The 72089-nt window shown below is 44.0% G+C and overlaps 1 protein-coding gene and 1 pseudogene across 2 annotated transcripts; both read left to right on the top strand.

Moving 5' to 3' along the window:
• Positions 1-15407: 15407 nt before the first annotated feature.
• LOC147459427 (cytochrome C oxidase assembly factor) lies at positions 15408-65727 on the top strand. 2 transcript variants are annotated; one of them, XM_086509828.1, is made up of 3 exons: positions 15408-15641; positions 31637-31741; positions 33425-33508. In XM_086509828.1, exons 1-3 carry the CDS (start codon positions 15573-15575, stop codon positions 33506-33508), a joined length of 258 nt encoding a protein of 85 aa, XP_086365954.1. In that variant the 5' UTR covers positions 15408-15572. The 2 variants fall into 2 exon arrangements, with proteins under 2 accessions (XP_086365954.1, XP_086365956.1); XM_086509830.1 differs by lacking the exon at positions 33425-33508 and adding an exon at positions 65106-65727 and having other exon boundaries at positions 15435-15641.
• LOC147459428 (uncharacterized) lies at positions 40758-42016 on the top strand (annotated as a pseudogene).
• Positions 65728-72089: the final 6362 nt, after the last annotated feature.

Below are 72089 nucleotides of genomic sequence, written 5' to 3'. Positions count from 1 at the left end.
CTATGAGTTGAAATGTTGATCTGTTGGGCTTCATTGTTGTGCAAGCTCGAGGACGTCGATGGGACGTGTGGACATACGTCGGCTGTGTAGCTCTAGGCTCTCACCCGCTTCTCTCTCTTTAAGCTTATAGAGATTTACCGTAGGTAAAAGTATTTAAAATGGCATGTGTTTCTGTATTAGGCCTTTTCTAATTATTTGTGGGCTAAAATATTTGCAGCTTTGTTTGGTTATCTATGTCACCATCTCATTGTGAGTTCTTCAACTAGCACATGCTTCAATTACCATGGTTGATATGTACAGATTAGCAAGGTTTGCTTAATTAAATGTGTGTTGTCTGGTTGTCTTCTCGATCTATGGTGGTGCAAGGAGTATGAGAGTGATTGTTCTTTTTTTCCTGCTCGAGGATCTGGCTATAGTGTGCTTGTTATTCCCTCTCTAGATATCTCATAAACCATCTCCCTCTTGCGCAACTTCTCAAGGTTTCTCTAATGTTCCGTAAGTAGGAGGCTATTGTGGTATACTTTTCTATATTGCATGGAAATTAGTGAGGTTTGATAATAGGAGTAATGGTCATGTAGCGTGGAAAATTTCTTTGATTAAGATTTCATTTTCTAGCAGACCTCTAAAGAAAGAGAGAGACAAGGGGAGGACAGAGCTTGAGAGATTTTCCTTGGTTTTCATTTTGTGTTATTTGAATAGTCTCACACATTGTCAAGGCTTCTCATCAAAATTCAGCTTTTATTTATTCTTCTCATCAAGATTCACCTTTTTCTCACATGTGTAACTAAGTTTGTGTGACCTTTTTGTACAACTTGGAATTGAGGAGCCTACCATGTACCATTATAGATATCCTCTCTGAAGGTTTAGTTAACAATCAAAAAAGATTTGATATAGTAGCTTAGCTTTGAGACCTTTCTAAAATTGAGAGGAGGGAGGATGGCGGTCTATATAAGTCTCTATATAAGTGTTTTTGCTTGTGCGATACGTAGTTCAAGAGTGTCCTTCTCCCTTATTCATCCCAAGCTTCCTATGAATGTGTCAAGTATTAGTTGTATGAGCCTATTTATCCTTTGGCTAAAGAGTGTCCTTTTCGCTTGGCTTCTTTTGAATGTATCAAGTATTTCTTATTTATTATTCTCTCTTAACATGGCTACCTCTGCCTCCTCACCAAATCTACTCAATGAACATGATGATGACAATGATTGCAACAAAGAACCTATGTGCGATGAATCTAATGATGTCCGCTTGATGGAGTATTGACGATGGTAATACCATAGCTTGATAGTTTATAGAATATGTTGAGTGTGTGCTTAGCAATAATTCCATTTTGTTTTCTATTCCTTAGAATTGAACAAAATAGTGCATTGCGACACAGCTACGTCATTCTTGGAATTGGACAGTGGTCTCATTTCAAATTACATGTCTCCTCTCCATGCAAGAGGCGCTTTGAGCCTACCCAGGCTTGATGTTTCTTCTGCTCTTGGCATTGGACCCAAATCTCTCAAATGTGTGGCCCAAAGTAGTACAGCTGCACGTACGCTCTTCAAAACATACGACGAATAAAAAAAACTAAGTAAGGTTTGCTACTTAGGAGTTTTGCTTTTGTTGTGGAAGCTAAACCTTGTCTGGAGGATCCATCGACTGTAGTTATAAAAAACGTGAGTGCAAAAGAGGTTATCAAAGTGCGTGAGCCTACGATAGTATTATTGTTGAGTTTCATCATGAGACAATATGGGACTTACAAACAAATCCCAAAGGTTGCTAAGTATATGCGCCACCTTAAGGTAGATCTAGTTGATGCACTCAACATTGATACCATCACTTGTGCTATTAGTGACCAATTTATTGACAAGATTAGTATAGGAGACTTGTGCACATTGAGAATGTTACTGTGAGAAATAAGTCTAAGTTAGATGGTTACACATCTCCTTATATACTATTTTTTAATGCTTCCATGGTTGTAGAGAAGACAAAGATTTTTGAAATTAAGCTTAGTTTCTACCTAGAGAATAAAGTGGCGTTAGTTTTTGAATGCGACACGGTCCCTACACGCACAAGGTACTCGTATGCACTTTGGAAATGTAGCTTTTGTAGTTGTGCAAGGGCATGTTAGCATGTTGCAAATAGACCTTCAGCTGAGGATCTTGCCATTGTAAGCCTACCTTATCTTTAACCTCCCATAGATTTGTGGTTTTCTAATATTTTTCCTTTATTATCATTGTATCTTAGCTTTGCAAAGATGATTACTACACTATCTTGCATACTCTTGAGACCGATATGCATGCTATGTTTGCTGCGTGCAACATAGGATCTTTCGCAGGTCGAAGCAATACACTCTTGATCTTGGATATTACTATACTAGCACGGTGAGTAGTCCTCGTCTCAAGCAACGTTTGGAGGAAGCATATAAGGCCCACATTCCGGATGTTGGTCACAATCAAGAAGTAAGTACTGCTCTGAATTTCCCTGTTTTATCATAATAGCTCAAGAAAGCTCTACCTTGTCAAGTCTCAAAAGCAACAACAATTGTTTTGGTGCCCAAGCTTGAAGGAAAGACTTTTACCGAAAAGGCTTCCCCAATTGATGTTTCCCTGGTGGGTGACGTAGTTGACAAAGTGTTGCATCTTGACAAAAAAATTGTTGATGTATTTGCTTCTGATGTGTTGGATGCACGTGAGATGCTAGCCTCACTTGTTCGCACTGGTCAATTCACTATCAACAAGTTAGGTCTTGTCATGTCTTTTGTAGAAGGAACAAAGTAGCACTCCTCCTCTACAAAATTCAAGCTCCATCACCTCCACACAAAAAGGCCTTTTTTATATTACATTAGTTGTTTTCTTTCATCCATTGCTCATCTTCTAAATTTCCATCACCATCATACTCTCTCTCTCTCTCCCCCACGTGTTTTGTTTTTCCCTCTCCCTCCTTCCCTATAGAAAAAACAAAAATTATATGTACATGGGTTCCTCAAGCAACCAAGATGCATCTTTTGAATCACTCATTCAAAATGATATTGATATTTATTTTCTAGCCAATCACCCATACAATAATGACATTTTCCTTGTGTTCAATACAATAATGAAGTCACGCTCATCATTGCAAAAAATAAAGAGCATCATAGATGTAGTGAGGACATTGTTGGAGCGAACAACAATGTTGACACCTTTTTTGGCATGTTCTATTTCCAACAATTTCCAACAACAAACGTGATTCCTTCATTTTGATCCAAACAATGAATAGCTATACATCATCTATTGGTATTACGATTGATATTATCCATGTATTCTCTGTTAGATTCAATATTGTATGCAAGGTTCATATTCATAATGTGCCAATAACTTCACCCAAAAGGACAATATTCAATGGTGGGGCCAATTCAATGACATTGCAAGGGGCATAGATCAACACTTGGGAGATCTAGAACCAATGAAATGCATAAGAACTATGTATGCACTTCCTACAGACATAAAAGGAAAGACCGTGGTGCCTTTCTCACTCAATTGGATTTCATAGGATTTAACCCCCCCTTGGATGCAATGGTCAAGTTAAATCATATAGAAAGTTACCTTGTTAGTATCAGGCTACCTTTTGCCAAAATTAGGGAGCTTACATACGATGGCCAATTTGGATTATGAGGCAGCATTGTTGACGTTTTGGCGAGCTTGGGAAAAACACAACATATACTGCCAAGGATCATCCATGATGAAGCCTCAGTACAAGTGGGTATTAATCACAGTCTCCAGTACAACCATTGCTACCTTTCGGAGTTGTTTGCTCATTTCTTACAATGAAAGACACTAGTCAACTATTGTAAACATCTTTATATAAAAGCAAAAAAGTTACTCTAATAAAGAGTGGCTGAGTCATTTTCATAGTCTGTAGTACCCTCTACCTAATGATTTCATCGAGGACAATCAACCGCCAGAAGAAGATGATCTAGCCACAGATGTCTTGTTGTATGGAATGGAGTGATCATAGGAAGCAGTAGATCATGGCAACAAAGTTTTCCTCATAGCTCCTTGTGAGGGAAATAGTCCTTTGAGTATTTTTGAAGATGAATATTGTGAAGAGCCTAGTTTTCCTACTATTTTCTTCAGTGAGGTTTGTAAATACCACACACTTACTAAGCATAGGTATCAACATGTGGCTTAATAAGAACTTATGCATAGTGATAGAAGATTTCTCCTAAATATAGAGAATCTTTTCTTCAAAACAATGAAGGTGATGACTAAAAAAATCCTAGGGTCCATTTGGATCCGTATGAGCAAATGCAAACTGAATCACAATAAAACTTTGGTTGCACAAGTTGTTGGAGATACTAGCATTGAGAGATCTTATCTTCTCAGCTTGGATCGTGACTTTGAGGCATTGCAAACATCCCCTAACCATAAAGGGAAACTTTTAAAAAAAAGCCTTCACTATAATTAGACAACTTGGCCCCCCAACATTTTTCGTTTCATTTTCTATGTCTGAGAAACATTAGAAACCTTTCATTGTAGGACTTGCTAAGATCAACCCAATTGTGCCTACAGGTTCGCAAATAGAAGCATCATATATACAAGAGTTGGTCTAAGGTGACCTTGTAACACCAACCTGCTTTTACCTAAACTGTTTTAATGGAATGAAGAATTTACTAGCCAAGGATACAACTATATTAGGAAAACTCAAAGATTACTTTTTTGTAACCGAGATCCAAAGTCAAGGTAGCCAACATGATCATGGGCTACTATGGATAGAAAATGCTTCTATTCACGGAAAAGATCCCAATGAAGGTATTGTGTGTTTCATTGATAAGTACATAACGACTGATTCCACACTTCTTTCTATAGATGTGCAAGAAATTCAGACACACAAACATCGGAAGGCTTGCTTCAAAAGACGTAAAGGATGTCGGTTTGAATTTCCTCGCTACCCAATTCCTTTAACTATGATTTTGGAGCCTTGTCACTTTCAACAAATCAACATCCAATACAATAAAAAGAAACACAAACAAATTAAAGATAACTTGTTGCTACTAGATTATAAAGAGATTATTACATTCGAACATCGGCTTTTGTCTATGGACCTTCACTTTGGAGAGTACATCAAAGCTATAGCATCCACAATCTCATGTCCCACACTTCTATTGAAAAGAAATATCAAAGATATTTACACAAATAATTTTAATCCAACCATTTCAAAGCTTTGAGATGCAAACTTGGATATACAATACATTTTAAATGCACATAGAGTAGCTACCTATTGGAGATAATTATTATAGGGAGCAATGTCTTCTATTTCTACTATCAATAAATATTGAAGATCAACATCTAACAAATGGACTCGCATTGAAAGATGTATACAATCAAAATAAACCTATCATTAATGAAAATGATTCTAAATACAACAAGGACACAACACTACAAGACACCTTTAAGGACAACTCATCAGGCATAAGTTCGACTTCAACATCTGCAACACTATGTAATAGTTGCTCTCATATTCATTTTGACATATTTGCAACTTAATGGCTAGAATGTCTAATATTTGATGAAAAAAGTGTATATTTCCCACAGAACCAATCACACATTTTCATAACTGGAGGAGCAGGAATAGTTTAGTCTTTCATCCTTCTTTTGATTGTCCAAGGGCTACGATGTTTCAATAACCATATATCACATTCTAGCCCAACAACAACAAAAGCTTTGCTAATGGCATACATGGTAAAAGATGTTTTCAACATCGGCGGAACCACTATCCATTTGGCCCTCCACCTACCGCTAATCACATCATTTAGCACTTTGCTCTCACCTGAGAAGCTAATTGTAGCACGTTTGCTTTATCGAGACCTCCAATTGGTCATTTTTTATGAAGTCTTCTTGATTGGAAGCAATGTCTTCACTATGGCAGACTCTCATCTATGCGCAATAAAAAATAGGTATGACCAACCAAGTTTGGTTGTGTTAATGTCATCATATGTGGTGATCTTTGCCAAGCTAGATCAGTAGGTGATTCTTCAATCTTTTCTAGAAAATCTCAATTGCTTGAAGCTATCTCACTCTCTTTCTGGCATGACCACATAAGGTGTTATGAGTTAACAATCACCATAAGGAAAAATAATAAGACATTCATCGACATACTCAACAAGATACGCACTTCAAAACACACCCATGATGACATTTTATTTCTCAATACAAATTACATGCGTGCAGTTTCTCATCCAACCATGATATTCCACCTTTATTATGCAAACAAAGATAAAGGTCTGCACAACAGACATATGTTCAACATTATTGTAGGGAGACCAATATATGCACAAGACACAAGGGCCAAAATTTGCAACAAAACTGTTCAAATACCAATAGATCCAAAGTTGACAACAGGTCTTCACAAAAACCTTCACTAAAAGCCAAAACTAATTGTGAAAATTTGTGCTAGAAATATTGACATTCTAGATGGCCTAATTAATGGGGCCAATGGTATATTCAAAGTATTGATGGGTAGCTCCACAAAACAGACCATTTTGGTTCACTTTCAAACTACTAAAGTAGGCCAAAAAGCTAGATATGAAAACCAACAACTATAAAATACATCAATACATAAGCAACAGACACCAATCCAAAAAATAACATGTGAATTTCAATTAGGGAAGAACTTCTTGAGCACTGTTACTAGAAAACAATTCCCAATTTAGCCTGTAGAGCTGCTAGGACCATACACCATGTGCAAGGCTTGACACTAAACACCTTGGCTTTTGATTCATCCAAAATTTGAACACATGGTCTGGTGTACATTTCCCTCTCTCGCATAAGGGATCCCAGTCATCTTTACCTCCTTATAGAATTAACTTTTGCCCATATTAAAGTAGACCAATCAATTTTACATGAGCTGATCCACCTAAAAACATAGGACATTGGCAACCTTTGCAACTTAGCCTCCACTTTCTACCCGACGACTTGATAATACAATCTCTTAACATTGTATCTCTTAAGAAACACTACAACATAACTTAATGGCTTCACACATTCTTTGTCTCCAAGAAACAAAACTACAACATGCCGATACCATAGTGCTACATGGTTATAATCACATTTGAACATCCGGCCCCATAGGAGCGTCCCTCTTCATGCCAAAAGAAAACATACATATGCAACACCACATCATCATTTCCACAAACGAGATAGAAAGCATTACATCACTCTTCAATACAACACATGGTTCACCGATCACTCTAATAATGTTGTATTGTAGACCCTCCAATTTGTTTTCTTGCTCGTGCAAACATTGAGCATGTTACTCACACCTCACCACCAACACACTCCTATCATTATCCTAAGTGATTTCAACATTGATGCTAGCCCCCAAAACCATGAATACATTGCTATTTTTAAGTTGATCTCCACATGCAACATGTAGCAGATAACTCATAGCACCACAATCTACCATTCCACTTTGGACCACATTAGGACTACAAATTCCTTGCCTAACATTGCAACAGGGACTAACTTCATATTTTGGTTGGACCATTCCACTATTTACTTACTGCTTCCACTACCCTAAACCTGCATGCAACGGCTTCCACTCATTGCGTTTCTCAGCCGCATACAATTCCCACCACCTTCCCATACGCTCTACCGGATTACCTTCATTAGAAGGACCTCATGATCTCTCACGTTGTTTTTCATTAAACTTTCACGCCATTTGCATCTTAAAATGTGATAGATATGAAAGCAAATTAAAGTCGCTCAATTGTTTATTTTTGCAGGAGTTTGCCCATTATAATAAAAGTGAAGGACATGGTGCAAAATTGAAGCTATGACCTGAAATCATGTATGTCATTGATCTCTCTCTTTGTCTCTCCCCAAATTAAGAAATCATGTTCCTCTTTGAAATAGCACACCAATATATAATCATTTACATGCTTGAGCCTATTACCTTATGCACAATTTTATACCATACCACAATCTAAGAGAGCATGTTCCTCTTTGAAATATCACACTATATTTAATCATTTACATGCTTGAACCTATTCCCTTATGCACAATCTATACCATATCACTTTGAGGTTATTGTGATTGTTTCTACAATACTAAAAATCCCACCCCTTCTCCCTCCTTGAGAAAGTTGTAAGCATGTAAGCACTTGTACGTGTTCAAGAATCCAAACTCATCGACTACATTTTTTAGGTCGCATGTGTATTTATTCTTCTTCCTCCTCCTCCTCCTCCTCCTCCTCCTCCTCCTCTCTCTCTCTCTCTCTCTCTCTCTCTCTCTCTCTCTTTTTCCTCTCTCCCCTTCTCAAAACTCATTCGATAGTATTTGTCACTCAATTATTTATTTTTGTGACATTAAATGTTGGAATTGATGATTCTATGGATGCAAGGAGATGGAGTGGTTTCTATGCCTAAGATGCCAGTTAGAGAAGCTCTAGCTATAGAAGAAGAGCAATCAATTCTTGATAGGGTGGAAGATGCACAAGCAAACTCAGGTATGGTTGATCAAACTCCATTGGTGTGTGCTAGAGATCAGAGAGTGCAGCTTGTAGATGAGATTAAAGTAGAGGAAATCCTACATCTTGGGATAGAGGAAGAAGTGTAAATAGATGATAGTAGTTCTATGGACATCGATACAACTTGGGAAATCAAATTTTCTCCCTCAAGGTATGAGGAGTTTGATCTTTTGCATGGGGATAAAGAGATGAAAGATGTGTTGGAGGCGTAGGAGAAATCAAGAAGAGCTTCACTAATTACAAAGGATTAGCACTAGCCTTCTAAGCATGGGTACTAAGCTCAAGGTTAGTTCATCAATAGAGTGAGCTGTGAAGAAAGATTACTCAAGAATGAATCCTCTCTTCATAAAAGAGCTTCTTATAAAGGCATGGACTGGAAGCCTTTCTACTATGGGATTAAGTTGAGCCCAAGACCTTATACAATGTGAATAGGAAATATTATCCACATCCATAGCACATCCCTATCTTGGTGCATAATCCGTGTAGCATGTGTTAACCACTACTGGCAATAGAAAAGGTTCGCCATCGTAGGGGCATCTACATTTTGTCCTTGAGCGTAGGTCAAAACAACGCGTATGATCCTCTGCGAATTCAAATTCTTCTTTCCCTAGAATTAAGTGTCCAATTTAAGTTGAGAATACTTTTAGTAGGTTAGAAATTAAGATTAATAACATTACCTCTCCCGGTTGAAATCATAGTCGTCCTCGACTATGGGGTAGGGAAAATAAAGTCATAGCCAGTCATGTTGCTTTGGGTAGAGGACCCCTTTTTACCCATTGACATTCTTCCACACTGGTGACTAACTCCACTTGGTGCTTGGAAGGCTTAGCTTCTACAAGGATGTCTTTCTTAGCTCTAATCAGCTTTCATAGTATATTGGCAAGGTCTACTAGATGCTTAAGAGACTAAGCTATTGCAAGCTTGATTTATGGTATGCATACTCTTAAAACTTACGAACATTTAAAAGAAATCTTAGAGTCAAAACAAGACAAAATTATTTTAAAAAATAAACTTGTTCATACATGATCCTTACCTTTGACATGAGTCATTGTAAGTATTTACAAGGTTTACGTTATCTTTTAGTTGGATGTATTGCATCCACCTTGCATCTTCAAAAGGATAATTCTTAAATTTGACAAGTTATCATCGATAGTTTTACCACTTTGTAAAACCTTGTCTTCATGTTGTAGGATGCTCTCTGGCTGCAAAATCTCTTCTTGACCCAAACTCAGGTGGTTCGTCAATCAGTGGTTCTTTGGGTTGGCGCACCCTTATATGGTTTCAAGAGGCTCACATGTGAATGAGCCAGGTACTTGGTAACCTTAACTTGTAAGTTGTCTCATTGATAGGCTTAAGAATTTGAAATGGACCATAATCTCTTTTTGCTAGCTTAGAATAAAAATTTATGGTGACCCGTTGGGCATCCTTGTGTTCCCTTTTCCATAGTGTGGCTTGCGTACTTTTGGAAACTTGACCAATACCCAATCATTTTCTTTGAAGGTCAAGGCTCATCTATTCTTATCAGAAGCAACCTTTTGCTTTTGTTGCATGATGGATATAGATTCTTTGATCTTTGAAAAGATTCCTTAAGCTCTTTACTATACTCATAAGCAACAAATATGTTCCCAAGTGTCTTGATTATCAATGGGAGCTTGGATCTTCCTTCAATTATCCAAAGGGCGCCTTTCCTACAGAAGTATGGACAATGTTATTGTACGCATACTCTACTAAGGGTAAATACTTTTTTCACTGATCTCTTTGATCTACTTTTGTAACATCGCCTTTACATAGATCATTGATATTTGAATTTGCTATCTCACTTTGGCCATCCGTTTGTGGGTGATAGGCCAAGGAGAAATTCAACGTAGTACCTAAATTCTCAAAGAGACCCTTCCAAAAATTTCTAGTCATTCTTGGCAGATATTATGGAATTTGGTAAGCCATGGTACTTAAAGACATGAGAGATAAAGAGGGTTGCCATATGGTGTGCTTTGATAGTCTTTTTTATCAATATGAAATGCATTTGCTTGCTAAATCAGTCTGTTATTGTCCATATTCCTGTATTCCCATGTATGGACTTGGGTAATCCAAAGATGAAATCCATGGATATACTTTTCCATGGGGAATCAGGTATAGGCAATGATTGAAGCAAGCCAGGCTACTTCCCTCTATCATACTTTGTCTTTTGACATACAATGCATTTGGCAACATGGTTCGGTATTTTTGCCTTCATTGTTGGCCAATAAAATTACATCTCTACTCCCTTGAGAGTAACTTGAATCCCTCTATGTCCCGCATAAGGTGGAACATGAAATTTGTACATAACCTTTTCAAGTAAATTATGTGTAACACATAATCTATTGCCATAGAGAAGATAAACATCTTGTACATTGTATGGTTTCTCTTTCTTCGCTAGTGCAATAGTTGACATTATATCTTTGAAGTTTGGATCCATAGCGTACTCATCTATCATAGAAGATAGATCATTGTGAGTAGCTTTTAATACATTATTCACTTTTGGCCTTCGTGAAAGTGTATCATCCACTTGGTTATGCTTACAAGCTATCTGAGCAATGTGAAAGTTAAACTATGAGAGAGTAATTGCCCACCTCATTTGCTTATCACTTAATTTAGTTTGCATCAAAAATTATTTAAGACTTTGATGATCATTGTGCAAAATAAATGGAGTGCCTATGAGATAAGGCTTCCAAGAATTTATGACATGTAAGATAGCTAAAGCTATTTTTCATATATGCCTAGATACTTTTCTTGGCCATCCAATCTCCTACTTTCGTATGCTATGGCATGCCCTTCTTGAAGCAAAACAACTACAAGGCATTGTCCACACGCATCACATTGGACCTCAAAAGGTTTTGAAAGGTCTAGCAATAATTAGCACGGGTTGAGAAATAAGCTTTTCCTTTAAATTTTAAAAAGCTTCATTCTCTTTTGCAATCTATATAAATTTACCATTCTTTTTAGTCAAACCATACAATGAGCCTGCTATGAATGAGAATTTTTCTATGAAGAGTCTATAATATGCACACATTCCTATTAAACTTGTAGATTCATTAGTATAAGCCATTCTTTTATTACCTCCAACTTTGCAAGGTCCATTCGGATCCCTTCTTGAGAGATAATATGACCTAAATATTGATAATGACTTCTGTCAAAGGTAAGGATCAAGTATGAATAAGTATATTTTATAAAGAATTTTGTCTTGCTTTGACTCTAAGATTTCTTTTTGATGTTCATAAGTTTTAAGTGTATGCATGCCATAAATCAAGCTTGAAGCAGATTAGTCTCTCAAGCATCTAGTAGACCTTGCCAATCTACTATCAAAGATGATTAGGGATAAGAAAGAAATGCTTGTGATAGCTAACCCTTCCAAGCATCAAGTGGAGTTAGTCAACACTATAGAAGATTGCCAATGGGAAAAAAGAGATCCTTTACCCAAAGCAACATGACTAGCTATGACTTCATTTTCCCTACCTCATAGTGGAAGATGACTATAATCTCAAGGGAGATATAATGTCATGAATACTAATTTCTAACCTATATTTTCCACTTAAATTGGCCACTTAAGTCCACGAAAAATAAAAAGAAAACAAGTGAAACTGATTAAGTGTTGATGGACCAACACGGTCAAGGTTTGGGACCAAAAGAAAAAAAGTCCATAAAAGAGCAAGGGTAATTGCTAATTAATTATCTCAATCATAGGTGCAAGTCAAGGAAGGATAAATGTATCCTGAGCAGCCTTGATCAAAGGTACATGACAAAGGAGATGATTCAGAGCAATTATAAGATTCTAAAAATAAAAAGTGATTGTGCTAAGCTCAAGTCATTAGAATAACTCTTTAGACTCCAAGTATGAAGTGTGGGAAGCTTTAGGGTGAAATTCTAACTTGACACAAATTGTCTAAATTTAGCGGGTTTTGGGAGCAGCTTGGGTGGCACCTCCAAAGCATTGTGCCAAGGTTGTTCACAGGAGGTAAAAGTTTTAAATTCTAAAGGATGAATTTTATTTTTACCAAAGATTATCCTAATTTAGCAAGAAGGATGTAGCCCCGGATCAACTTCATAAGCCTCCAAGGTTTGTGCACATCTCTTACACCGGAGCTAATTAATAAAAGGGTAAGTTGATGGCTTTTATTAAATGAAAGGAAAAAGCTAAAGGCTAAGGCTAGACCAGTCCTTCCTCATTAAGTAAGTTGACTCTAGTCTTGGTTTACTAAGCTTAACTAAGCCACATGTCTTAACAAGTGTGTGAGTGTGTGTGGTGTTTCCACTTTCCAAAATGAGTCCCAAGAAAGGGGGGGGGGGGGGGGGGGGGGAGTTCTATCATGAAAGGAGTGGACAAGTGTTGGGCATGCTTGAGTTGCATTAGGAACCTCATTAATCAAGTGTAAACAATTCTAACTCAAGACTAGTTGCACACTTGCATAACTATATAAGAGTGTCTCGTTCGATTTTTAGAGCTCTCTCTCTCTGTCTCTTTCATGGAAGCTCTAGAGACAGACTCTATGCTCAAGCTCTTGGCTATGGATGTATATCCAAGACAATGAAAGCTTCTTCTTCTCCATCTCTACTATTCTATTATACTATGCTATACTAAGAGATTGACCATAGCAAGTGTATGCAAAGAATCATTCTTTTGCTTTAAAAATACTTCTTTTCACTCTCATCTTCCTCTTTCCCCGTAGCTCCTTTCTCCCCATTGGGGTGTGGGGGTTATACCATGGAGTCTTGAAGAACACCATCTTCTCTATTCAAGAAAATTTTCACAAGAGCACAAAGATGTATTGTAACAAAGCTCTCGTTTGAGAGGATTATAATACTAGTCCTTTTGGAGTGGGGGAACCGGCTCTAAGAAAATCCGGTCCTCATCAAGTTGTCAATCTTAATGAAGTATTCTCTTTGAATTACGTGTATGATTATAGTGTTTTTAATGTGTATTTGCGTAAAGAAATTAGCCCGGCACAACCTACATTCTCCTTGCTATCTTTCTCTTAAGAAAAAACTATGTCCTTTCATATTAAATTCCGATGAGTTGAGAGATAAGATTTGCTTTTAAATTTTCAAAAGCTTCATTCTCTTTTGTAGTCCATGCAAATTTAACACTCTTCTTAGTCAAATCATACAATGGGCTTTCTATGAATGGGAATTTTTCTATAAAGAGTCTATAGTATGCACTATTTTGAGTGAAAATAAAAGAAGAGCTCTTTTTACCTGAATCTCTATCACAACATAATTTCATGCTTGATCATTGTGTACAATTAGAAGATCTCATGCTATATATATATGCACACTGGATTTTACATAACACTTTAACAAATCCTTTTACACTTGATAATATTATAATAACAACTTTGAATACTAGGTCATTGCTTATTTACATTAAAGATTTTAAAGCGCACACACTCTTTACTTTAAGCAACATACTTTGCTTACAAGAAACTAACATTTAACTAACATAATAAATAAAATAGACGTAAATACAAATCTATATCAACTCAAACACATAGAAATACAACGTTATTATATAACTCAAAATAACAAATTTAAATACAAGAATTTACACAAATATTGATTATGTATCATCCAGACTACTATTTTAATCAATACACAAAACATGATTAATATAATTGCTCTATATCGACCTCCACACAACAAAACTCAAATGTTGTATATAACACTTGATAATATACTACAAACATACAATAATTTAGAAATACTTGTAGTGTTAGGAGACTTTAACATTGACTTCACAAAAAAATTAAAACTTGATAATATACTACAAACATACAACAATTTAGACATACTTGTAGTGTTAGGAAAATTTAACACATTGACTTCACAAAAAAATCAAAACAATAAAAAGATTTACAAACATTGATGTCAAAATATAATTTACACATTGTAAATCAATTACCAACAACAAAATACATATCATTACTTGATCACATATGGACAGATATCTCACGACAACAAAAAACAACAAATAATTTTTTAATATATTGGTCAGACCACGATGTAGTTTCTCTATCCATACAATTAAAAAGAAACTAAACAATCCATAATTAAAAAAAGAAAAAAAAAGAACAAACCCACACAATAGCTACAATTCTCTACTTACTTTAAACAAATAAATAACATACCAACATTACGAACACTTTTTTGTATGCTACCACCACCTTGTATGGTATTCAACAAAAGACTCTAAAAAAAACAAGTGAAGGGGTCACGACGGCTTTCAAAAAGAATAAGAAAGTGATAAAATTGTTAGGTTGAATTAAACTGGTATCAATGTTTGGGAAAGGATTGCTTCAGCTTAGTCTTGAGCCGATTGAAAATCGAGACTAGCCAACTGCAAACCATGGTAAACAGAAGAAAAACCGATGAAATATGTGAGAAAGTCGTCCAAAAGTTTTGCAAATCTCAAAATTTCTGCTAGTATTTCTGATTTTCTTCTTTGTGAGGAAGAAACTTGATCAGCAGCCGCTTAATAAAGAGACTTTGTCGAACGTTAACATTGACTGGAATCAAGCTATAAAATGCAAGAAATGTAAAGCCATGTGAAGTTGTGAAATGAAAGGTGAAATAAAAAGAACTAATTAATATATATGTGTGTGTATAGAATTTATTAAAATTATGCAAAGTGAAGCTTCACTTTAACATTCTAAAACAATAGAATGCAAAAAAAACATGTGTGTGTGTAAAATTTATTAAAATTTATGCAAAGTGAAGCTTCACTTTAGCATTCTAAAACAATAAAATTCAACAAGGTAAGTTTCCATCATGTCAGGATGTGAAATGAAAGGAGTCTCCCTAACCCAACACAACACTAAGGGTTTCATTTAGAAAGCCAATAAGGGTTTCTTTTAGAAACCAAAAAACTCTACAAGTTTCACAAATGCAGAACCAACTCAAGACAAGGAGATATCTGCACCACTGCCTCTCAATAGACACAATTCTCACGAGACTCGTCATTAGAAGGGGTCCATTAGGGAGTCAAAAATTGTGTCCAAACTTGCAGGATCTCTCTTTCGCTCTCGCTCTCACACCGACGTGCTCGCGCACATTAGATGGCCAAATCGTGCAAGGGCGTGGCCATGGAGCTCGTCAAGTGCCTGAGTGACTCTGATTGCATGAAGGTATGCTTCTTTCTCTTACTGCGGGGCCGGTGTCTTAGAATTGCGCGTCGTAGTAAAGACATACGTTTTCTCCTGCGCGACCGTCTGTCAATAGCAGCAAGATTCATTGCTACTCGTTTAGGCTATTTGGTAATTAAGAAGCTCCTTCGTGGATGTGATGCATCACCTCATCGCCAATAGAGAAACTGTACTCTTGTGACCGTAATGACAGGAGAGTGTTTGAATTCCTGCTTGATACCCATGTCGTGCCGATTAGTGACATGGAATTGGAATGGTATTCTTTAGTTTTCTTGTTCCCATTTCCTGTTTCACCCCATTCCTTGTCTCTGTGTCTGGAACACTGCCTTAGTGCGGGGGCATGGGATGGGGGGAAATTATGTTAAACTCACGGACTAGTTAGTTTGTGTAGTGCGTGCAGGTAACAAGAACTGAATTGCAAGGCATATTTTTATGGAGTTTTTGAATCATAAACCTTGAGCTGCTGCAATCTTTAGGGGACCAAGGCCATGGGCTTGATAGCCAAAATGAGCAATGAAAGATATGTTTTACTTGTTGCACGCGTAAATTTCCATTGTGAAGCAACGTAGGCTGTAGCCCCACTCATAATGGGGGGTTAACTTGTTCTATAGAGGATATAGTCATGGGTCTATCTTGGCCTAGAGTCTTGAGTCCTTCGCACAATCTTGGAATGCATAGAAAAACTGTCCTTGGCATGCTCCACAAGCTTGTGAACGGCGAACGCTATGAATTTTTTGCTTCAAGTAGTACTACCGGATCTCTTTCAGGAGACCACAACAAAACTGCTCCATGCGCTCTGGTAAGGGGATCTTCTGAACAAAAGCTGGCAAAAATGTATCCCAAATCCCTTAGCAATAAGTAGCCAAAGAACCTTTCTTTGTCATCCACAAATAATTCCAAGCTGTGATGACGTGTCATGTGTGCATTGCACTTGAGCCACGTGGACAAGCTACTGCTACATGTTAGTGTCAGTCTTAGTTAGGGAGAGGACCTGCATTCCCAGATAGGCCATTCGGTTGCATACCCTTACTTGCACAGTCTAGTCACTTAAGCATATACACATATGAATAGTCTCTCAACCATTTATTAATGAGTGAACCTTCTTTAAGTGGAATCGTGGGATAAATCCTATTGCTTCAGAGCCTAATTACGTGAGCACCTTGCATCATTAGAAGGATAGATCACTACTCTCATCACCAACACTTTAGTATCCTCATCGCGATTACTTCAGGGCCCTCACCATCAGCTTTGTCACAGCCTCGTAAATACTGTTCCCACTTGCCCTTATTATCTAACACACAGCATTTCAACAGATCTAAGACAGTAGAATAAGCCTCTTCAGACTGTCCATTAGTTTGTGGATGAAAACTTGAACACATATTTTCAAAAAGGCCTCCAAAACAGGCTCGTCATACGAGGATCACGATCTATGACAATGGACTGTGGCATACCATGGTACTTAAAACACATTGTACATAAACAACCATGCCATATGATTAGATTTTATCTTCTTCCTGACATGAATAAAATGGCCCTCATCTACCATTATTCCCTGTCAGCGTTCTTGGAAGGTCAAAGATAAAATCCATAGCAATGCTTTCCCATGGCTTATGTGGAATAGGTAGTGGCTGTAACAACCTTGGAGCCTTTTGCTTGTCAAACTTGACCTTTTGGCAAATCACGCATGCTCGCACAAAGGCATCCACGTCTCTCCTCAAAGTAGGCCAATAAAAGAATGTCTTGATTGCTTTCACTGTCACATCTATATCATGATGCCCTACATCAGTGGGACATGACTTTCTACCATAACTTTATGAATGCAATAGAGATGTGTAGGGGGAGAGAGAAAGAGAGAGAAGAGAAGAGCGACACCCGACGGCGTCCCAACCAACCCTCTCAAGGGTCCCCCACACCGTTACCGATGTGGTATTTGCTTTAGATTGCGTAAATGGAATGTATACACAATGTAATACCTCAATGCAGACGCTATTGACTTGACGACGACAAATCACCGCAGTAACTCCTCGGGAAGAGGCACCTCCGGGGCTGATTTGATGCACCTTGGATCCTTCTCGATGTGGGAATTGCGGGCTGATTTGCACTCCCGATGTGAGAAGTATGATGGGCTGAAAACGTAGACCTCGACGAGGTTGATGATGGGCAGCAATGGAGCACTCAATGCCGGCAAGGGAATGGCCGAGGGGAGGCTCGATGGTCTGCCGAAGTATCGGGCCGCAACGGGAAACTTGCGTAGGCAGAGTCAAGCCACGTTCCGGCGAGGGGAAGGGCTGAAAATTGAAAACGTTGGGGCTGTCCTGCTGATTGCCGATCTGATCTGCTCTGCTGAGGGCTGAAAACTGCTAACGCTAGGGCTGGCTGAATTCCCAAAAAAACTCTGGCTGCTTTTGCTGCTGAAAACACTGGCTTCTTCTTGCTTCAGGCGCTAGCAAAAGTCTTCTGCAACTTGCCTTCAGATGGATCCCTTAATGGGTGTATATTACTGGTTAAATACTTATTAGGCTTAAGGTAGAGCAACTCTCCACCAACTTTTCCAAAATAATCATAAAATGATTAATTTTAAAAATAGGTCTAGGGGGTCCCAATGTGGGTGCAACTGTCGCACATCCGTCCACTTGGGAATCCGATTGACGCGCAGTCTGGCACGTCGGATTCCTCTAACCTTGAACTACATGCTCGTCATGCAAGATGCCCACCCCTAGTGTATTGACATCTGTCAAAACGCGTATACAAACGATTTATGCAAGAGGGTTCCAAACTAGAAAACCTAATCTAATGGACTTGTCCGGACATGCAGGTCCTGCGAATAGGCTCACAAAATTGCCGGTACTTATGCTCCTAGAATTCTAGACATCCCTATAGGAAGAAGGGGAAAACTGGCTCTGGAAGTCGATGAAGCATGTCCACGTGGCACACAGAGCCCTGTGCACGTGACACCGCGAACTAACGGTATAACCCCTTGGCGATGCTTAATGTCAACCATCATATGGCGCATCAGAGGTTTCTGTTCCTCATGAAAGAAATTACTCAAAAAAATAAAAAAAGAGTCCATTTAGCAACATCCCTCTGGCTTCTAAACAGTTGTCCTCAATTGTAGGGCTTGTACATATCCTTCTAGAATCTCGGGAGAGGATGCTAATTCCTGCTTGGTCATCCACTGAACGTCTAGAGTAGACTAATTCTTAATCTTTACCAAATACTTCCGTGTAATCTTCCCAGACTTGAGTGGCTGCTCCTGATGATGAATGATCTACTCTGGTTGGAGTATTTCTTTTGTTTCCCAACCTCAGGAGGTTCCTCAGCAATAGGCTGACTTGGAGGCGGTCCCACATATGGCCGGAGTAAACTAGTATGGAAAGCATTGTGGATCTTCCAATTAGATAGTAAATTTAATCAGAATGTCACATCGTTCACTTGGTCAATTATCTTAAACGGCCCATAATAACGATTGGAAAGTTTTACCACTTTCCTTTTATGAGTCGCTTGTTTCTTTAGTCTTGCCTTCTTAAACTTGAGTAAGACTAATTGACCGACTGTTAAGTCGAGATTCCTCTGTGCTTGCCTGCAGCTTTCTTATGTTTTTCTTGAGAGTGCAAAATTGCTCTCTTAACTTGCTCGTAGGCCGTGTCCAAATCTCGGACAAACTTATCTGCTGCAAAAATCTTATTCTTAGTGACAAGGATCGGTGGAAGCAAAGGCTTATCGTAGAGAATCTCAAAAGGTGCTTCCCCGGAAGACAAATGTATGGTATTTTTATACATGTACTCGACAAGGGGCAAATACTTCTCCTAGTCAAATTGTCTTTCTGACACAAGATTTTAGCATATCCAATACTGTGGAATTAGCGATCTCACTTTGCCCATCTGTTTGAGGATGATATGCAGAAGAAAAATTCAACTTCGTGCAAGGTTATCAAACAAGGCACACCAAAATTTTCCTGTCATGCGAGGATCTCGATCTCTCACAATAGACTTGGGCATCCCATGATGCTTAAAGATCTGTGCTAGAAAAATCCTAGCCATATGATCCGCTTTGATTGTTTTCTTGACCGGAATAAAGTGAGCTTGCTTGCTAAATCCGTCCACAATGGTCCAGATCGCATCATTTCTAGTATGAGTCCTTGGGAGATCCATAATGAAATCCAGGCAATACTCTCCCAGGGTTGATCAGGCACAGACAGAGGTTGGAGTAACCTTGGCGGCTTATGCCGATCATACTTTACTTTTTGGCAAACTAAGCATTCCCTGACATATTGATCAATGTCTGCTTTAAGGCTTGGCTAAAAGAAAAATCTTTCCAATGCTAAAGTCGTAGGGAGAATTCCCCGATGACCCACATAAGGTGAAGTATGCACTTCTTCCATGATTTTCTTTTTCAATGTTTCTGCCACGCAAATTGCTTGGTGGTGATAGAGGTAACCATCCCGAATAAAATAGGGATATTCATCCTCTCCTTTCTGTAACTTACTCCAAATGGAGAAGTCTGGATCGTTCGGATACAAATTTAGAAGTGATTCCAATTTTTGGTGATACACAGAAGTAACTGCATTCACCCTAGGCCGTTTAGACAATGCGTCCGCAGCCACATTCTTACTCCCAGCTGTATGAAGGATCTGGAAATGAAACATGGACAAAAAATTGGCCCATCTCATTTGCTTCTCGGATAATTTCCGTTGCATAAGGAAATACCACAAACTCTGGTGATCGGTTTTGATCACAAAATCCGCTTCTAGAAGATAATGCTTCCAGGTAGACAAGGCGTGAATCACAACCATAAGTTCTTTCTCGTAGATCAAGGCATGCAATTCTGCATCCTTAAGTCGTCTACTTTCATAAGCCATTGCATGGGCTTCTTCGTTAAGCACCGCACCGATGCAAGATAGGATCAAAACGTACGTACAGATTCGTTCGTACCGTACGAACGTACTGTACGATCCGTACGGTACAGATCGATTTGTACATGGATTTTTTTTCTTTTGGGAAGATGAGCGTGGCTGACGGTTTTTGATACATTTTTGTTGACTATTGGAAGCATTTTTTGTATGGTAGAGAGTTTACAGTGCGCACAGATCATCAAGCCCTCAAGTGGCTATAGTCTATGCCTAGTGCACATTGGAGTGATCCAAACGTGGTGGTCACAATTTTTTGAGCAATTTGGCGGTTTGATTGAGTATGTGCCTGGAAAGCTAACCCTGTTGCAGATGCGTTGAGTCGCAATGGACAGATTTTGGCTCGAGTCAAGAACCACATTTTCTATATAGGGTGAGTCTTTTGACAGCATGAAGAATCAGTATGCAGATTCGGAGTTTGGTAAGTATTGGTTGCAGGATCGTGCTTCCCAAGGGCCCAGCAACTATCTCATTCATGATGGATTGTTATTTTTTCGTCAGCATCTATGTGTGTTGCCCTCTCTCAGGCCAACCATATTGCATGATGCACATGACTCTCACGGGTGGGCACAGGGATATGAACACCACATTGGAAAAGATTGAACGATTTTTCTATTGGCCTAAAATGCGAAAAGATGTGTTTAGTTATGTCACACATTGCACTATATGTCAAAAAGTAAAAGCTCCTCGGGGTAAGCAGCAAGGCCTCTTGCTTTCGCTGCCTATTCCCCAAGGACCTTTTCAGGATATCTCTATGGATTTTGTGACTAACTTACCAACAAGTCAGCATTCAAGGAACACTCAATGTTTAACTATTGTTGATCGTTTCAGCAAATTTTGCATGTTGATTCCTTGTAAGGCCACAGTTACTGCACAAGATGTTGCACGATTGTTCATAAAGCATTGGTACCCCCTCTGTGGTTTGCCAAAGTCCATTGTTTCAGATAGGGATGTTAAGTTTACGTCCAACTTTTGGCGTGCAATCTTTGAAAATTTTGGCACAAAGTTGAATTTTTCATCCGTTTTTCATCCACAGTCAGATGGTCAAACGGAAATCTATAATCAGTTGGCTTTTGATGTGTTGAAGTCTTATGTTCATGATCAACAGTCTCAATGGGAGCTCTATCTCCCATTGGTTCAGGCTATTCTCAATGATTCCTTTTCTTCTGCTATTGGTCGAACTCCGTATGAGACAGCTTTTGGCCGTCGATTCCAATCACTGTTGACTCGATCGGTCAGTCAAATGCCTGATGCCAATGCTGAGAGTCAATCATTGGATGAGATTTCTGAGAGTGTGAAGCTTCGGCTAAGCAAGGCTCAGGAATCTTATTCTCGACAGGCTAACAAGCATCGTCAAGAGGAAGGAGATTGGGTGTATCTACGGATTATGAAACAGCGTCTTAAGCAAGTTGAAAAGAAATGTCCTAAGTTATCTTTTCGTATGTATGGTCTATTTCCAGTCATCAAAAAGATTAATGAGGTTTCAATGAAATTGAAGTTGCCTAACTCATGGTGAATGCACAACGGTTTCCATGTTTCTTGGTTGAAAGTGTTTCAGGGAACACCTCCAAAGGACGTTTCGGAAGAAGAAGAACCGGAGATCATCGATGAAGCAGAAGTCATGGAGCCGGAGCAAGTCTTGTCGCATCGGTTTCGCCATGGTTCGAAGAAACAAGTACGACAGTATTTTTTGAAGTTCAAAGATCGAGGAACCCATGAAGCAATGTGGGTAGACGAAGAGTTCTTCAAGGATTATCCAGAGTTGTTGGCAGACTACAAGGAAGCCATGTAGCTCAGTACCAGTACCTCACTTTAAAAAGGAGGGGATGTCACGTGACACATCCCAACCCTAAGTGTCTGTGGACAAGCTACACCATAGCAGGGTTTCCGTCAAGTCCAGTCAAGTTATATTAGAAGTGATCTGACACTTTTGTGAGTCTATTCGTAGACCGTGCATGCCCAGTCACTCAGTGTAGATGCATATCCTCTGGTTGCACATTGCATAAGCATAAGCATTTCCATCAGATTCCATCAGAGTCAGTTTGGGGAATTCAGATGACTTTATCCCATTTTTCCCTATTTTGACATTATTCACTTAATAATTAAGTGACTTTTGTTGGGTACTCAGTAGGGCAAATTGGGTAAGTTAATATATAAGCAAACCCAAGTTAGCACAAATTTGCAGATGAGCAAAGGCACAGTAGGCTTCCCCAAGCAACAGGTGTCCCTCCCTCTCTCAACAAGACCCTCCCCAATTCCTTGGCGAGGCTACTCCAACCATTGGCGTTTTCCTCATCGCTGGCATCTCCCTCCATCAGCGTTTTCAGAATCTGCTATTGCCATCCCAAGTTCCCTCTTGCCCCTGGCGTTTTTACCTTCATTGGAAGCAGCCCCAAAGTTCTACTAACGCTAGGCAACAGTTGCAGATCCTCATCGTTTTCAGCCATAAGAAACGCAGCAATATTCAGCATTCAGCCTGCAGGAAATTCAGCGTTTTATCCTCAGCGATTCAGCCATTGAAACGCAGCAGATACTCAGTTTTTCAGCCACCATCAGTTCCTTCAAAAACGCAGCATCACCCTAGACACACCAGCGTTTTCCTCATCATTTCAGCCCGGCAAAAACAGTTAATTCAGCCCCCAAAGTAGCCCGGTTCTGAGCCTTGCCCCGTTGTGGACAGGAGATAGAGAAGATCCAGATCAGCCCTAAAGTTATCACCATCGTCGTTGTCGGCATAGTCCAAATTTCATCAGTCCATTGCAATTGCATTGTACACCTTCGTGCAATCAAAGTAGACCACTCTCGCCGACGAGAGTGGGGCCTTCGGAGGAGGGTTTTACAACCTCTCGGTGTCGTATTTCTTCCCTCTCCTTCTCTCAGTCTCATTCACTTGCACGCACAATATCCACTCACTTTGTTCATGATCACAGTACTCTCCATAAGACGGAAAGCTCTCTCTTTCCCTAAGAACTAAAAGGAACCTTGAGCAAATAAAGATCACTAATCTTGAGAAAATACAACATTCATTCCGCTGCACTTTACAAGATGTAACAAACTGTTGACGTGTCGACCTACTGAAGAACGGAGCTACCGATCGAGGGGCTTAAACCCTAGAAGAAGTAGAAGCAGCAACAGATTTCTGAAAATTGTGCTGGCATGATGATGTGGCAGGTTGTACGGATTTTCGTAAATTACGCTGGCAGCTTTTGGCTTTGCTTTTTGGACCAGAAGCTTTTGAGTTTTGAAGGCTTTTCACTGTAAGTGATTTTCAGGCCAAGGGCCTTCAAATATGAGGTTAGGGCTCATTCTCTGGCATGCTTCCTAGAGAAGGTGCAGAGTCTGGAGTACCGGCTTACAGTGTTGATGCAATATAAAGAAATACCGAAAGGGGCGCCAAGGTTTGGGGCCAATACTCTGTGGGGTGAATTCCACCACTCCGTGTCGCGTGTCGTCTTTCTCTTTTAGTTCAGTTGTTATTGAAGCGCTAAAAGTTTGTTCAGTCTGTTCTCTTCTATTGGCACGTGGTGCCCGTTTTGTGACACCGTAGTGGGAGTTGGCCAATCTTGCACGACTTGGATCTTTGCGGGATCTATTTTCACTTGGTTGTGTGAGACTATATGTCCGAGATAGTGTATCTCAGTGAGGAAGAACTCACTCTTCTTTGCATTCACATGCAACTCATGCTTTCGCAATTCGTGAAACAGTATATCGAAGTGCTTCCGATGTTCCTCCTTAGTCTTTGAAAAGAGGACTATGTCATCAAAGAACACTCTTGTGAAAGCTGGGTGTGGGCTGAAAATTCGATCCATCATTCGAGTGAATGTGGTAGGAGCATTGGTCAAGCCAAATAGCATTACCAAAAATTCATAAAGTCCAAAGGTCGTGCGAAAGGCAATCTTATGGACATCCTCAGGGGCTATGCGTATTTGATGATACCCGCTCTTTAAGTCAATGTGACTAAAGATGCTTGCACCCTGCAACTTATCGAGAATACCATCAATACGGGGAATCGGAAAGCGATTCTTGATAGTGATCTTGTTTAGAGATCGGTAAGCTATGCACATTTGAAACGTGCGGTCTTTCTTCTACACCAGTAGAACTAGAGTAAGGCGAAGTACTTGGTCGTACTATACCTTTTTCTAGAAGCTAGTTGACTTGCTTCAAAATTTCCTCTTGCTGAGCAAATCCGTTCCTTGCGGCTTCTTGATTCCGTCCAAAGCCTTTTGGACAACCGGCAACGAAATAAGTTGTTGCAATTCCGCAAGTTGAGCGCACTTACTGAAGTTCGTCTTCAGCGGTTCTTTCTGTTAGACTTACACCACTCTGCTGCTTCACAGGTCTAGGGCATACTTGTAGACTGCTAGTATGTCTCCGGGTTGTTCACCCATAGTATAGGTTGTACCTTGTCCGGGCGCTCGAGTTTGGGGCCGGCCGCCCACCTATGTCCGGGCGCCCTCATATATATCCATATATCATTTTTCTGTTGGGTTGTGGGGATTTTTATCAGGCCTTGCCCTACCTCTCCTTGGGCACCTATTTATAGGGGCAGGGGGGTACCCACTTCCATCATACTGATTGTGTACTGGATCTTGTGCTCATGGTAGTCATGGGGGGCTGATCGCCCCCTTTTCACCATTTCTGGCGTTTGTGTCTCCTCTCTCTCTCTCTCTCTCTCTCTCTCTCTCTCTCTCTCTCTCTCTCTTCCGCACTCGCGCACTCTCACATGGTATCAGTAGCTTCAGGCTCTGCCTGTTCTGAGGGGCTACATCGCATGAGGTTCTTCTCCCAAGGGCTAGATCAGCCATCGTTTCTGCAATTGGAGCCAGATCTGCCAGTGTTTTTGCATGCACCAAGCAAGCGATGGAAATCAGCGTTTTTCTGTCGCGGGAGAACCTCCTCAACCTGCGTTTTTTGCAAGAAACGTCATATCTGCTGATTTCCCTGCTAGCGCCATCGTTTCTGCAATTGGAGCCAGATCTGCCAGCGTTTTTGCATGCACTAGGCAAGCGATGGAAATCAGCGTTTTTCTGTCGCGGGAGAACCTCCTCAACCTGCGTTTTTTGCAAGAAACGTCATATCTGCTGATTTCCCTGCTAGCGCTACACTTTTGGGACAGCTTCGTCGCCGGAAATGCCCCTCCTCCATTTGCGTTTTTGATCTTCATCTACGGTTTTGGACAGGTGCTGTGTTTTTGCAGAAGAGGGAAGCGCTCAGCTTCTGGACCCCGGATCTCACCACCACCTTCCCGGCCTTGGCATTTGGTGCCTTGCCGGCCCGTATCCTCTCCGTTTCCACCAGATTTCCGCCTTACACTTGCTGTTTTTTCTCTGTTTTCAGCCCTCCGACGGCTGTGCACACAAAGAGAAACCTTCTCTACACCCTCTGCACCGCTCCGGACCCTGCCGGGGGCGTACGAGCACGCTGAAAATCGCTGGACAGCAGCGTTCTCAACACCTCGCAGTTGCGTTTTGGGTGGACAGCAGCCACATGGTTTGCGTTTTTCACAGAGGATGAAGTTACCTCCTGCCAGGACACCATCCGGTGGTGGTCAGTGCGGTCTCTGAGTGATTGCTGCAGTACACGGTATCTTCGACATTGACTTGATCATCTACGGGCGTACGATCCTTGGGAGATCCATTCATTCCAACCATCATTCGGTGGTTGCGCACTCCAGAGGGGGTGGTGACTTGTGGTTTGCTATGGTTACACCTATGCACTCATCAGAGGAGTTCACACGAGATATGGTCATACTCGTGGCATATGGGATTGCGACATTCCCAGAGAGGACACCCCAGACTGCTGCTACACTCACGGATTATCCTTCAGTGGACATTGCAGTAGACATCTTCATCCTTTGCCTCACATCTTCGGGTTCACGCGGTTTGTTCAGCATCAGGTGCTGAGAGGGGGTGTTAAACTTGCACCACTCTGTTGCTTCACAGGTCTAGGGCATACTTGTACGGCTAGTATGTCTCCGGGCTGGCCACCCATAGTCTAGGTTGTACCTAGTCCGGCCGCCCGAGTTTGGGGCCGGCCACCCACCTTTGTCCGAGCGCCCTCATATATATCCATATATCATTTTTCTGTTGGGTCGTGGGATTTTTATCAGGCCTTGCCCTACCTTCCCTTGGGCACCTTATAGGGCCAGGGGGGTATCCACTTCCATCATACTGATTGTGTATTGGGTCTTCTGCTCATGGTAGTCATGGAGGGCTGATCGCCCCATCTTTGGCGTTTGTGTCGACTCTCTCTCTCTCTCTCTCTCTCTCTCTCTCTCTCTCTCTCTCTCTCTCTCATGCTTCCGCACACGCGCACTCTCACACTTCCGTGGCTTGTCATGGTTTTTTCCGTTCCTTCCTGGAATCGTCCTCCTTTGCAGAGAAAGAGAGGAATCCGAGCTCTGATACCATTGTCACAAACAGGAGCCAACACGAATAATCAACAAGCTAAAAATAAATAATCTTTTAACTAAATAGAGTTAAGGCTATTCGACACAGTATTTGGGACCAGAAGATGGGCTGACGTCCCCCCCCCCCCCCCCCCCCCCCCCCCCCCCCCCCCCCCCCACTTAAAGAGAATCTTTATTAGGGAGAATATAGAACTGAAGAAAACCCCTCCGTTCTAATTCTTAGACTCGATGGTCATTCCTTCGCGTGAGGGAAATCCGAGAGACGAGCTCTCAATCCTTTTTCCGTATGTACTCGGGCTTTGCAGACAATTTCCGAATTCCGTTTCCGGAATTCCCAAACACGGGACAACAATTCGTATGGCGAATCCACAATTGATACCTTTTGCTCTTTGCATGGAAAAGCGACCTCCGTGCTCCATAGTCTCGTGATCACTCTCTTCTTCTTCCCGACAGAGCTCCTCTTGCTGGCGCTAGCAACTTTGTGTGCAAAGAGGGGGACGTGTGATGCTTTTATAGGCTCCCGCACCTGGCAGGAATAGCTGGTGCGGAGCCGGCAGGAATAGGGGAGGTGGTAGCGCTAGAGATAGGATAGAGCTTGTGGGCTGTTTTTGCAATGCTGTGAGAGCAAGAGAAATCGTACGTAGCTTTTTCTTGCAGCCAGCGCTGGTATTTGAAGCCCTCTTTTATTTTTTAAGTGGGTTGCCAGTCACTTTAAAAAAAATATGTGAACTTGGACAAAACTCAATAGAACTCAGTGAGCTGAAAATTGATTCTACACAGGCACATTCCAGGCGTCCCTGGTGCAATTGCCAGGCATAGATGCAATGCAAACACAGATTCCTTGTGGAAAAGCGTCTGTTTTTCCCATAAAACACTTAAAATATTCTGCTTTTTAAGAAAAGCTTCTCAGAACCCATCTTTATTCTTGTGCTTGCGTCTTTACACGTATTCCTTTTTCTAGTTTGGGTTTCTTGCTAGACCCACAAAATATTCCCTTTTCGATGCTCCCGTCACCCATCATGTGACGCATCGGGAATATCCGTTTCTCGGTCTCTCCTACTGAACTAACGGTACAACCCCTTCGCGATGCTTAACGTCACCCATCATATGGCGCATCATAGTAGATCTACAGTTCCTAACCTTACGGTTCAAGTGCACGTATTTAAATATTCTAATTTCAATAAAAAGAAATTACTAAAAAAGAAAAAAGAAAATAGTCCATTTAGCAACAACGATCATGTCTATAGAGATTCTCAAAACCGAAATGCTGCAGTCATTTCGTCTTTCAATCTTGCACTCAAACACAGTCACATGTTAGAGTGTTCATCAATCAGAATCAATTCCAGGATTTCCCATGTCGAAGTACTTTCATAAAATTTTCCACCAAGAATCTGTCCAAATCTTCATTCTTTTCTTCAGTTCTTGCGCCGGATTTCAACTTTTCTTTTGCCTTCCACCTAAAGGTGTTATCTCTATCAGATTCTCCGCGAGAACCCCTGAGTAACCTGGAATTCTTTATGGCTTATGCCTTGTAAGACAGAGTGATGAAGACGGGAGCGCGTCCGATGCGTGATGTACGAAGGGTGGGAGTGGGCGTTGTGTCACAAACTGATGACATGGCATGACCCAGGACATTAAAGGCTATAAAGTTGTGACAACTTATGGGAAAGTGCCGAGGGGCCAAAAGGACACATAGGATTAAAAAAAAAAAAAAACGTAGGACCTGCTGACGTGGCAAGGCGTACGGATTTCTGTGATGTGCGTTGATAGTATGGACCTCCGTGATTTACGCTGACTGTATGGATTTCCGCATATCGTGCTCGCTGCTTTTTTGAGGCCTTCTACTTTTGAGTTATTGCTTTTGGGGGCTCTGCTTTTGGCATCCCTTTGTAAGAATATAAAGGATCCAAGGGCTTCACTTTGCAGAGCATCTGGAGGTAGAGTCTGGCAAAACCGCTCAATCTGGTCTTCAAAGTAATCTTTCGAAACGAAGACATTAGCAAATAAGCATCCCTAAACCTCTGGCAGTAGTCATCCAATGGATCTTTCTCAGTCATTTGCAAGTGATGCCAAGTCGTGATTACATCTTGTGCATATTCATCTGATATCCAAGTTGACTTGAAAATTGTCTTGAATTTTAATCACGTCGCAGGTGCTTCTCTGCGTAACAACAGAGTAGCCCACCATGTGTGTACAATTCCTTTCAAGTAAGATGCTGCCTTTCGCACCTGGGAATGTTTTGAGAACCGTCCTCTAGAGAAGGCGACGTCAAACTGTTGTACAAACTCAAGGGCTCGATGGGCGTCCTGGTAGCTTGAAAACGTCTCAAACTTGACAGCTTGACTCCTTCCTTGAACTCCTTGGTTTTCTTGTTGATCTGGTCATTGTCAAAAGAGGACGAGCTCTCCTTCTTTGAATGGCTAGATGGCCTTCCATGCCTGCTAGACTTTTTTCAAAAATCTACTTCAAAAGAATCTTGTCTTAAGTGCTTAGAAATTGAGGAACCTTCCTAGCACCCTCGAATACTTCAAATGGCGCCTTCCCCGTGTGTTGTTGTGGGTAAACTCCACCATGGGCAAATACTTTTCCCATTAAGTCTTCTGATTTGAAATATAAGACTTCAACAAATCCAATTTTATCTAATTGGCCATCTCAAATTGCCCATCTGTCTTCGGGTGGAACGAGGACGAGAACTGCAACCGTGTGCGAATGTTCTCTCAGATTGCCTTCCAAAATAAACTAGTAAACCGGGGATCTCTCTCCAAAGCAATGGACTCAGACATGCCTTATATTCGGAAAATCTGAGACAAACAGTTTCGCCAAATGGTCGAGCTTAACTGTCTTCTTTACCGGAATGAAGTGGGCTTGTTTATTGAACCCGTCGATGACTGTCCAAATGCCATCATGCCCACTTTGAGTCTTGGGGAGATCAAAGATGAACAGATGATGACGTGGCAGACTATATAGCAAAACTTGGATTTTGCGTTGATAAGTGCCACGTGGCAGCAATACGGATTTCCGCAAAACGCGTTGGCAGGTTGACATGGCTGCTATACTGAATTCCTCAAATTGCGCTACTTGCTTTTTGGAACAGATTTTTGGGACCAATTGCTTTTGGGACTTTTTGCTTTTGAGTTAGAAGCTTTTGGGGCTCTGCTTTTGGGGCATCCCCTGTAAGAATAAATAATCCCAAGGGGCCTCACTCTTCAGAGCATCTGGACGCAGAGTCTGAGAGCAGAGGACCCCTTCGGGTGTTGTAACTTTGCTTAAGCATTAATATAAAAAAGAAATACCGAAAGGGGCGCCAGGTTTTGGGGCCGATACCTCTGGGCACGGAACTACGCCGGGCCGTGTTGACTTAAATTTTAAAGTTGTGAAGTATTTTAAGTGATTCTCTCGTGTGTCGGGCTGGATTCTCGACTTGGGGTGCCCAAGCCTGTGACACTACACCGTATGTGCGGCCCACTTCAACATCCCATGACACATCAAGTGTGGGAATATGATGGGTCAATGCATAAAAATAGGGCGCCTAGCCAAAAAGACTGACAAGTGGTCGACGTGGATGAAATTTGAAACCCCCCCCCCCCCTTCCCCCCCCCTTCCCCCCTTTTCTTCAACACACCCACCCATACCCCATGCCTATATGGCTGGCACAGGTTCCATGGACACTGTAAGCGGTTGCTCACACTTGGTTGCCATTGGTGGATAGGATTGTCTAACTTGGGGCTGCAATTATCTGTAAAGGAAGCCCAATCATATGTAGCCCATGTGTAGACCATGTGAAACCATGTGTGTGTCCTGTGTGGCAAGCCTAGTCAGCAGTACGGATGTAAGGACACCTGCGATTATGTTGCAAATTTCGGGCCATTTAGCTAGCATCTGGGGATCTCAGCTACTCTAGTGGGCTTTGCTCCATCGGTACAGTCACCTCAAAATTGAGCGCTGATGCAAAAACACAGCACTCGAATTAAGTTACCGTGATGAAATCTCTTTCAAAAGCCTCCTGAAGTGTATTCTAGTGTTTGTAAGCGATCATCAAATTTACTTATCTGAAATCATGAGGGAATGAATAGAGGGGAGCAGATCTTGGAGACAAACACTTAGAGAGAAAGGAAGGGAGAGATAGAATGACCAAGAGCAATAATCCTTTAACTCGAGAATGCTTATACAAGTGGTTATTGCGAATGAGAGGGTAAGGGTCACCTTTACACAAGTAGAGGTGACCTAGAGGTATGCAAACATGGGGGCGCCCTAGATTGAGACCAGAGCTGGGGCTAGACAACCATGACATGCAACCTAGAATGTAACCATCTGGTGATGACAAATCTCCAACATGTGTGTGTGTGTGTGTGTGTGTACAATGAAAGAGAGAGATTGGCAATGCAGACTCTAGACAAACTCTTAACTATGCATCATGAAAAGAGATTACAAAGTCTTCTTTTATAGGCATAACTCACATGGTTCTCACCTCACATACACTCTCTTCTTGCTTCCATAATGGCTCATTAATGTGCACATGCACACACTTTGTTTTTAGTAAGTTGAGCGCGCGCACGCACGCACACAAGCTAGATTCAAAAACATTCAGACTATTCTGAACTTATGAAGGTATATTCAAGCTGACTATTTTATGTCATGATAAATGGTTTAAAACCCTTTTAGGTTGAGAAGAGATCGTACAGGGATTGTGCAAAGGAATCAAGCCCCACAATACCGCAAGAATGTATTGGTCTTCGAGACACTTATTTCCAATGCAAGCGGAGTCAGGTATGATATCAATACTAACTTAGAAGCTATTGATGGTGTATTAAAACAGTAAATATTGCACCGGAAATGGATCTACGCTTGACAAATTAAAGATAGTAAGATTCCTGACATTTATAGTTTCCCGGACATCTAAGCACGTTAGTGATCTTCAATCGTTAGGACTTCGTCTTCCAAAACCACAAGTTTGTTAGGGAAGGACATTATTATTAATATGCTAATACGAGGAAGATTTTTTATTCTTGTTTGAAAGTAGTATGGCGCTTGGAGGGTCTTTATGCTGGGTGTTGGGAAAGTGTAGTTCTAAGTCCACCCTTAAGCTAGGTTAAAACTTAATTGCTGCGTTTTCAAGAGAGAATGATGTAGCGTTTTTGATGATCATTTAGTGATTTCTTTATCCCTTTGTGCAAGTTTTTAGCCCCTCTTACAATTTGAAGTAGAGACTTTTCTGATATCATGAAGCTATACAGTTCATGCATTAATTATTGGAGTCTGTATTACTCAAACGTTTCTTCATATATGCTCTGACCAAGTAGTCTTGGGGATAGGATTTTGACTTTGGAGTGCGTGTTATTTGCCATGAACAGAATGTTTCTAGGTGAATCTAAATTCAAATGGCTTCTTTCATGCGAGTTCTCATCTGATTTCCATGAGGTTTCCTTTGGAAAGCCCGCCTCCTGCTTGAGTTGTTCTATGCTGCTGTTTTGCATTAAAACATGTTCAGCATGCTCTTCTTTCTTAGTAGCAAAACTGTTCAAATGTAGAATATTTCAGAATGTTTGAAACGTTTTGAAAGTTTTATACTGACTGGAACCTCAATTTATCTCAGCATTTGAGTTTGTTTTTTAGTAGTACTAGTGATTTGTCCAGTTGCAAATGGATGCACACTGGACAAGTTAGAGACCTAAGGCCTATTACAAGTTAAAAACCCACCCTCATTTCCTATTTAAAGAAAACCGTAGCCAGAAGCTTTGGCCCTGCCTTAAAAAGCGCTCAAAACCCAAACTCCAAATTATGGAAGGTTCCACAAAACGATTCATATTTTCAAGATCTCCGAAATGAGTTTCGGGCAACTAACGTGAAAGGCAATGGATGCGTATGCAACGTTACGGACAACTGTACGGATGTGTGGGCTGAAATGGAAGCATCACAGATGCTTTTTGTGAGAAATTCTATGTGGATAAAGATTTAACAGGCTGCTATTTGGATAAGTGGTTTTTAAAGATTTCTATTATGAGTTAAGTTTAGCAACATAACTTATGAGTTAAGTTTAGCAAGTTGTAACTTGGAGAGTGGACTCTCTGAGCAATCGTACTCTTTGCTTACAAATAAAGAAATACTGACAGGGGCACCTATTTGGGGGCTCATCATCTCTAAGGGAATTTAGGCTCTCACATGTCTCTATGCAAATGTTTTCTTGTATACAATTGCATTTCAAGTCTGGTTTAGCTATTCAACACCTGACATGTGGTGCTGGGGGGTTATAGTGGTATCAAAGCTCAATTGATTATCCTTTCATGTGCAATCCAAATGTATTTCTGGTGCAAGGGACTATTGCTACATCTCGGTGATCTGTTTTGCAGTGGCAGGAGAGAGTTACATGGTGCCTTGGGCTCTATCCAGTGTCTCGTTCAAAAGTTCCCTCGAGATGATTATCTCACTGATATAGAGTTGCATGCCTGACAGGAGCTCCTACATCTCTGGTTAGAGCAATTTGAATCGTGCATCATGCCTCAGAAGCTACATGGATTGCAAAAAATGATGACGTGACATGTGGCCCACCGTACAAGGAATCGACTAGAGAGACCTGGGGGTCACACTTTTTGATGGTTCTCATACAGATCCAGTTTTCTTGCTCACATCCTTGGGATATAGGCGATGCACTTTCCAGATGCTTCCAGCCACTGCACATCAGTTTAACCTCCATCCGTAGGATGCCGTTTTTACCTTGACATTATGGACTATGTGGAAGGCTCATTGTAACAGACTTGGACACTCCCAAGTCAAGAATCAATCACGAAAGCACCAAATAACCACTTCAAAACAATTCACAGTTCACAATAGATTTGCACTGGCCCGGCGGAGTTCCATGCCTAGAGATATTGGCCCCGAAGACTGGCGCCCCTTTCGGTATTTCTTTATGTATTAATCAATGTTCAAAGTACAAGAGAGCGGTTAGGGTTTCACTCTCAGACTCTGCGTCTAGATGCTCTGCAAAGTGTGAGCCCTTACCGCTTATTTATTGTTTACAAGGGACGCCAAAAGCAGAGCCCCAAAAGCTTAAAAATAAAGCAGAACTCTTTTCTCTCACAAGCTCCTCTCCGTAGGCTTTTAATAAAATAAAAGCAGTGGAACTCTCTCTCTCAATTTGCGTAGAGAAAACTTGATGCAAAAGCTGAAAATCAGCGCTGCAAAATCCGGGATTCTGCCATGTCATCATGCCAGCGCATTTCACGGAAATCAGTTCCTGCTGCCCTAGGGTTAGGGTTAGGGTTAGGGTTTATGACAGTTTTTAGGGTTAGGATTAGGGTTTCTGGCAGAAATTAGTGTTTGCAGGTTTCCAGAGTTAAGGTTTTTAGCAGTTCGGCTCTCGGGTAGACATGTCATCACTTTGTGACATACCCCCCGCTTGAAAGCATTGTAATCGCCCTCGATTACGCCTGCAAAACAGACAGAGACCATAAACTGTCTTAGCAGACACCGACTGTTAGTACCTACGTACTAGGAACACACATCTAGCACATGTATCAATCGACAGTCATATCACACGACATCACAGGACATCACTAGACATCACAGGACATCACATGACATTCAACATTCATTCGGATCTTAGACCATGATTTATCGGCAATGTAGCTAGCAATTGCATCTAGATCCAATCGGGACCTCATCGATGTCCGATTGACTAACCCCTACTGCAACCATGCCTATTCGAGATCAATCAGACCAAAATGCTGCAGTCATTTCGTCTATCAATTCCTGCACTTAAAAGAAGTCAAGAACAAATCAGTATCATAATCAGGAATTCCATTTCATAAAGTCATACAACAGAATACTGTCAGCTTTCAGTATCCCTGAAGCTCAAAGAGACATCAATGACTCTAGTATCAAAATCAAGGCATCTGTTGACAAAGGAGCGGAGTGACTCCCCTCTTGTGCATTCCACTGCACCAGATCTTCGGCCAAGCTGAATTCTGGGTTCCATTTGGAGTAGACTATGCTAAACCAAAAGCATTAAGGTAAAGTTTCACAATCTGAGGAGTATCTGCCAGGTCCTCCTTCTCCATCCACTTCGCATCCAATGCAGGATAGTTCTTGAACTTAACCAAGAACCGCCTTCGGACTTTACCTTTATTCTTCGTATCCTTATGTGCCAAAATCTGTTTAGGAACAAGGATCTCCTCGTTTTCTTCCACTTCGGGTTGCTCATTAGGCTCCCCATCATCGAGCACATCACCTTTAAAAGGTTTCAAGAGACTCACATGAAATGCATTGTGAATCCTCCAAGTCTCAGGCAGTTTCAGTCGGAAGGAGACATCATTTATCTTTTCAGCGATCTGGAAAGGTCCGTAGTATCGCATACTAAGCTTTGGAAAAAGCCTCTCCTTTCCCTTTTTCTTTCTCAGGCGTGCCTTTTGAAAACGTAAGCGCACCAAGTCATCCTCCTTCAATTTCAACTCGCGCCATGGCGATCTGCTGCCTTTTTCTGTCGTTCTTGAGATTTCTGCAAAGTCTTGCGAACCTTGGCAAAAGCCGTATCTAAGTTTCGCGTATATTCATTCGCTTCGAAAATCTTATCTTTCGTGCTTAGGAAGGGTGGAACCTTTGCAGCACCTTCAACAATCTCAAATGGCGCCTTCCCCGTCGAAGAGTGTATCGTGTTATTGTAGGCAAATTCCACCAAAGGTAAGTACTTTTTCCATTGAGTCTTCTGATCCGAGATATAAGACTTCAATAAATCTAGAACCACTGAATTGGCAATCTCAGATTGCCCGTCAGTCTGCGGGTGGAACGATGACGAGAACTACAACCGCGTGCCAAGGTTCTCCCAAATTGCCTTCCAAAACAAACTCGTAAATCTGGGGTCTCTGTCATAGTCAATCGTCTTAGGCATGCCATGTAACCTGAAGATCTGGGCCACAAACTGTCTCGCTAAGTGATCCGGCTTGACTGTTTTCTTTACTGGAATGAAATGAGCCTGTTTGCTAAATCTGTCAATAACAATCCAGATACCATCGTGACCACTCTGTGTTCTCGGGAGATCAAAAATGAAATCCATTGCAATACTTTCCCAGGGGCGGGTGGGTATGGGTAAAGGCTGTAATAATCCCTGTGCTTTATGCCTGTCAAACTTGACCTTCTGGCATACTAAGCAACTGCGCACAAACTCTTTCACATCCTTCTTGAGTCTCGGCCAAAAGAAGTATCTCTCTACCTCTTTCATGGTGGTAGCAATGCCGCGGTGACCCGTAAAAGGTGGACAGTGGCATTCAGTCATAACCTTTTCCCTCAACGGCTGTGTAACGCACAACGTGGTTTTTCTCATCAAGTAGCCATCTCGAATGGAATATCCCGCTACTGTCTCCCCATCCCGTATCCGTGTGAAAATGTCTGCAAAAGTTGTATCTGTAGCATACTGGTCGACCATATCCTCGAAGCTCCTATGATGTATCGCGGAAATAGCCAGAACCAACGGCTTCCGAGACAAAGCATCTACCACCACATTCTTTTGTCCCTGAACGTGGATAATCTGGAAGTGAAACTGTGACAAGATGTTCACCCACCGCATCTGCTTTTCCGAAAGCTGCTTTTGTGACAAGAAGTAGCGCAAACTCTGATGGTTTGTAAAGACAGTAAAATCCGCTCCGAGTAGGTAACGCCGCCACTGAGTAAGAGCATGGATAACCGCCAAAAGCTCTTTCTCATAAATCTGTGCTGTCATCTCCGGCGTTGAGAACAATCGGCTCTCGTAAGCAATGACATGGCCTTCTTGCATTAAGACCGCACCCAGACTACGACCACAAGCATCACAATATACTTCAAATGACTTCTGCAAGTCCCGCAAAGTCAAAACTGGTCCTGTAGTCAATTTCTCTTTCAATGTCTGAAAGGCAGTCACCTCTGTGGATCCCCACGAGAAAGGGACTCCTTTCTGTGTCAAGATATGCAAAGGGGAAGCAACCTCTGCAAACTTTCGAATGAACCGCCTGTAGTACGAACACAGTCCCAAGAAGCTTCTAACTTCATGGACATTCTGCAAATCGGGCCAATCACGGATAGTCTCTATCTTGGCCAGATCCATTTGCACTCCTGCTGCAGAGACAATTGTCCCAAAAAGTGTATCTCTGGTAGGAAAAATTCACTTTTCTTTGCATTAATCATTAACTTGTGATCTCGTAATGCCTGAAAGACCTGAAGCAGATGATCTTTGTGTTCTGCCTCATTCTTGGAGAAAACAATGATATCATCAAAGAAAGTGCCAACAAATAGCCTGTACTCTCGAAAAATCCTGTCAATCATCCGTTTAAATGTTGCAGGAGCATTGGTTAAGCCAAAAGGCATCACCAAAAACTGAAATAACCCAAAAGTTGTTCGAAAAGCTGTCTTGTAGACGTCTCCCGACGCGATCCTGATCTGATGATATCCACTCTTCAGATCAATCTTGCTAAAGCATGAGGATCCCTGTAATCTGTCGAGTATATCATCGATCCTAGGAATCAGAAACCTGTTCTTGATGGTGATTTTGTTGAGAGCTCTATAATCGATGCATATTCTCCAAGATTCGTCTTTCTTCAAAACCAACAACACTGGAGAGCAATACGGTGAAGTACTAGGCTGGACAAGACCCATTTCCAAGAGGTCTTTCACTTGGTTCATAATCTCTACATTCTGTGCTTGGCTCACAGGGTAAGGTGGCCGGTTAGGTGGTGTACTTCGAGGTATCAGATCAATGGTATGATCTTCAGCAGACTCGCCCTTCAGTTTAATATCAAGTACAATGGTTCTGCCCTTCTCTGTAGTCAATGTCGCTTTCCTCGCCCGATAATCGACCACGGCGTTGTTCTTGTGGTACCAGCGAATCTCTAAGAGAACATCACGACCCTCCAAAGGCATTATGAAAAGTCCTCATGCCCGAAATACCCCTGACAATGCAACTGAAGTTTGCCAATGACAAGTGTAATGGCTACGTCCCTGTCGGGTGCCGCTAGAACTGCCTCCGCAAGTGGTCCCATCCGATCGGGAGTGATCTCGAGCAGCGCCGCCAATTCCGGTGAAATGAAGTTGGCCTCGGCTCCTCCATCAAAGAAGATCAGGGCCTCTTGATCTTTCACTTTGCCCCAAGCTCGGCAAAGTTCTGTACTCTCGTCCATGGTGTTGGGATCGGTACCCACACAATCTGGAACCAGTCCTGTTTTCATCTTGCCTTTTCTGCCACGTTCCTCAGTTGCTCTCGAACTCTCAGGCTTGTCGTTCTTCCCCTCCCTGATGAAGCGAGCTCTCTCCTGAGGAGTAAGCTTGGGTCGTGCATCCTTCTTCTCTGGGTTGCTCTTTTCTCTTTCTACTTTCATTCCCAGAAGTCTGTTCGGCGCGTTGTGTCATGACCTCATCGGTGGGGTAGGTCAGACTGCCAGAGTGAATGGCAAAGCCCCGCTTCGCATGACTCAGCAATTCCTGAATAGAAGCTGACTACTGTTCCAAGCAGTGATCTCGGATCTCTGTAGGTAGACCCAAGGTGAACCGCTCAATCTGTTCTCTGAACGAGATCTTCTTGAATGAAGAGGCGGGTAGAAAAGAGCTCCAGAATCTCTCACAGTAAGCATCCATTTTATCTCTCTTGGTCATCCGAAGATGGTTCCAAGCAGCTCGTATGTCGCGTTCATACTCTTGCGTCAACCAAGAAGAAATAAAAAGCTTCTCAAATTTCAGCCATTTAACTGGCGCAGTCTTGTTTAAAAGAAGCGTGGACCACCAAGTTCGAGCATTCCCCTTAAAGTAAGAGGCAGCTCTCTGAATCTTGGAGTGCTTTGAGTCAGGGTAGAATCCGTACGTACGTACGGTACCATTCCGTACGGTACAACCGTACGGTACGGTACAGTACGGCATAAAAAAAAAATTGGCCGTTTTCTGCTCGGACAAATTCTGCTAGGGAGCGCTTTCAGATGGGCTTATTAGTGTGAAGGGGGGAAAGCCTTAGGCTTTTTTAATCGACCACTGTAGCAAAAGAGTCTCTGTTCTGTTACAAAGAAGTCTGCAGAGCAGTGCACAGAGTCCTGCAGAGCCAAGCTACGCGCGTGAAAAGGTACTGCTTCTGCCACCATGCACTCCGTACTCTTCTAGCACTCCGTACTCCTCATGTGTGTGCACTCTTTTGCATTTGCAATGTGCAGGATTCATTATGCCGTGTAAAACCAACCCCAACTGGTCGCTCCACACCAATGTGTTGAGCATCATCACGACCACTTCTCAGCAAGGTTCTGGCACACGCTTATGGGAATGCAAGTATTGTGGGGACCAATACACCAACACTATTACGCGAGTCAAAAAGCACTTGACGGGCATCGGGTGCACTGATCAGATTGGTGCATGTGAGACAATACCACCACCTTTGAGGGAGCAGCTTATTCAAGAGTATTTTCCTGTTGGTGCTCCTGGTTTGAGAGGTGCTCCCAGCACACAGGATGCTTTACATGATGCTTTTGTTGGAGAGCTGGAGTCTTTAGGTGCGGAGACAGAGGTTGGAGGAGGTTCGGCCTCCATGCAACCCCCTACTTCTAGGAAGAGAGCACGTGTTGGTGGTGAAGGTGAGGATTCCTTGCCACGTGAAAAAGGTACCTCTGAAACACCAACGCAGACCACTTTGCCTAGTCGCATCTCTTCTCAGGCTTGGGTGAAAGTGCGTCAGAGGGTGGCAGAGATGGAGATATGTTGCAATCTTATTGAGTGCAATATATCTTTCAATGTTTTGCGCACAGATCAGTGGAAAAGAATGGTCCATTGCACAGGTGGGGCCTACTGAGACATGGACAGGTCTTGATTACACAAAGATGCGCACCACTATGTTAGATGAACAAAAGGCCTTAATTGACAAGGCACTTACGCCTGTGAAAGCTGGATGGAAGGAGTTTGGATGCACCATTATCTCATATGGTTGGGCAGACATACGCAGACGACACATAATCAATATCCTTGTGTCTTCTGCTTTGGGCACCTATTTCTTGCGTGCTGTGGATGCAGGAAAAATAGGGGAAAAGATTTCGGCTGAGTTTATTTTTGGTCACATCAAAACAGCCATAGAGGAGGTTGGCAAGGAGAATGTTGTGCAGGTGGTGACAGATAATGCAGCTAATTGCAAGGCAATGGGATTTATGGTGGAGCAACAGTTTCCTGGCATAGTGTGGACTCCATGTGCTGCACATTGTTTGGATTTGCTCATGGAGGATATTGGCAAACTTTCATGGGTGCAGCCCATAGTTGCAGATGTAGTCAAGGTCACCACATTCTTTCGCAAGAAACATCAGGCTCTTGCTATCTTCCGTAGCCATAGCACTTTGGATATGGTTCGACATTCAAAAACCAGGTTTGCCTACGTTTACTTGGTTTTACAGAGGCTCTACAAACTTAGAGATCCACTACTACAGACAGTGGTGGATCCAAAATGGCGAGGCATGTCAAGATCACAGGATGAATCTACAAAATACTTGCAGAGGCGGATCCTTGATGAGAGCTTTTGGTAGGAAGTGCATGCTCTTTCAGTGGCACTCAAGCAAGTCTACGTCCTCCTTCGATTGACGGATATGGAGGGATTGACCTTGGGACTAGTCTATCATCTGTTTATGCAGATGAAAGACCACGTTTCCAAATGCGATCTGTTGACTATTGATCGGTAAGGGTTCCTCATGTTCTAATGGTTGTCTGTTTTAATCATCAAGTCTAAGTTATAACTTGTATTGACAAGTTGTTTTGATATTTCAACCGATCAGATTTATTGGGATGTGTTGAGAGCCGCTGGACTTTCATGAGCAGTCCCATACATGCGATGGTTGCCGTGCTTCATCCTCTCTACAGGTCGCCAGAGCTATGGAGTGATACCTTGCTTAGCACAAAACAATCAGAGTATGTTGGGCTCATGTTTTCAGAGGATGATCAGCGTGGGATAGACAAGGAATTCACCAACTACATGAATGGCATTGGCGCTTCTTTCACGAGAGCAGTTTCTTTGAGGAAAGAAGCCACAAAGTATCCTTTGACGTGGTGGCACTCGTATGGGAGAGTTGGTCTTCCCAACCTCTCACGCATTGCTCTTCGTATCCTTTCTCAGGTTAGGAAACTGCCATCCATGATTACATTGTATATATCATTTTAAACTTCTAACTTCATCTTATATTACTTGACACTTGTCACTCTCTTGCTGATGATTGCGCTCTTGCTTGAGCACTGAGCAGGATTGCTCGGCTGGAGCATGTGAGCGCAATTGGAGTGCTTACTCTCTCATACACACGAAGATTCGAAATCGCCTTAGCACTTCTCAGTTGGAGAAGTTGGTGTATTGTAGAGCCAACATGAGGTCGTGCGGAGTTACCATTCTTTGGGGCAACCCAAACAAGTAATTATCTTGATGTTGGCCACTGTAAACTCAACTTGCAAGCATATGCCATAAATAAGTCAGTTTAACTTTATTTTACTCTTCAGCAGGTTGATGCGACAGAGCTGAAAATGGTAGATGATCCTAGACCAGAGGAGGTGGACCGACAGATTAGAGACGAGCAAGAGCAGATTCTCAGAGAGCTGCATAGAGAGCTCGAGAGCGTGGATCGTCGTGTGAGTAGATCACGTGCACGAGCTCTTAGCCTTCCTCTATGCACGGTGGGAGGAGATCCAGACACTGTGAGACGAGAGAGTATTCGCAGGGGGAAGCTTCCTATTCGCTCCATTCGCAAGCGAGCGAATGAAGCTGTCCGGCTCATCCATGCAGAGATTGCTGATATGCATGCATGAGGAGGCTTGTGGTGCAGAGGTGCTTGTACCAGAGTTGACATATGCTGAGCCTGACCCTGAGTTTGATGAGGAGGGCAATGTCCTTGATGATGGGGGCTTGCTCTCTACTGACGATTCATCTTCCGCATCTGACACAGACTTTTGAGGCCGCACGTCTTAGTGCACACTGGTGACTGCATGCTTTGGAGGACAAGCTGCAGTAGACTTTTATTGTTATTATGGCATTGTAGTATTTCACAGTACTTTGTTTTGGATCTTGATTCAGTTTGTATGGTATATGCCGACTTCTGGCTGATGCCATGGACATGATGTTTGTAGTTGTTATTTGGTTTTATGATTTATGGTCATTGGTTTTCTCATTGAGTATTGAGTCTTGAGTCATTAAGTTTTATGATCAATATGTTCATTTTAAGCATTGCATTGTTAATGAGGTTGAATTTTGAAAGGTCTGTGAACTTAAATTTAGTGTAATTGTCTTTTTTTACAAATGGTACGTACCTATCACGTACCTAAAGGTTGCTTCAGTACGGAAGTACGTTCCGTACGTACCTAAACCGTACCGTACGCTACGTACCTTTCCACCTTGCTTTGAGTAGCGTCCTCCCGCGAAAGCGATGTCAAACTGCTGTATAAAAGACAAAGCCTTCGAAGCATCTTTGTATCCTGAAAAAGTGTCAAATTTGATCGACTGTCCACCTTCCTTAAATTCTCGAACTTTCTTGCTTTTATCTTCCAGAAAGTCATACTGGTTGGCTTTATAAAAATTCTTCTTATTCGCATAAGATTTTCCGTCATCAGAGTCTAAACTATCCATAGACGAGTCCTCTGTAGAACTGTCACTCACTGGGCGAGATTTAGATTTCTTTGCCTTTTTCTTGCCCTTTCCGAAGCGTTGTTTCTTGCTTCGCTTTTCATCTTTTCTGTCTTCTTCGCTCGAATCTAAAGAGCTAGAAGAAATGTCAGAAGAAGAAGAAGAAGAACTGGGTACTTCTTCAAATCGAACAGGCTTCTTCTGTTTCTTTGCTTTGTCAAATGTCGACTGCTGCCTCTTTTGCCAATTAGTGCTGGTCTAGGTTTGCTTATATACAAACTTACTCAATTTGCCCTACCTACTTTCCAACAAAAGTCACTTAAAAATAATAAGTGAAATGTAAAAAATAGGTAAAATAGGCTAGATGCATTGGAAAATTCCCCTGAAGGATTCTGATGGATTCTACTGGGAATGCTTATGATCATGTTGTGTGCAACCAGAGGATATGCATCTACACTAAGTGCCTGGGCATGCATGGTCTGCGAACAGACTCACAAAAGTGTCAGATCACCTTCTAAATCTAGACTGACTGGACTGAGTGAAACCCTTGTTATGAAGTAGCTTGTCCATGGACACATAGGGTTGGATGTGTCACGTGACATCCCCTCCTTTTCAAAGTGAGGTACTGGTACTGAACTGTATGGCGTCAAGGGAGATCGCCAATAGCTGCCGAAATCCTGGAAGGAACTCTTTGCCGGCCCACTCTAATGTGTGGGTCGTGCAGTACTTGAACTTCATAAAGGTCTGCAACGCTTGCTTCTTTGGGCCGCGCCGAAAGCGACACAAAGTCTTCTTCAATGCTTCAACTTCTTCTAGAGTCCTGCTTCTTCCTTCTTCAAGAATCTCCATGGGTGAAAATTCCTGAAACCACTTCCTAGGTCGATGTCGACGACGGAAATGGCAAGACCGACGCTATGGCTGAAATCTGCTACTCTTTATCTGCTGTCCTAAAAACGCTATTGCTGAAATCTGAGGCTGAATGGCTGCTGTCCTCAAAAACGCTAATGGCTGAGACGATCTGACACTAAAAACGCTTATGTGGGCAGGTTCTTAATGGCTGAAAACTGCTGGTCTTTAGGGCTTCATAGGCTGAAAACCTGCTGGTCTTTTATGCTGAAAATCTCCATGGTTCTGAAAAACGCTAGGGGACTGAAGTTGTCGTGCGGAGTAGCCTTGATGAAAAACGCCAGTGGTTGATGTCCTATGGCGATGATGCCTGCTGAAAAACGCTAGTGCTGATGTCGATGGAAAACGCTAGCATGGGGAGTCTTCTGCTTGGAGGGAAAACCACCAAGGGGGTTCTTGCTGAGAAGTTGCCTGTTGAGCGATGGAGCTCTTGCTGCCGCTTCTGCCAATTAGTGCTAGTCTAGGTTTGCTTATATACAAACTTACTCAATTTGCCCTACCTACTTTCCAACAAAAGTCACTTAAAAATAATAAGTGAAAAATGTAAAAAATAGGTATATTAGGCTAAATGCACTGGAAAATTCCCTTGAAGGATTCTGATGGGAATGCTTATGATCATGCTGTGTGCAACCAGAGGATATGCATCCACACTAAGTGCCTGGGCATGCACGGTCTGCGAACAGACTCACAAAAGTGCAAGATCACCTTCTAAATCTAGATTGACTGGACTGACTGAAACCCTTGTTATGAAGTAGCTTGTCCACGGACACATAGGGTTGGATGTGTCATGTGACACTCTGCCTGCCAAAGAGAGCCGTGCCGAACTCCAGTGAAGCAACTTCCTTCTAATGGACAGGAGGGGGGGAGCAATCTGCTGCTCAGGAGACAAGTCCAGGCCAACCTGACAGTGCAAGTAGCGAACTGCAGTCCATGGGGAAATCCATTTGAAACCCTCACCCGATGACCAAGCAGGCGTAGGAGCACTGCCAACCCAGAAAGCAATTGTCTTTCTCCAGTTGATCAGTGCGCATGATGCACAACAAAACACCTCCAGAGCCTGCTCACACCTGTGCAGATTGGCCTCTTGGCCAGAGTTACCAGGGAACGGCCCCTTGTGGCTGGGGCGTTCCAGAGGGTTTTCATGGCCCGGAACGGCCAGACATTCCGCAGGAGGATTTGGTACTGGAACGGCCAGCCTGGAACAGCCTGGAACGGCTCGGAACGGTCCAGAACGGCTAGGAATGGCAAATTTTTGAGCTTTATCTTGTGAGGCTCCCCCTTCTTAAATGCCCTTCCCCCCACCCCTTACCTTCATTGTGCACACAAGCTTTCAAGGGTCAAAGCTCAAGCTCTACCCTCTCGAGTCTCGAGTCTTGACTCTCAAGCTCTAGCCTCGTTAGTCTAGACTCTAGACTCTAGAGTCGACAAGGCTCTCTGCCTCTCCCCCTCTCTCTCAAGCTCTCTCAAGAGTCGAGTCTCCCACTTTTAAGCTCTCTCTCTCTCTCCCCTCAAGCTCTCAAGTCTATACGACACACGTTGGCCATAGTAAGGTTGAATGGTCTTCAAATCAAGTTTTTTGTGAGTATTAGAGTTAAAGGACTCTGACACTACTATTATTCAATCACACAGAGCTTAAAATTGCATTATTTGGGTGTTTTTATGCCTCCCGTTCCGCGCCGTTCCCGTTTCGGACCCCTCACCGTTCCCCCGTTCCGCTGGGGTTCCCGTCGCCGTTCTTGTTCCGTGTTTCGGGTAACTATGCTCTTGGTCCTCCAAGTACAAGGCTGAGTCGTTGGCAAACTCAGCGTCAAGAAGCTCATCTGCCCTGATAGGGAGCTCAAGGCCATGCAGGCCAACTTGCTGAGAAGTCATGCTCATCGCCTCAGCATAGAACAGAAAGACGAAGGAAGCAAGAAGGCAACCCTGTTTGACCGGACGCGTGAGCAAGAAACGCTCCCCTCGTCCCCCTGCCAAGAGCACCTGACTGTGCGCACGCCCGTAGAGAGCTGACACACATCTGATCCAAGCATATGTGAAACCCATCTTGCGTAGAGTGCCCTCCAGGAAGTCCCAGTCAACTCTGTCGTAGGCCTTCTCAAAGTCGAGACGTAGTATCACCAAATCCTCTCCTCGGAGACACATGAGTTCAGACGCCTCCCAAAAAGTGAAGATGTTATTAAGGATACTACACTCCTTGAAAAAATCTGTCTGGGTCCCATGTATAATGCTCTCAAGTAGTGGCTGGATCCTCAAACTTAGAGCCTTTGCTAGAATTTTGTAGGATGGGTTGAGGACGGTAATGGGTCGCCACTGTCGAATCTCATCCAAGGAGCCTTCCTCCTTGGGAATCAGGTAGATCAAGTCCTCGCTCATGTTGTGCGGCATCTCGCCAGTGTGCAAAATGTACTGGAACGTGCTGCAGAGATCTGAACCAAGCAAGTCCCAGTACTCCAAGAAAAAGTTGGGAGACAAACCATCCTCCCTTGGACAACTAACACGGGGGAGTGCTTTAAGGGCCTCATGGAGCTCCTCTAGCTGGAGGGGAAGCTCAAGTCTCTGTCGCATCTCCTTGGTAACAAGGCAAGGCATCTGTGCCCAAACCTGCTCTCTACATGCATCCTGGCGCTCTGACTGAGGGTCAGCTGACAACAGATCGCGGTAGAAGTTAGTAGCAACTACTCGCATATCCTCAGGCTCTGAAGCAATTGATCCGTCAGGTCTGCTCAACTGACTAACACTAGTGTGCGCATGGCGTGGCCGACTGTCTCAAAAAGCCTCCCAGTAACTCTATCACCCACCTGGGTCCACTGAGATGCCTGTCGATGGAAGGAAAACTCATGGCGCCGCTCCTCAATGCTAGCCAACTCCTGCCTAGCTTGCTGCATCCGCTCCTCCAACCATGGACTGTTTGGATGTTGCTCCTGCATTTTCTGTAAGGAATCAGTGCCCCGTTGAAGACGCTTCTCCTCCTCCCTTGCTGCAGCCAAGCGAGCTGCAGACTCCCGAAGGAAGAAGCGACTAAGCGTTGCTAGTCCAGAGGCCACTCTACCAACAGGGGTGTCCTGTGTGTCCAGACTCTCTGTCCAAAGTGCCTCCACTCACTCTCTAAGCTGTGGATCCAACAAGATCCTCTTGGGGATGCGTAGCATCGCACCCCCCCTCCTCTGTCTGTCTGTCACTGTGAGAATCACTGGCGCGTGGTCGGAAAAAGTAGTCCCTGCTAGGATGCAAACAGATCCCCGTAAGTCGCAAATGTGGTCATTGGCGTAGAAGCGATCCATCCTAGATAGATTCACTCCTCCTACCCTGCGGTCAGAGCGAGAGAAATACAAGCTGTCTTGGGGTCTCACAAAACCTGAGTGCTGCCAAACATCAGAAACCCTCGTAGTCATACACAGCCGCTCCCAAGTTGCCAACTCAGGCCCGTGCACCGTAGCATGGCCACCTCCAATCCTGTCAGAGGGGTCCTTCAACATGACGTCCCCCCCAACACACCACTGCTCTACAATGTGCATGCGGCAAGGATTCAACAACATGAGACCAAAACTTTGCTCATGCACTTGCGCATATATGTTCAGGAAACCCATGAGGCAACCCTGAACCTGCATAGTAATCCACTGAGCTCTGCCTGGCACAATAATACCTCTGCCCACAATGGCCTGCTGCCAAGAATGCCCAATAGTCATACATACCCCTCCCTCGATACCTCCCGGTCTAAATGCAGCTAACCAAAACGTCTCATAGCGACCACGCAAAATCGGACCACATCGTCTAATGCGGCTCTCGCACAGATGATGCTCCTGTAGCATAAGAATATCAATCTCACGACCCACAAGGCATCGTTGAAGCTCCTGATGCAACGAACCCCTCTGACATTGAAACTGGGTCCTCCTAATCCCTGCACATTCCATGAGACGATCCTCATGGTGTCAGTGAGAAAGAACAGATGTTGCAACAACAGCCAACCTTGCTATCTTTGAGGCAGGTTTGGATGGGGAGTAATCTGCATCCGAGCGACCTCTAGACAAGCGCGTCTGAAATGACTGACCCACCCAAGGCCCAGGCCGAGCGTGCAGCCCGTAGGGCTACATCCTCTATCCAAGAATCCTCATGTACAAATACATAGCAAGGGGGGCTCTGAGTGTGAGCAAACAAATGCACCACAGTGTGCCTGCAACCTGCTGCATCCGGCAGCGGCACACTGAACTTGGCTAGAGGTCAAAGTGTTTGTACCAGATCTGTCACCCCTAGGTCCCCTGTATGGTGTGAGAACTCGGTGGCCTGGACGTGGAGCCAGTCAAAAACTGTTTGTAGGGTCCACTTTGTAGGATCCCTGCCGCACAGCGGAAAGGAGAAACCTACCGCTGTATCTAGAGCCTCAGTGCCTCGAGCTGCTAGAAAGAGGACGTGGACTTGAAAGCAAGCCTCCTCCAGGTCGGGAGAAGAATCTCCTAAGAATCGTGTGAAGCTGTCGAAGAAGTCCTATTGTTTGCGAATGTGAAAGCTGGTCAAACCCCGAGGGACTGCTGCAAAAGGAGAAGTCTGAACCAGAAGAGACGGCCTCAGATAGGGCTCTCCCTCCCGAGCCATGCGGCTCGTGGCGAAAGCACTACCAAAAGAACACCTCGTTGTAGATGTATGTCCCGTCCCCTGCGTCTAAGGAGGAGTGAGGGATGGGTCGGGAGATGAGGCTGAGGGCCCCACTGGGGAGAGAGGAGCGGGAGGCGGGGGTGAAGGTGGAGAAGGGGGAGGCGGAACGGAGGCGTCTGATGGTGGAGGAGGGGGAGGCGGCGTGTAGGGAGCCTCCTCAGCGGGGTCCTTCTGAAGGGGGTCAAAACAGTTCCCTGTCAGAACCCAATTTCTACTGAGATGCAGGAGGTCGGCCACCAGGGAGAGCAGTGTGGCGAGCTTGTTCTTGTCGACGGCGGCCAAGCACCTGCTACCAATCGTCAGCTGTCTGATCGCTTGCTTACAGTCAGCTGTTTGATTGTTAGCCTTTGTCAAGGTACCAGCCTGTGTGTCCTGGGTATCTGCCTGCTGGGCATGCTCAGTCTTGGGAGGCTGCACATGCGCTGTGGGTCGAGATCTCCTGCAAGGACAGGCCTTTGCTAAGTGGCCCATTTGCCTGCAAAACGAAGCACTGATTCGGGAGACTCGAATACTCTACACTCTGTTTGATCTAGCCCCCGCTCACACGAGGCAACAATATCACCTTCGGGAGGGAGTGTGTGTCTCGAACAAGAACTCGCGCAGTAGGTAAACCTGCGGCGTTGGCCACAACTGAAGCTGCAGTGCGCGGTGACTCCAGAAGTGTCCCGAACATGGAACCAATCCTGGGAAGAAGAGGGAGGTACTCCCTCCTGAGGCTTGGGAAGCAGACCGAAATAGGCAAGTCGGCCTCCTCCTCAAGCACATCTATAGTACGGTCGAAACCATGATGCCATCGTCTGAAGCAAGCTCGAGGTGCTCGGATACAGAGCGGGCTCATCGATATCACCTTTGCCGTCATCTCTGGAGACTCGAACTCTATGTGATAATACCCTCTCTCGAGGATTTGGACATCGGTGATCTTGCCCACATTGGAAACAGCAGCGAGCCAGCCTTGATGCTAGGGTAGAACCTTTGTCAAATTCTTATAAAATAAATCATTCAAATGCTTTATTAATAAGTTTGACCAGGGCTAAGTTTCTTGGTGAAATTGCCGCACATCTACGGTCTAGGAATCGGATTGACTCAGGGAATGGCCCATTGGATTCCTCTAACCTAAAACTACATGCACGTAACTCTTTGGGGAGCAAGCATTGCAAAACTCTATCGACGTATGGATTGTATACTTGGCCTTATATTGTTGTGCTTCCTTTGATTTCCACCGGGTCAAAAAAAAAAATGACGTGCTCGCTGCTGCTGTGTTAGCCCTGCTGCGCCATCGCCCCCCCCCCCCCCGCGCTGCCCGCTGCCCTCCTCCCCCCCCCAAGCGCTGCCTTATCCTCAGCTGGCTGCCTCCTGCCTGCCCTCAGCCCCCGCCGTCCCCCCTCGCGCTGCCTTTGTCCGTGCCCGTCCGCCTGCCCTCAGCCCCAGCTGCCGCTGCCCGCCGCCTTATCCCTTGCGCCCGTTCGCTGCCTGCCCGCTTGCCCCAGCCCGCTCCCCCCCCGCCTCGGCCCGCTAGCCCGCCCGTTGTGTTTCTCCTCATCGGCAACTCCCTGCAATTCGGCACTTTCGGCACCTGTTTCAATTCTTTGGAGCAGTGTTTGGCGCGCCCAATTGCAGCACCCTCCCGTCGCCCCCTTCTTACGCCACAGCAGTAGACACAGATGGAGACTCCAGCTTCGCCACGAAGGGACTCGCCAGGAGCCCCCTCGCCCGACCCCGTTGAGTCCATCATTCGACTTGCTCTCTTGCCTACAGAGCAAGCGAGCCTTGCCGCAGAGGTAGAGTGATTGCAGGCGACCTCGGTCATCTGTAAGATTCTCGGCACCCGACCTAGCAGAGGAGAGCTGCGAGATCTTCTCCAGGCCCGCCTTCTCGCAGAGGTGGGCAAGATCTTGGATGTCCAGATTCTTGGACGGGGTTACTATCAGATCGAGTTTGAGTCCTCCGAGATGGCGTCCAAGGTCATTGCTATGAGTCCACTGGCCACCCGAGCATCACGTGCCCACTCTCGACAGTGGCGACATGGTTTTGACCCAGCTTCGGATGTTTTAGTAGAGGAGGCAGACATCCCCATTTCAGTCTGCTTTCCGGGATTACGGAGGGAGTACTTACCACTTCTTTTCAGGATCGGTTCCGCCATTGGGAGTGTCCTGGAGACACCTCGCACGGCAGCATCAGTAGCTGCCAAGGCTGCTGGCATTCCCTCAGTTCGAGTTTTAGTCAGAGATACCCACACACTCCCGAAGGTTATCCTTTTACCTCGGGTGAGTTGGGGTCGGTTTCGACAGAGTGTGGAGTACTCGGGCCTCCCGAACCAGTGCTTCATTTGCCGACAGATGGGCCATCTAGCGAAGGCCTGTCCACGAAGGAGGCCGAGACCTGCACCACAGCCTCAGCCCCAGCCTGCCAGGGCTGGCCCGCAGCCACAGCCAGCGGCACATCGCACAGATGTAGAGCCACCCTCCGAGCCTGGGGCTCCAGCGGAGGGGTGGCAGCAGGCCCGTGGCCGACGACACCAGGAGCCACAGCGTCAGAGTGGCCCTCAGGTGCCTACTCAGCAGCAGTGGGTTCCCACGGGGAACCGTTTTGGTCCTCTCGAGCAGGAGGAGATCCCAGCGCCAGCCCCCACCTCCGCTTCTCTCCCGACAGCCGCTCCCCCCCCAGAGTTCCCCCCCTCTTCCTCATCCTCCCTGCCTTCTACTCCCGTCGCCTCTCCACCTCGCCCCTCTATCTCCGTCGCCCCATCTCGCCCCTCTTCTCCTCCACTCTCCCCAGCTCCTTCTTCCCTCCCTCTTGCTCCAGTTTCACAGTCGGCTCAGGAGACTGGTCCTTCTCCGGCGGCTAGGAGGTCTCTTGGCAGCGCCTTTGCCGCGAGTCGCCTAGCGAGAGAGGGTCAGCCTTTCATGCGGCCCCCTTTGCAGATTCAGACATCCTCCCTTGCAGCTATCCCTCGTGGGCTGACGAGCATTGACATTCGACGCCGCAAGGACTTCTTCGACTACGGGTTCACTCGTTTTCTTGGCGACTCCGCAGCAGACCATGAGGCAGTGTGCTTTAGGGTCCATGTTTTGTTCCTCGCCGCTAGGGGGACAGTGGCCTTGGACTCAGCAGTTGGTTTCTCCTTCCCCCCTCTGTGGTAGGGCCGACACAGAGTGGTCCCTCGACTCAGTGGTGGGATGGTTGCATACACAGGTCTTAGAGTTCTCTCACCATATGGGAGAACTTGGAGTTACAGATATGCTGCAGACTTTGTGGCCATTGGCCAAGTTTGCGGTGACACCCCCAGACTCAGCAGGATGTAGGCACATTGTGGTGTACTTCTTTGCTGATACGCAGTGTTTGCCTTGCTATGTATACATTCGTGAGGACTTCTGGACAGAGGAGGTTGCTTTACGCACGGCTCGCTCTGCTTGGGCTTGGGCTAGGGACTCACTACGGTCTCGCCTATCTAGAGGACGCTCGGATGCGGATTACTCCCCATCCAAGCTTGCCTCGAAGATAGCCCGTCTTGGTGCTGCGGCAGCATCTATTCTCTCTCGCTCCCCATGAGGATCGTCTCATGGAACGTGCAGGGACTAGGTGGGCCCCAGTTTTAGCGACAGCGGGGCCGATTGCGTCAGGAGCTTCAACGTTGCCTTGTGGGAGGAGAGATTGATCTCCTTATGCTTCAGGAGCACCATCTGAGTGAGAGCCGCATTCGGCCATGTGGTCAGATTTTGCGTGGACGATATGATACCTTTTGGTCAGCTGCTTTTGGACCTGGAGGCATCCAGGGGGGGGTATGTATGACTATTGCGGACTCATTGCAACAGGCCATTGTGGGCAGAGGGATTATTGTGCCAGGCAGGGCTCAGTGGATTACTATGCAGGTTCAGGGTGGCCTTGTGGGCTTCCTGAACATCTATGCGCCCAATGTGGTGAGTGCTCGTGCAGAGTTTTGGTCACAGATTGTTGAGTCTTTGCCGCAGGCCGATCATTGGTGCATAGGAGGGGACTTCAACATGTTGGAGGACCCTTCTACAGGATTGGTGGCAGCCATGCTACTGTGCATGGAGTCGAGTTGGCAGCTTGGGAGAGGTTATGTATGACTTTGAGGGTCTCGGATACATGGCAGCACTCTGGTTTTGTGAGGTCCTCAGACAGTCTTGCCTTCTCTAGATTGGACCGTAGAGTGGGAGGAGTGAATCTATCGCAGATAGATCGCTTCTACACTAGTGACCACTTCAGTGACTTGGGGGGTTCAGTGGGCATCTGGCAGGGACTTCCTTCTCGGACCATGCACCAGTGATCCTCACGGTGGCAGACAGGCAGAGGATTGGGAGCACGATGCTTCGCATCCCAGAGAGGGTCTTGTTGGACTCAACACTTAGAGAGGGGGTAGAGGCTCTATGGTCAGAGGGCATGGACAGCCAGGTTTCACCTGCAGACAGAGTGGCCTCAGGCCTAGCTCAGCTTAGCCACTTTTTTCTTCAGGAGTCTCTGGCTCGGCGGGCTACAGCGAGAGGCGGAGCAGCGTCTCAGACGAGGCATTGCTTCACTACAGAGGCTGCAGGAGCAGCATCCAGACAATCCATGGTTGGAGGAGCAGTTACAGCAGGCTCGACAGGAGCTTGCTAGCACAGAGGAGAGGCGTCATGAGTTTGCCTTTCACCGACAGGCATCTCAGTGGACTCAGGTGGGTGACAGAGTGACTGGTGCTTTTTTTGAGACAATGGGACCTCGGTACTCGCATGCCAAGGTCATTCAGTTGAGGAGGCCCGATGGGTCAGTTGCTTGTGAGCCCGAGGATATGCGTGCAGTTGCTACTGACTGTCACCGGCGTGTGACTACTATCTATCCTTTTTGTTGATTTCTTTCTTATTATTTATTTACTTTCACTTTTTGCAAACACCCCTCGGGAAATCTAACTGCCCTGCATTGCATAGCTAGTGTGGAACTGTTCAGAGGGAGTCCAGGCCTGAGGGCAAGAGAGCACTAAGGTTGGACAAGGACTATGGTTAGCCAAAGTCGGGTCATTGACTAGCCAAAGTGGAATCCTTTGCTACAGAGGCTACATTTCAATTCTGGGTGTGGCTGCAGTGTACAAAGGGGGTCAGATGACCTAGAAAGATACAATGGCAGGATCTCCTAAAATTTAGGGAACTGCTATTTTGGGACCTGAAAATGTGTCCGCGTCATTACCTCCGGAAGGGGAACATTTTATTACTCTGCCGTGAAGTCAACCGGGCAACCGGTTGGGAGATTTTTCGGCGGCAACCCCGAAACGGGAAATAGCTTGTAAATGCGCCAAGTGGCACATTTCTGTGCACTTTCCTCATGCAACAAGAAGTGGCGCTGAATTTATAGCTGGGAGGCTCATTTTGCAAGTTCCTGTCACAGGTTAAGAGCTATGGAGTGCTTCCTTTCCCTCTTATGTACAGTGCGGTGCAAGGAGTGATGCCCTGCACGCTAGGCACTGCCCTCTCTATCCCCTATGGTAGTATGTTATGCCCCTCTAGTGGGCTTTTCAATTGACCAATGTACAGTTGTGTGGGTTCATGCGCGATTGCCGAGGCAAGAGCCTCTTGCACAGGTACTGGATTAGCTAGCGGCTAATCCCCCGCAGGTACAGGTGAATTCAGAGAGAAAATCTTGTCCGATTCAAAGGGCAAGTAGCCCTACAGGTGCGGGAGCTCGAGGACTTGCTACGATGCGACCGGCACGCGAAACGGAGCCCGAAACAGTAAATTACAGCCTGCTGTGTATTTTTGCAGGTTTAGGGTTTTGGCCCTAAACGGTCTCTAATACCCCCAGGAGGTTTGGGGACGCGAGGGGACCGTTGTACAAGTGATCTGGCGCATTTTCGGGGCTGAAAACAGAGAATTCAGCGTGCTGCAGATTCTCGCCAGGTTTTGCAAAGTGCCCGTATGCGTCGGGAAAGTCATTCAATGCGTGGGAATACTGACTGTGAAGGGTCTTAGTACAATTATGCTGCCGAAATCGGTGCGGAACAGTTGAAATTCAGCCAAGCTTGTGCGGGGCAGCTTGTTGGGAACCACAACGTTTATTCCCTCTTTTAGACAATAAAGAAATACCGAAAGGGGCGCCTAAATTAGGGGCCATCTGGTGTCGGTCTTCTCATACAGGTGCAATCTAGCAGCCTATATCCCTTTCCCCTTTGTTGTGTCTTGAAAGTACAGGTAAAGTGGGCGACAAATTAAATGGGTGAAAGCAAATAAGGTTTAAGTCTAAAGTCTACCGCCCTTTTTGAAAGTGCAGGCCGGTTTCATGGTTCCAGCGTCGGGATTAAATCATTTTTTCCCATAGAAGTGAGCCTTGGTCAGGTTGGGCTTGAAGACATAGGGGATCACAGACCAGACACAGGGAATTGCAGTTATGGCTGACAGACCAGATGATGTGACTGAAGAGGTTTCCTCTTCGCAGGGTCAACAGACACATGAAGTGGGTGAGTCTTCAAGACCACCACAGACGGATGATGATATATTTAGGACCCAGTTGGCTACTGTTGTGGCTATGTTCACACAAGTAATGCAGAACCTGAGGTTTTTAGCCTTTCTGCAACCTCCTCTTCCGTCTCAGCAAGTTGGGTCACTGGATCATATTCAAAAGCTTGTTAAGGCTTGAGCACAGGTGATTCATACTGCACAGTCAATGGAAACACCTGTACACTTGACGGAGAACATGCAATCTCCACAACCTGTGCCTAAGGTGCAAGAACAGGTGGTTGAGATGTCAGTCTTTCAAGCTGTACCAGTTCAGCCAGCCACTTTTCAGCAGCCTATAGCTGGTTCTAATGGGCAGGGAAGCAACCTACAGGCTATGCAACAAGTCTTCCCACCACCTTCAGTACACCCTGGCTATTTTGGAGGTGGATCGGTATTCCAGAGCATGGCTGGTCATGCACCTGGAAATCAGTTTTACACGCCAGGAACAGTGTTCGGGGGTGCTCAAACGATGATGCCTAACCCCATGTATGGTGTCACGGGCATGCTACCCGGGTTTCAAAGCACTTAGGGCCAATTTGGGATGCCACAGACAAATTTTGGTATGGCTGGAATTACAAATCAGCAGCCAAATATGGCATTTCCATGTCAACTTAATTGCGGTTAGGGAACACAGATGAACCCTAATAGTGTTCCCATGTTTCAGTCACTTCCATATGACAACTTAACGCCGTTGGAGAGGCCAACCCCGTACAAAGAAGGTGGCAAAGGTGTGACATTCACGACCTTTACAAGGTTTGATGACAGGAAGAAGGCTCTCTCATTCCTCCAGCAGTTTGACAAGGCCTATGCAGGGGGAAACTTTACAGAGGCTTCAAAGGTCCGCAAGGCAGCCACTTTCTTGACAGGGAATTCGGGACAATGGTGGACAACTTTATTGCTTCAAGGGCAAGCTCCGTCCACATGGATTTACTTCAAGCAGATTTTTGCAGCAGCATGGTTATCTGATGACTTTGAAGCAGATGTCATGACAGAATGGCACCAGCTTAATGCTGCCACTTGCAAGAATCTGGATGACTACAATCGGAAGTTTTGGAAAGCTCTACTTTCAGTAACTTCCTATAGGTTTGTGCCATTGACAGAACAGATTGAAAAATACTGTTGTGGCCTACCCAAAGGATTGAGAAAGTACTGCACGAAGACCAAAGTCACTACTTTGACGCAGCTCATCGAGGTAGCAAACACTGGCAGTGATTTGGTCAAGGGAGAAGATTGTGAATTCAATACTGGCGTCAAGGAAGGATCAGCCAAGAAAAATTCAGCGAAGAAGCACGTTCCCAATGAGGTTCCTAAAGGGACTCAGGAGCCAGCCAACGCAGGGAAAGGCAAAGCTACGGCTGAATCAGAAAAGGGACCAGCAAAGAAATGGAAAAGACGTTTTCCTCGCAAGTCGGAAGAGCAAAAGAAGGTCCTGAGGTCAGAGAACAAATGCTTCATCTGTGAGCAGCCTGGCCACATTGCTTACAATTGTCCTACAAAGAAAAGGCGAGCTGATTCTGAAGACAAGAAGGACAGGAAAGGAAAGAAGCCCATGGCTGGTCTAGTGCCAGATATGGTGGGCGACAAGCCAAATTTAGATGCAAGTGAGCTTTGCAGAGCATGGGGAAAGGTCAGGGATCAAACAGTGCTTATCTTCTTTGATCCAGGTGCCAAAGCCAACTTCATTTCCCCAGAATTGGCTTCAAAGTTGGGAATCAGACTTGAAGAGATGGGGTATACAATAGAGGCAGGTTTGGCATGTCCTGGCCATACAGAGGCTGTGACACCCATCATCGGAAAGTTGCGCCTACATATCCAGTCCTATGTAGATGCTGAAGAATTTTACATCATGCCACTGGACGGATGTGATGTGTTGTTAGGTATTCCTTGGTTATTTCGTGTACAGGGAATCATGGATGCCTACAACAAAAAGATCACTGTACAGAGCAGGGGAAAGACTCACATTCTGGATGTAAAGCTTAAAGGGGAGTCTATTCCTACTGTATCAGCTTCTGCTATTACTTCTGTAATGAAAAAGCATCTTTCTGCGTACTTGGTTTTTGCACGTGAAGTGTCAGATTGCGATGAATCAAATTTATCTGTGCTAGATAAAGAAAGGTCAATGTTTTTACAACAGTATAGTGACTGTTTTTCCGATTCATTACCGTCTCAATTACCGCCAGAGAGACCCGAGGACCATGCGATAGATTTGGTGCCAGGCAGTAGCCCACCAAATAAGCCTTCGTACAGGGTTAGTACGGATCAGCAGAAAGAGATAATGAGCCAAGTACAGGAGCTGTTAGAAAAGGGGCTGATTCAGCCGAGTTCATCTCCACTCTGTTCTCCAGTGTTGGTGGTGCAGAAAAAGGATGGCTCATGGCGTATGTGCATCGACTACCGTGCACTGAACAAGAATACCATCAAGAATAGGTTCCCTATACCTAGAATTGATGATATTCTGGACAAATTAGAAGGAGCAGCTATGTTTAGCAGGATAGATCTAAAGAGTGGGTACCATCAGATCCGCATTAGATTAGAGGATGTGCACAAGACTGCTTTTAGAACGACGTTTGGCCTTTACGAATTTTTAGTGATGCCCTTTGGTCTCACAAATGCTCCTGCTACGTTCAATAGGATGATGGACAGAATTTTCCGTCCACACCAGCAGTTTGTTGGTACATTCTTTGATGACATGATAGTCTACTCAAAGAATGAAGAGGAGCATAGGCATCACTTGGCCATTGTGTTCAAACAGCTACGCAGTCATAGGTTGCTTATCAATGCAAAGAAAAGTGAATTTTTTCTCGAAGAGATTCACTTTCTCGGACACATTGTCTCAAAGGATGGTGTCAGAATGGATCCTGCAAAAGTTGAAGCGATCAAGTCATGGCCAGATTTGAAGACGGTGCACGATGTCCGAAGTTTCTTGGGACTATGCTCCTATTACAGAAGGTTTATCCGAAATTTCGCTGAGATTGCTTCACCTTTACATGCTCTTCAAAAGAAGGCAGTCACCTTTAGATGGACACAGAAAGAGATTTCAGCTTTTAATCTCTTAAAGGAAAAGATGACTTCAGATCGAGTCATTGTGTTGCCAGATCTTAGGAAGTCATTTGTGGTCCAGTGCGACGCCTGCGGTAGTAGCATTGGTGCAGTGCTAATGCAAGATGGCAGGGTAGTAGCCTATGAGAGTAGAATCTTGCAAGGGCTAGAAAAGACTATGCAAGTCTATGAAAAAGAACTCCAGGCCGTGATTCATGCGCTCTTAAGTTGGAAACACTACCTTCTAGGTGCAGACTTTGTTGTCCAAACGGACCATCATACCTTGCGATACTTCTTGACACAGGCAAAGTTATCTGAGAAGCATATGCGATGGGCAAATATCTTGTCCATGTTCCACTTTGAGATTGTGCATGTGGAAGGCAAGAAGAACGTTGTGGCTGATGCCTTGTCAAGGAAGCCACAAATTTCAGCTGTGTCAATTCCTTATCATCATGAACTTGATGATATGAGAGAACAATATGCAAATGATCAAGATTTTGCAAGGGTCTTCGAGCAGCTAATGGATGGACAACGTCATGAACACTATCTTCTCAAAGATGGGTTCATGATGATGCATGGCAGATTGTGTGTCACAAAGCCATTGCGACGCAAAGTTATCGAAGAGAGTCATGTCCCACCATATGCAGGGCATCGTGGTATCGATGCTACTGTTAAAGCGGTTGAGACATTCTTCTACTGGCCTACATTGAGAAGAGATGTGGATGCCTTTGTGCGAGAATGCCTAATATGCCAGAAGGTCAAGTTTGACAGGCAAAAGGCACCAGGGTTATTGCAACCACTACCTATTCCAGATAAACCATGGGAAAGTATTGCTATGGATTTTATCTTTGATCTTCCGAGAACGCAGACAGGAAACGATGGTATTTGGACCATCATTTGCAGATTCAGCAAGCAGGCTCATTTTATTCCTGTCAGGAAAAAGATAAAGCCAGATCAGATGGCACGCTTGTTTATGAGCAATATTTTCAAGTATCGTGGCATGCCACAGTCGATTGTTAGCGATCGTGATCCACGCATGACCAGTTTGTTCTGGAGAGGCTTGTTTGAGAATATGGGCACAACGCTCAAATTCTCTTCGTCATTTCATCCTCAAACAGATGGACAGTCAGAAGAGGCAAATTCTACTGTCCTAGATCTGCTGAAGTGCTATGTGTCAGAGCATAAAGGAAAGTGGGAGCAATATTTGCCATTGGTGGAGTATGCATACAATAATACAGTGCATTCATCAACTGGCAAGGCACCTTTTGAGATAGTTGAAGGTGGCAAGAAAGTTCCTCCCATACTGCATACAAAGGACAAGATATTTGAAGCAGATAAGTATGTTCAGGACATGGATGAAATGTACAAGAAGGTCAAAGTGGCCTTAGAAAAGACTCGGGCAAAGCAAAAGAAAGCAGCTGATTGTCACCGTCGTGAAGTGGTTTATTCACTTGGTGATTGGGTGCTTTTACGCTTTGAAAAGGCAAGGTTAAAGAAGATGAAGGGCAAGGAAAGACTGTTTCCAAAGCTCAGCATGCGTTACTATGGGCCTTTTCAAGTGTGCGACATAATCAGTGATGTTGCATATAGGCTAAAATTGCCTGATAGTTGGAAGATTCACAATGCGTTTCATGTGAGTCTTCTTAGACGCTATGTGGGTGATGTGCCAGAGGATATGCCATCTGAAGATCAGCCGGAAGTCGAGGAACTTGACGAGATCTTGGTCCCGGAACAGATTTTGGCACATAAAGAAAGAAAAGTGAAAGGCAAGGTTGCTAGGCGTTACTTGGTAAAGTTCAGAAACTATCCACCAATGGATGCTAAGTGGATGGAAGAAGGTGAACTTGCACAATCACCAATTGTGTTATCACTTTACCTTGAAGCCTTCGATTTGCAACCTACCTTGACCCCTTGAGTTTCAAAGCTACATGGATTGTAAGTGTGACAATGGCTTTTGAAAGAAATGATGTACATGGTATTTAAAGTGAGCTCAAATCAAATACATGTTACATGAATGTTAGAGCTGTACAGATTGTCAGTTTGGCAATTGCTCTTATGGAATGTCCAAAAGTTTGGTTAGTGCTATAGAAGTGAGTATTTCTTGTCAGTTTGTCAAGGATACATTAATTGCTTCTATTAAAGGGTACATGTGTAACTGCATTCTTAAACTGTTGGTTTGGGTATGCTCGAAAGTGTTACTGGGCCCAACGTGTACTATAAGACAGTGGCAAAATGTGTAGCTACCATTTTGTCATTGGAAAGTTAGTGACTCAAAGCAATGGTAGAGTGCGAAGCTATCACTATGTCATTGGGACAGGGTTCACACGCAAGCAATACATGTGTCGACGAGGCATTGAATACACCAGCGTTGACAATGAGCATGTATGTGTCGTACATGTGTCGACAGGTGTTGAATACATCAGTGTTGACTGTGAGCATGTACGACATAGATGCAAACGAGGACGTTTGAGATTTCAAGAGGGGGATATGTCACCAGCGTGTGATTACTATCTATCCTTTTTGTTGATTTCTTTCTTATTATTTATTTACTTTCACTTTTTGGAAACACCCCTCGGGAAATCTAACAGCCCTGCATTGCATAGCTAGTGTGGAACTGTTCAAAGGGAGTCCAGGCCTGAGGGCAAGAGAGCACTAAGGTTGGACAAGGACTATGGTTAGCCAAAGTGGGGTCATTGACTAGCCAAAGTGGCGCCCTATCACCATCCTCAACTCAGCCTACAAAATTCTTGCCAAGGCTCTGAGTTTGAGGATTCAGCCGCTTTTAGAGAGCCTTATACATGGGACTCAGACAGGTTTTGTCAAGGAACGCAGTATCCTTGACAACATCTTTACTTTCTGGGAGGCTTGTGCCCTCGCACGGCTCCGTGGTGAGGACCTTGTGATTCTTCTTCTCGATTTTGAGAAGGCATACGACCGAGTTGACTGGGACTTTCTAGAGGGCACTCTCTGCAGGATGGGCTTCTCAGATGCTTGGATCAGAGGGGTGTCAGCTTTGTACAGACAGGCTCACAGTCAGGTGCTTTTGGCAGGAGGGAGAGGTGAGCGCTTCATGCTCACACGCTCGGTCAGACAGGGTTGTCCTCTTGCCCCCTTTCTCTTTCTGTTCTATGCGGAGGCGATGAGCAGATTTTTGGTGTCACAGCAGGTTGGTCTTCGGGGCTTCTCCCTATTCGGGGAGATGAGCTATTGGACGCTGAGTTTGCCGATGACTCAGCCTTGTACTTAGATGGCCAGGAGGCCAATCTTCTGAGCTGTGAGCAGGCTTTGGAGACCTTCTGTTGTGCATCGGGCGCACTGATCAACTAGAGAAAGACAGTGGCTTTCTCGGTTGGTAGTGCTCCTGTGCCATATTGGATGCCAGGAGAGGGTTTCAGGTGGATTCCCCCAGGGACTGCAGTTCGATACTTGGGTTGTCAGGTTGGTTTGGACTTGTCTCCCGAGCAACAGATTGCTCCTCTTCTCCTGTCCATCAGGAGAAAGCTGTTACATTGGAGCTCAGCACGACTTTCACTGGCTGGTAGAGTAGTAGTTGCCAACCAGGTGTTGTTGGCGACTATGTGGTACATCACTTCCTGCTGGATCTTCTCGAGTTCTTGTATCAGCCAGGTAGAGAGGCTGATCAGGAACTTCCTTTGGTCAGGACGTGACACTCAGATGGCCCGAGCCAAGGTGGCTTGGTCGGTCATCACGCTTCCTTGTTCTCAGGGAGGGCTTGGGATCATTGATCCAGCACAGCAGAGCAGAGCCCTTCTAGGGAAGTTCATAGTCAAAGGACTTCTTCCAGGTGAGGAGCCCTGGAAGGAGTTCTTGTTGCAGAGGCTTCGTGCCAGGGTGCCTCAGCCAGGAGGCCCTTGGCAACCTTCGACCAGATGGATCTTTACAGAGATGCGCCGAGTTGGTTTGAGCAGGAGACTGGAGGACCGCTTCGCTGTGAGTTTTCTTCATTCTTGGGAGCTCTTACGCGTGGCCTGGAGCAGCGACAACCGATGTGCACGGAGGAGCGCCTACGGCAGCCCCTCGTCTAGAACCCCATGGTTAGCACTCAGAGAGGCCACTTGGTTGGTAGTCGGCCTCATGTTTCCTGGGTTCCCATGGCAGCAGGTCCAGCGCACTCCCTAGGTGACTGGCTAGAGTTCACAGGTTTGTCAGAGGAGGTGCAGGGTTTCCAGCTGCAGGGCATGAGAGGGGTGCAGAGCATGTGTCAGGACATCTTAGAGTCAGTTCCAGCTGAGTGGCTCACGCCTCTCGAGCCAGTAGCACCTCGGTGGATGGGAGCCTTCACACGACTGGAGGTTCTCATTTCAGTCAGGGCCTGCTCAGAGATTGTCCGAGCCTTGTTCTTCGAGCTTCAGGGTGGGGGACGATTACAACGAGTTGCAGTAGAGGCCCCGCAGGTAGCAGAGTGCTGTTTTCAGAGGATCCGAATTGTGGGCATCTGTGGGAGGACTTGCGTCATAGACCCTGACCCAGCCGCTCTGGAGATTGGACACTGGAGGCTATGGGCTTGGGAGTGTTGTCCACTGGCACGAGTACAGTGGGATCCTGGTGAGTGGCTATGGAGGGACCCCCTCTCTTTTGCAGACCACCCAGGAGTCCCCTTCTTTCAGTACACTGTTCGACTTGAACGTCATATACTTGCAGCACAGAGAGAGGCCCGCCCCGCTGCAGCACGTCATTGGTAGAAGGAGGGCCTCACAGTCGAGTTCTGGGCAGCCTTTTGGCAGAGGCTGTGGGACTCCAGACAGCCGAGGCACGTCACTTTGTTTCAGTGGCTGGTTGCACACAGAGCTACAGCAGTAGGGAGCTGGCTTGTGCATAGTGTTCTCTCGGCCGCATGTTCAGCCTGTGACCAGTTGGTGGAGAGTCAACGTCATTGTCTTTGGGACTGTCCCTCGGCCCAGCAGGTGTGGCTACGAGTTCTTCGGTTGATGCCTACTCTCTCCACGGCTAGAGAGTACACTTGGGGGGCAACGGCTTGGTCCACTCTCACGGGCCCGGCACTTCAGTTTGAGCTATCTTCCACTAGCAGGATGATAGCGATATAGGGGAGGCGTCCTACACTCCAGCCTGCTACAGAGCTTACTCTATAGGAGTGGTGCAGTGAGAGAGAGGAGTGTTGGGAGCTCATCAATGGCCTGACACTTTGGTTCATCTGGCGGGCCCGCTGTTTCCACATTTTTTAGGCCCGCTCTGTGCCGCCAGCAGAGACTGTTCGTGACTTTTGGCTAAAGGTGATCCATACTCTCAGAGGACAGCTTGAGGGACTACAGGGCAGCTCCGACCGCATGCGGGAGCGCCGCGAGGCTTTCCTTCGACTATGGCGCCCTGGGCCTTTCTACACCATTGTCCAGGGTGTGCTCAGATGGCACTACCGACCACATGTGTGGCTCTTCCCTCCTCCCATCCCTTGATTTAGCCTCATTGTATATATGTTGTTCTTTCATTGGGAGAGTCTCCCCATCATGTTTGTTGTAGCCCTCTCTTGCAGAGGTGGTTGTAGCCCTACGGGCAGGTTTCATTAACTAATAGAAGGATCTTTTTCTTGGGAAAAAAAAAAACTACATGCACGTCATGTCAGATGCCCACTGTAGTGTAACATCATCTATCAAAACGCTTGTACAATCCATTTATGCAAGAGGGTCCCAAAACTGAAAAACGTAATCTAATGGACTGGTCCGGACATGCAAGTCCTGCGAATAGGCTCACAAAATAGCCGGTACTAATCCTCTTAGGATTCTAGAAACTCCTATCTAGGGATATGTCAAAAACTGGCTCTAGAAGTCGATGACGTGGCATATAGAGCCATGTGTACGTGACAATTATAGTTCCCCCAAGCTGTTCCTTTACTCTTCCCTTGAGTATTAGTGTTATGTTGTGTATTGGATATTGATTGCACAGTTCAGTGGTGGGTCTATTCTTTTCAACACAAGTGGAAAGGACAATTATGGTGAAGATTTTAATGAAGCAAGTTACAATAGTGGGATATATGTGCTCTTACGAGTCTGTTTGGAGGTTGGCATATTATATCGTATTGTACCCACATATTTGATCTTGGTAGATGCAGGGAAGTTGTAGACACTTAATCTGATCTCGGGGAGTTTACTTGAGTAGCAGGTCATGTTGGACCTTGACTGTTTCTTTGGCAAACATGATCCTTAGGTGACGACCTTTCCGGTCTTCTGATACTCAGCAGTTTTACCGATGGTAGGATTCTCTTTGATGTCAATTCAAGTTTGCTATTCAGTTACAGAGGAAGCAGTTTTACTCTAGGTTGTCTCAGATTTCTTTTTGGTGGTACTCATTCTCTTTTTCGAGGATTGAGCGGAAAGGGGGGGCTTCCTATCTCTTGAGGGGAGTTCTCGGCTTTAGCTCTGGAGCTTTCGGCGACAGTGTTTTCTTTATTCCGACGTGGGATTGAGTCAGTTGTTACCTCAGAGTGTACTTTTGAGAATACTTTTCTTTCAGAGGGGGCTTCTAGGTTAATATCTTTAATTGACTATCGGTGCTCTATTCAGGGGAGTACTTGGGTATTGATGATGTTAGTGGGGATGTCATAGCTTTTAGTCAATAACATGCACGATGAAGGTGATATTGATGTTGTCTTGTGGGCGACTACCATGAGTCTATCCCTTGCACTTCCCTTTAATCTGGGCTTATCCTGGATTCATCTAGGCATTTGCCAGCTGGCTGACATCATCTATGTCCTTGAATTTCTCTTCATGACTTGTGATAAGTAGCCTTTTGGCTGCACTAGTAAGCTTTTTTTGTAGTTTTACAGGAGTCGGTCATTTTATCTCTCCTTTTTATTCTCTGCTTTTTAAATTGCAAAAGCTTCTGTATTAAATTGCCTGACGAGCTTGGCAATCAATTATAGAAATAGTACGGTTTGAGCCTGCATATGTCCAACTTAGGATCTGATGGGAAACAGGGTAAGATAAGGTTTGCTACCACCCTGAATTCTCTCTGGGGATTCCTCCTACAGAGAGTTTTTCGCTCTTACCGTGCTGAAAGCTTCATTAGGATAGTTTGTCATCTACATAAGCTATGGTAGCCTTCTCGCTCTTAACTCGTGCTGGACCTTCTCAACGTTTTTGAAGCATTACTGGAAAATTTTGTTTACACGGCTAGGTTGAAGTTCTTGCAGAAAGAGGGTATATTCAAGATGGCTTTATATATTTCATAACGCCAAAAGTAGCTATAACTTCTGGCAGAGTGATCACTTCAATTTTTTTCTTATAATATAAACAACCAAGTTTTGCTCAGGATACGTGTGCTATCTTAAAAATCTCCACTTTTTTTGCATCCTTGAGTAGGCATGTTGTTGAGTAATAAGAAAACTGGCCTCATTTGTATTGTTTTTTCGATGGTTTTTATGTTGACGTAAAGCTATTATGTTGCTTCGTATTTCCTATTTATCTTTTGCAGTCATTATGTTGACAATCCAACATTCTTACAGGTAGACATGAGATCTCGCATCCGAGGAAATAAGGGGTATTAGTGCTCCATCGATATCTGCGGAGGTCTTGATGTTTGCAGCATGCCTGTCTTGTACATTTGGAAGCTCCACATGGACTTCATCGATTTTATCCAGGTGTAAGACATAATTTTCGAGGTTGAAGGAAAACTTCTGCTACCTGTGTACTCAAGCGTTTGTATAAGACCCAGTAGTGGCTTTGGGAGGGTAACATTGTCATTCGCAGGTTTTCTTAGAGTTCCTCAGTTTTTCAAGACGTTAACATACTGCTAGGTGGTGGAAACATAAGAACATGAAAACCATTCATAAGAAATAGGTAGTGTATGTAGCCAACCCAATTCTTGAAAGAAACATGGTTTTTTTACTGTCAGCATTTCAGAAGATCTCTGTACTTGGCTCCTATTATCTGTAGTGTCTCTATGGCAACTCGTAGAAGTTCGTCTATCCATCGGTTGTATGCAAGCCGTGTGTATTTGAGAATCTTCATAGCTTCCTTTTAAGGTTGGTGATTATCCAGCATGGCACGGAAGCCACATGTTAACAATTTTTGGGAGATGGACACTTCTTTCTTAATGATAAAGGGTCCCAACCATGTTTCTAGTAATTAATGGTTCATTTTGTTTGAGAATGTCCCCCACACAAACACTCTCAAAAACAAAAAATGAAAAGCACACCTCCCCTAGGGCACACACTCACCTGTTGGCAATTCAAAAGTACAGATGATGTAGGTCGGGAGAGAAGAAGAAGAAGAAAAACTTTTAACGTCGTGTGTGTGTGTGGGGGGGGGGGGGGGGGGGGTCAGTGAGCCATGTTTAGAATCAAAGACCCTCTGCAAAGGTATAGCATAGTTTATTAAGCTTCCTTTTGACATATTACCTGGAAATGTCAAAGATTTCTGTGTTTGTTAATGGCATCCTAAAACTTTAAGAGACAATTGCAAGTTGCTGTGTGGAAGTTTTGTTTGCACCAGAAGTTGAGCAAGTTGGGAGGCATTGTATATAATGTTTGTTAGTCTTAAAACATTTCGCTGAAAATCAAAGAGCGTTTTCAAGAAGCTCAGCCTCTGTCAATAGCAACTCTCTCTAACATGACCTAAGACTTGCACACTTCCTTCTCCCAGCTGTAGTGCGGCTCTTCATTGTGTATCTCATAACACTTAAGAGTCATTGAAAAGACCCAGGCATGGTACATCACATGTATCTTTGGTCCTATAGGTCATATATGACCTCCAAGAACGATAATAACAGGTCTTGAGTCCAACTCTCCTCGTCCGATAGATCTTTAAGGTCTCTTGGGGATAGTTTCCTATGACGTTAAAACAATCTTCTTCTTCTTTTCTCTCTCTCTCTCTCTCTCTCTCTCTCTCTCTCTCTCTCTCCAGCCCAAGGAAATCCGTTTCCAAAATGTGTGCCGTATTATGTGGGTTTCTTGGATGCATTGAAAACATGTATACTTTATGTACACATTATAGTATACACATTAAAGGGTGGTAGGGATTTGTAAGAGAGACCCTTTAATGTGTACATTAAGTACATGTATAGTTTATGTACACATGAAAGAGTGGTAGGGAATTTTAAGAGACACCCATAGTGTAAATATAGCATGTCTAAAGGTGTATTATTAATAATCTCTTCAATGCATGTGATATAGGGAAGTTTTGAGGGATGGTTGAAAGTTTAAGAGGAGTTGGATAGATTTTATAAGTTGTTCGTACGATCCTAAAATCAATCTCAATCTCTCTCTCTCTCTCTCTCTCTCTCTCTCTCTCTCTTTTGTGTGTGCGCATCCATGTGCATGCCATCTTGGTGTACCCCTTATAACATTGCCTTGGAATCTATCATATTGTAACTCAACCAAAGTATTAAAAAAATTAAAGCCACCACCTCCAATTTATATAAGCCTTTCTTTGTTACTAATATGTCAAAGCCATTTTGTGAGCTCGCAAAGTTCTTTTGAGGAGTAAGGCATTGAATTTGCTTTAAAGCAAGCTCTAAAAATTGTACAATTCGTTTGAAAAGGTCAAAAGTGACTATCATTTTCTTATAAAGCTTACTTGCCAAAATGAAAACGCCGTATGATCCATCATTGGAGGTCTCAAATCAGCCTCACAAATCTATGTTTTTGCAAACTTCATTCTGTAGATGACATATGTTGTTATGAGCCCATAGATCTTTTTCCAAGTACCCCAAAATCTTGGAGGATTTACTTTTTTTTTTTTTTTTTGCATTGTCTGCACGATGCCAATTTCTTGTACATTTTTATACACTCATATGAGCTCTATAGAAGATCCAAATAATACCTCTATGCTATTCTTGCATAACCCTTCCAGCCTCCATATTGCAATCCAAGATTATAACCCTAGGTTATAAATTATAAGTCTTCCTTCTTGCCCACCTTCAAGATACATCAAACTCATACATTACCACCTAAAAGTATACTCACCTTATTCCTAGTTGGGTATACTTTTAGTGAGAGAGTCAAAATAGGTGGTAACAACCTGTCCTAACATTGAAGTCTTTGAGTAAGATGACATCTCCCTCTCTTGTTCCTCATTCAAGATCATGTATGGGAACTTTAGGTGAGTCAATAAACTTGGATGTACTAGGAGGAAGGTAGCATAGAGCAATATACTCTGTCTGCACTCTAACCCACATGTATCTAGCATGCCCATCCTTCAACACTACTTACATAATAGAGCACAAATCCTCTAACAACATTGCAACTCCTCCCAAACCTCAAGTAGTATGCTTAGTGCGGCGTGGCTCCTTTTTGCAAGTGGACTCCCATTTGTATTTTAATATAGGGGGAAGTGTCTTATTTGGGCTCTAATGTGTCAGTATGGAAATGATATCTCTCCCTTTGAAAGTGTCCTCCTAGATCTAAAAGATTCATTGCAATTTTACATAGGTAGCTTCAAAGAGGTTCCACAGATCTGCGAGTGTGATTTGGCATGCCACTCTCATCTTTATAAAGTGCCATTTTTCCTTCGTTCTTGGTGGCCAATATCTTTGGCATACATTCTTGCATATGTGCAATCTTACTTGGTGTGAGATCATCTCCTAAAAATATCCCTATGCTCTTGCGTGTTTCCCTAAAAGCTATAAACTCTTTCCTAGCTTCTATAGTTGAAGAGCATCAAATAAGAGCTCTAACCTTTAAAACTTTTCCGTTTTCGTTCCCATTTTCATTTCACCTACCCTCTCTCCAAGCGGTTGTGTGCATAGGTTTCTTAATGCCCATGAGCTTGCATCCTGTGTGTCTTCTTCTATGTTCTCCCTTTTCTTTAGCCAGGTTACTCTCACATGTAAAGATCTTGTCCTTTGCTGTTGCTCCTCCTCTAAACCGGTGCCAGTTTATTGAAGCCAATGACAAAGGCATAAGCTGGCTTTTTCCCTCCTTAGCTACTTGAATCCATTGGCTTGCTTCCTCTACTTGGTTTTGGTCCTTTTTAGCAGCTCTACCCAAGATGTTGTCTCTATCGTCTTCTTTTCCTTTTTTGCTGCAAAGTGTTGCATGTCCTCCTTGATTTTCAACAGCTCTTCCATCACACTTTGTTATTTCTCCCTGATTTTGTGTGTGTGTGTGTGTGTGTGTGTGTGTGTGAGAGAGAGAGAGAGAGAGAGAGAGAGAGAGAGAGAGAGAGAGATCGGAAAAATCCCAAGAGACCTCAAAGATTTATTTGACGAGTATTGAGCTCAAGATTGAACTTCTAGCAGAGGGAACTAAGATAACCAATCTACCACACTTGGGTGATAGAAAGGTAATTCCAGTTTCCTCTTCTTATTTTCACACACACACACACACACACACACACACACACACACACACACACACACACACACACACACACACACCCGTGAGAAGAGAGTTTTTAATGTCGTAGGGACAATCCCAAGAGGCCTCAACCGATGAGTCTTGAACTCAATTCTAGTGTGAGCTGGGATAACCAATCTACCACACGAGGGTGTTAGAAAGGTTATTCCAATTTCCTCTTCTTATTCACACACACAAAAACTTGGAGGAGGTGGTGGTGGTGGTGTGTGTGTGTGTGTGGGGGGGGGGGGGGGGAGGAGAGAGAGAGAGAGAGAGAGAGAGAGAGAGAGAGAGAGAGATTCCTAGAAAAGCTGGTATTAAGAGATATCAACTATTTTTGTGAAGGGTAGCTTAGTTTTGTTAAGATTTTGCTCTTTGATCTCTGAGTGGATTATACTTCCAATGAGTGGAACTTCCTTTTGTGTGTCCTTCAACTTCTTCTTGTCTTAAAACTTTGTTACAACTCTAAATTTAATAAATGGTGGTATAGTAAGCTTTGCTATCCAAAGTGATATTACCAACACCTCCTTACTTCACTTACTGAGATCAGGCTGATCATTTGGTATGAGCGCAATTAACGCAACATATAATATAGGAAATGTTTTAATGTTAATAATCTTAAAATTTTCATTTCGAGACTTTTTTATCTTCATTCCCAATACATGTGGATACTTTGTAGGCAATTTTATCTCTTTGTACAATTTTTTGGACATGTTCCAAAATTTGGCATTTTGTAGCCTTTTGTATATAGTGCTAAGTGCACACGTTGGTTATCAAGAAGTTTGGATAGGATACAAGGCTAAAAAGATTGGCAAAGTGATGGCTTGTCTCCTAGATGCAAAAAAGAAGTGGAGACCCAGTTTAATTGAAGGCTATACACTCAACTTGCAACTCTGTTTGTAAAGGCCAGTTTACTATTGACCAAAAAGTATTTCTTGGAGTCTGTAAAGATATGAACGTTCTCTTAAGGAATGTATGGAGAAGTATAAACATATGGTGTATATGATCAACATTGCCTTCAAACAGCCTTCCCCAAACCCACCCAATTATTCACCTTTGAGCTAAAAAGGGCGGGAGACATTGTACTATCTCTCACTAAGGAAGTTGGTAGCGTGCCCATAAATGTCATTCAAAGGTCCACAAGATGGCAACAGTGGTACCCTATTCTAGCTAAGCTATACTTTGTCCCTAGGTTGTCTATGTGTTTAGCCAAATGACACCTGAGTGTTGAGATATCCCTTGATGAGGTTGCCCCCCCTTCTCCCTATGGTTCTTGTTTGTGATTTTTATGTTTTTGCATAATTTCAAGTTCGACTTTTCTATAAAAGAATCGTCTTTTTTCAAGCAACTTTCTTATCATATGTAATAATCAGCCATGGCTAACAACTATAATAATTTTAACACACTAAAATAAGGATAAGAGCAACTTATAGTTGTTGACTTTGATGATGAATTTTTTTTTTAGTTTCAAAAGATGTACGAAATACTACGAGGAGCGTGTTAGAATTTTGAAGGTCATCTCCAAGGATTCCCCATCTAGATCTACATAGTGATGGGTTCGTTGTGGTTGTGCCTCGCCTTGTGAGGTTTTTCTGGATCGTAGGCATGTGGGGGGATTTTGGATACTTTCGTCTAAGTTGGTCACTGCTAGCTAGCCTTTATGCTAGATGCCCTATATTCCTCATTTCCCCACATTTTAGGACCGTGGGGTATTTGGAGGTGGGTTGGGCATTTTGGTTAGCCCATACATAGTGAAGGGGTGCCCCTAGTCTGGCATGTTATGGAGTGTTGTACAAAGCCTTTCACCTCTCTTGTGATAATAAAGTTTGCCTTATATGAACTGTCCACTCTCTCTCATGATCTTCTCTCTCTACCATTTTTCTCTCACCTCTTTCCTCTGTGTGTGTGTGTGTGTGTGTGTGTGTGTGTGTGTGTGTGTGGGTTCCCACATCGCGACACCTTTTGCTACATTTTGACATGGTATCACAACCTAGACTTGTCAGGATGGCAAGTGGAACCAGAGCACTTGAAAGGGCTGATTCAGGCTCCATTTTTTAGCGAGTAGTAGGAGGGTGATGTGTGGCCATGTTTTTGTAGAAACACCGTTGGACCAATATTTTTACATTGAGGGGGTTGGTTGGTTTTTCACCAAAGAACCCTTGTGGACCCGCATTTTTCAACTGAGGAGTGTTGATGAATTTCAAGAAAAATTACATATTTGGTCTTTGTTTTGTAGACCAAGAGGAGCTGAGTGCGGTACTTCTTGTCAGGTGCCTTTGTGGATTTTTAGCCAGCTATTCAGAGACTTTTGTGTAGTAGAGGGGAGTGTTTTTGGACCAATTTCACTCGATATATCCGCTCTTGCTAAGAAGTGTGGAGATCCTTTTTGATGGAAGGCTGCTTGTAGCCTTAAAGCTTGGTTTGTAACTTTTTATGAAGCATTTTTTTACAACCTTGGCGTTTCTTGACAATATCAACAAAGAAGAATAATGTTGCAGAGAGGTCTCATGATGTAGAAAGAGAAGAAGAAATATATGAACAATTAATGTATGACTCTTTAGAGCTTTTGCAAAAGTCTACTGGTAGTGAGGAGTTGCAGAAGTTACTTGAGAGGAGATGTTGGTGTTTCTAATGTTTCCATAGGATCAAAAGTTGGATGCCACTAACTATATGGACTCTAAGTTGTCTATCTTGATGGTATGCCGATATTGATGGGTAGAGGCTCTTACAAACCTGTCTCTTTCTTTCAAGGGGTTGAAGAAGCTTGTAGATCTTGAACGCTATTCAGGTGGTATTGGAGACCTACGACCTTATCTTGATGGTACATGCCGATATCGATGGCTAGAGGCTCTTACAAACCTGTCTCTTTCTTCCAAGGGATTGGAGAAGCTTGCAGATCTTGAACGCTATTGTGATGGGCTTATTCAAAGGTTTTATTCTTTTATCTTTCTCAATTGTAATCGACAAGCACTAGAAAACATTCAAAGTATGAACAATGCTTGACAGATCTTGAACCACTTGGAGAAATTCTACAATAAGATGACGCCTATTAAAGGGCTCTTGGAGGTATTTTAAACCCGTGGTTCACATTGAGAAGATGTAGGAGATGCAACGTGCAATTCTTCATGCAAGGAATTTGATATGTTTGGAATA

This window comes from Adiantum capillus-veneris, chromosome 4 (genome assembly GCF_014529385.1).
Source record: "Adiantum capillus-veneris isolate H3 chromosome 4, ASM1452938v2, whole genome shotgun sequence".
Lineage (NCBI taxonomy): Eukaryota > Viridiplantae > Streptophyta > Polypodiopsida > Polypodiales > Pteridaceae > Adiantum > Adiantum capillus-veneris.
This window is presented reverse-complemented; position numbering and strand designations above follow the sequence as displayed.

Excerpts from the sequence above, each read along its gene's own strand:
- LOC147459427 (XM_086509828.1), top strand. The coding sequence starts at position 15,573 with ATGGCCAAATCGTGCAAGGGCGTGGCCATGGAGCTCGTCAAGTGCCTG. Across the intron at positions 15,642-31,636 it reads GTGACTCTGATTGCATGAAG|GTTGAGAAGAGATCGTACAG; the intron begins GTATGCTTCTTT and ends AAACCCTTTTAG. Across the intron at positions 31,742-33,424 it reads TCCAATGCAAGCGGAGTCAG|GAGCTCCTACATCTCTGGTT; the intron begins GTATGATATCAA and ends CATGCCTGACAG.